Source organism: Ictalurus punctatus, chromosome 15, assembly GCF_001660625.3.
Source record: "Ictalurus punctatus breed USDA103 chromosome 15, Coco_2.0, whole genome shotgun sequence".
Taxonomy (NCBI): domain Eukaryota; kingdom Metazoa; phylum Chordata; class Actinopteri; order Siluriformes; family Ictaluridae; genus Ictalurus; species Ictalurus punctatus.
The window spans coordinates 21,402,454-21,474,542 of record NC_030430.2 but is presented as its reverse complement, the minus strand read 5'-3'; the positions used below and the strand labels follow the sequence as shown (position 1 = coordinate 21,474,542).

General features: G+C 37.9%; 5 protein-coding genes across 7 annotated transcripts in view; 1 reads left to right on the top strand and 4 right to left on the bottom strand.

Moving 5' to 3' along the window:
- dffa (DNA fragmentation factor, alpha polypeptide) overlaps positions 1 to 3,898 on the top strand; it is an 8,776-nt gene extending 4,878 nt beyond the window's left edge. The window contains exons 3-6 of the mRNA XM_053686290.1: positions 1 to 74; positions 636 to 822; positions 1,115 to 1,242; positions 3,253 to 3,898. The exon at positions 1 to 74 is cut by the window's left edge and continues 81 nt beyond it. Of these exons, the coding sequence (XP_053542265.1) occupies positions 1 to 74; positions 636 to 822; positions 1,115 to 1,242; positions 3,253 to 3,456 (593 nt within the window). The 3' untranslated portion in view covers positions 3,457 to 3,898. The remainder of the gene's footprint in view (positions 75 to 635; positions 823 to 1,114; positions 1,243 to 3,252) is intronic.
- A 3,503-nt stretch (positions 3,899 to 7,401) lies between these two features.
- masp2 (MBL associated serine protease 2) lies at positions 7,402 to 20,789 on the bottom strand. Its single transcript, XM_017487712.3, has 11 exons — positions 20,635 to 20,789; positions 20,307 to 20,523; positions 19,010 to 19,187; positions 17,131 to 17,262; positions 14,349 to 14,545; positions 11,133 to 11,280; positions 9,655 to 9,773; positions 9,485 to 9,563; positions 9,138 to 9,260; positions 8,284 to 8,358; positions 7,402 to 8,204 (listed from the first exon to the last, which is right to left on the bottom strand). Exons 1-11 carry the CDS (start codon positions 20,643 to 20,645, stop codon positions 7,426 to 7,428), a joined length of 2,058 nt encoding a protein of 685 aa, XP_017343201.1. The 5' UTR covers positions 20,646 to 20,789; the 3' UTR covers positions 7,402 to 7,425.
- Positions 20,790 to 35,019: 14,230 nt separating this feature from the next.
- LOC108276428 (dynein regulatory complex subunit 4) lies at positions 35,020 to 46,488 on the bottom strand. 2 transcript variants are annotated; one of them, XM_047160426.2, is made up of 12 exons: positions 46,375 to 46,463; positions 45,920 to 46,009; positions 45,112 to 45,299; positions 43,931 to 44,128; positions 43,627 to 43,833; positions 42,232 to 42,286; positions 41,925 to 42,130; positions 40,155 to 40,322; positions 39,491 to 39,577; positions 39,204 to 39,413; positions 38,393 to 38,458; positions 35,020 to 37,400 (listed from the first exon to the last, which is right to left on the bottom strand). In XM_047160426.2, exons 4-12 carry the CDS (start codon positions 43,967 to 43,969, stop codon positions 37,251 to 37,253), a joined length of 1,188 nt encoding a protein of 395 aa, XP_047016382.1. In that variant the 5' UTR covers positions 43,970 to 44,128; positions 45,112 to 45,299; positions 45,920 to 46,009; positions 46,375 to 46,463; the 3' UTR covers positions 35,020 to 37,250. The 2 variants fall into 2 exon arrangements, with proteins under 2 accessions (XP_047016382.1, XP_017343579.1); XM_017488090.3 differs by lacking the exon at positions 45,112 to 45,299 and having other exon boundaries at positions 46,375 to 46,488.
- An 8,361-nt stretch (positions 46,489 to 54,849) lies between these two features.
- Positions 54,850 to 57,378, bottom strand: sst7 (somatostatin family member 7). The gene is made up of 2 exons (XM_017488092.3): positions 57,074 to 57,378; positions 54,850 to 56,722 (listed from the first exon to the last, which is right to left on the bottom strand). Exons 1-2 carry the CDS (start codon positions 57,173 to 57,175, stop codon positions 56,495 to 56,497), a joined length of 330 nt encoding a protein of 109 aa, XP_017343581.1. The 5' UTR covers positions 57,176 to 57,378; the 3' UTR covers positions 54,850 to 56,494.
- A 5,636-nt stretch (positions 57,379 to 63,014) lies between these two features.
- srm (spermidine synthase) overlaps positions 63,015 to 72,089 on the bottom strand; it is a 9,764-nt gene continuing 689 nt past the window's right edge. Inside the window, exons 2-9 of one of the 2 annotated variants that reach the window (XM_053686426.1) lie at positions 70,281 to 70,442; positions 69,387 to 69,507; positions 68,221 to 68,313; positions 67,956 to 68,109; positions 67,753 to 67,836; positions 66,833 to 66,978; positions 66,618 to 66,740; positions 63,015 to 64,282 (exon numbers count right to left, since the gene is read on the bottom strand). In XM_053686426.1, coding sequence (XP_053542401.1) covers positions 64,265 to 64,282; positions 66,618 to 66,740; positions 66,833 to 66,978; positions 67,753 to 67,836; positions 67,956 to 68,109; positions 68,221 to 68,313; positions 69,387 to 69,507; positions 70,281 to 70,327 — 786 coding nt within the window. In that variant the 5' untranslated portion in view covers positions 70,328 to 70,442 and the 3' untranslated portion in view covers positions 63,015 to 64,264. The remainder of the gene's footprint in view (positions 64,283 to 66,617; positions 66,741 to 66,832; positions 66,979 to 67,752; positions 67,837 to 67,955; positions 68,110 to 68,220; positions 68,314 to 69,386; positions 69,508 to 70,280; positions 70,443 to 72,089) is intronic. The other variant, XM_017488136.2, reaches the window with a different exon arrangement.

Below are 72,089 nucleotides of genomic sequence, written 5' to 3'. Positions count from 1 at the left end.
CCTGGTGCGGTTTAGCTGAACAGCTGAGACACAACCTGGCCAGCATCATCCTCATGTCTGAGGCAGATCTACAGGTGTGTTCGAAACTTTCTCACTCCAGACTTGTTACATAATTGTCAAATAATTCCTTATAGGTGAATAACCATTGACCAGGTGGTGTGATGTGGTTTATTCTTTTTGTACCACAGCACATGTTTTTTTTTTGTTTGTTTGTTTGTTTTTTTTAAATTAATTAAAGAATAGCTTTTATTTGGGACTGTGAACATTTCTGACTGTTAGAAAGTGCTCACACTTGAGACTCCTTTTGAAAAAAAAAAAAGTTAAATAAACTTCTCCTAACAGGAAGCGTCACGATACGAACAATACGTTCTTTAACAAAGAAACCTGTGTGACTTTCGTTACATAACACCACCACGGATTATGTAGACGTATCCGCGTTTAAGTCCCTGTGAATGAGTCGTTACCATAGAAACAACAACCTGTCAAAACGAGAACGTTAATATAAACGCGGAACTACTATCAGAGCTGCGGTTATAGAAAATGAGTGAAAACACTTCCTGACCAATCAGAGTTGAGAGTTCCACAGTGCTGTGGTGTTAATGAGTTTTATGTATTAATGTGTGTGTTCGCTACAGAGTCTGGTGGCTGTACCTCGCGCAGTCCTGGCCTCAGCGCTCGCCTTCCCAGAGCAGAAAACTCAGGATTTACAAGACACCTTGCAGAGAGTGCTGGACCGCAGAGAAGAGGAGCGGCAGTCCAAAGAGCTGCTGCAGCTCTACCTCAACGTTGTGGAGAAAGAGCGCAGCCAGGATTTGCAACAAGGTAGGACGGTATTGTTAGTGACACTGTCTGGGGGGAGGGGAGGGGAGCGGATGGGGGGGGACATCTATTGATGTCTTCTAGAAACCCTGCAGCCAAAAGGTGGTGCCATTGTGCTGTGAAAGATAATACCGTTCAATAACAAATGAAGTGTGCTGCCATTCAGGGACGAAACAGCAGATGGTGGTGGCAGTATATGAACCGTTTATATGATCCATGCAGTTGACATTTTGGCAGGATTTTATTCAGTATAAATTATGCACATTTTTTTTTTAATTGATCTTGTGTGTTGCAGGTGAAGCAGTGCTGGACGAGGCAGATGGTGTCGAGGTGGACTCGGCTGTAGGGTTTAACGCTAGGATCCTGCTGGTTCTGAAGGGCAAAACGAGTCCTGAAACGAGACTCTCCAATGAGGAACTGCAGGTACGGGACCAGTGTCTCTTCATAGGCCTTTCTTACATTGCATACAGATGAATATCTGCATCTTGAATAGATTAGAAGAGGGGCGTCAGGCTGTTTAGGGTTCGTGTGCAGTAGTTTTTTTAATGCACTCAATTTGGAAATTCACTGAGACTTCAAATATTTAAGAAGACTGAAAATCTTAGTCTGTGTTTATTTTTTTTTATTTTTTTCTTCTTCTCCACACGTAAAGGACAACACCTAGGTATTAATTATGGGACGTTTTGAAGTCCTGCTCTTTGATCGCACTTGCACTCTACATCTTTTTTTTGTAATTTCTTTAAACAAAAATTTGTATTTGCATCTATCTAACAGACCTTCAGGTGTGCAGGGGAAATATGTTGTGTGGGGAGCTTCAGGCCAAGACAGAAATGCTGTAGTAGAAGATTAGTAACAAGCTGTCTTGCTGAGACATGTAAATTGCTGGCAGATTTTGAAAGAACTGCAAGAGCCGACGAAATCATCTGAACATGGCAGATGTCACGTCATGGCTGCTGGAGCAATATACAATAACGAATCCGAGGTCACCAGGTTTACCCTGCAGGAGTCATACCTGATTCCACATGTTTAATCAGTTCAGCTCGGTCTTCGGACAACTATCAGCACCACTGTGGTTGAAATATAAACCGGCAGCTACATGAGCCATTTGCGGTTATGATCGGTGACACCTGCACACTTCTCAGTGTTTTCAATCATCTTGATGCATTATATAATTAATAATTATAAATTTGAGCAAAGCAACAAAAATATTGAAGCAATTGTATGTGCTTTTTTGCTAATCCTAATAAGGAGTAATATTGTGCACCATCATTACTAGGCATTTCTCTGCCACATCCATATAATACATTTACAGCTTACTTTCAACAATGAACCAGTGTGCCATGTTCAGTAACTGTGAGGTCTCTTTAAATATTATAGCTATTGTAATTGGAATGAGCATCAAGGTTCGTGGAGCTGGTTCATGGGTGGACAAATCACTAGCCGGGTTTCCATGGTCAAGCAGATTTCATGTCCAGTTGTGTATTCATAGTTGCCTGGCAGAAAAGTAGGTTACAAGTAGTACATAACAACCAGAGAAAGAAACGACTTGTCTTTCACAGTGGTACGAGCCACCTCGATGATGTAAATATAGCCTGCACTACTCCTTCCAAATCCCATTGTCCGAGAACTGATGAAATAAATAAAGTGCAGCACAAAGTCGTCATTTAACTCTCCAGCTAGCACAACACGTGGACAGTTAAACATACTGAGAGATAATAAACACCATACTCGAATAATATTTAGAAACTTCTCATGGCAAAAACGTTTTTGGAAGCAACTTGGTGATGGTCAAGATCGCGGACACAACGTGCTTCATTAGAAACTTTATAAGGAGCGAATAAGGATTCCAGGAATTCATAAATGATTCATGTCTCTTAGTCTGTATTAACGCACTTAACTAGCTAACTAGCTCACTATCACTTTTTTTAATCCTAGTCAGTTGTTTCTGTGCAGCATTGGAGCTTTTACTTGCCTGTCGGCCTAGTTAATGAATTCCTGATTTATCTACCTCGGTGGTTGTTGTTGTTTTCTTGTCAAGATATTTGACTAACTTATTGTTTCCTCATATTGGAGTGTGTGAAGAACCCTCATTTATATTTGAAATAGATTTGGATGCCTACTATGTGGTCAGGAATCTCTATTAATGCACTTACATTTAAATTCCACATGGGGGCACTAGCCCTCTTCGTCATTCTATAACCTGAACGCAGACTATTCCCGCTTACGCTGTTCTTCAGTTATTACTTACTTTAATTCACACAATTGATCTGATTCAAAACTCTGCATTGAAGCACTGAAAGGAAGATCGATAGTTTAGTTTAGCGGCAGAAAATCATAGCTGCACGTGCCAGGCTTGCTGCGGTATGTGGACAGCGATTGAGTTTTGAATACACACAGTGCCTTGATTTTTGTGATAAACCATTGCGTGTGTAGATGGTGCTGAAGCAGGGAGTTGAGACGATGATGGACGAGCTGGGCTGGGACAGAGACAGGACTGCGGTGTTACTACAGGCCTGTGAGGAAGAGCTGAGTAAACGTCTGCAGCAGGTCCAAGCCATGCAGTCGCTCAGCGCTCACTCGCAGTGCAGCACAACGCCGCCACATCAAGAGGAGACCAAAGCTAAACGCAGAAAATAGCCCGAGCAGCGTTTAGGCTCGCTGGTGATACTCTGCTGTATTCAGGGTTATATTGTTTTTTATAAGTCTAGTTCCATTTATTTTTACTCCAAAAATGTTTTGCCTGATTGTATATCATTTCTGGCATCACACGCACCTCTTATTATCCGTGTTCGGCAAACCTCTCTTTAAAACACTACAAATGTTTAGTTTTAGCTGGTGTTTATTCCTTCTTGAATTCACCGCACACGTGAATAACATTTTAAAACTAAGATTTATAACCAAAGAGATGTTTTATATTACAACTGTGACATAATTTTATGTATGTGTTTTACTGTTACGTTGACAATTTTATGTAATGAGCCATAATAAAAACAGAATAATCTAGAAGTAGCTATAACAATTGATGGGATGACTTTTTTTTTTTTTTTTTTTTTTAAATGATTAAAACTTTTCTCTTTTTTACCGTGTTTGATGTGAATTCTTCAGTACGATTGTACAGAGTGCAGGATTAGTTAAAACAGCTGGAGACGTTCTCATAATTATAACTTTTAAGGCACAGGAACACCAAGACTGCGAGGAACAATAGACGTTTCGACGCACAAAAATAACAGGCGTTAAAGGTGACTTAATTAAGTATTGATTTAGCTGAACCTCATTAGTTACAACTAAAGGTTTTTGTTTTGTTTTTTTTTGCGTTAATGCGGTATACTGTGTCTCACGGCAACGTATTGTCAGTGCTTTCGGTCCGTGTTTAATCATAGCGACACTCAAGTCTTGAACTGTGAGACTGAAAAGCACAGGAAGCTGGACGTCACCGATTTCAAACAAATCAGATGTGAGTTATCGACTCTTCACCTCTGAGATCACGTAGCAGCAGCGTAATGTGAAGTGGCGAGGATTTCTACACAGTATTGGTTGTTAAAGGGGACCTGATTTAGTAAAAGTACAGCCAGTTAATTTTGGTAAGGTGCAATGAGTATAGCACTATAGCTTTACTGCTAATCATAAAGTTTAAAACATTTTGGAAAAAAGTTTTTTGTAAAGGTACACAACCTATAACAGTTGTTTCAACTGTAAAAAAATATTCATATATATATATTCATATATATATATATATATATATATATATTATATATTCATTCATATTCTGTATTATAAAAGAAAATGCTTGAGAAGTTTGTGATTGTAGTCAAATATGGGATTGCTTTAGTTCTTTTTTTCCTGAATGTAGCCTGGGAGAACCTTTTACATGGTGAAATTCAGTTCTTTTCTATTTAGATAGATCGGAAAACTACAGACTTTCATGAATAGAAATACGTTTTTTTTGTTTGTTTGTTTGTTTGTTTTTCAACCATAAGTAAAGCATTTTAAATTCACCCACAAGTTAAAAAGGAGAAAATTGCTTTTCGGATTTCGTTCCGACTGGAGGAGGAAAACTGCAGACGTTTGACAGCTGATTACAAACTGAATTGATTAGGCTTATGTACATTTCACTACAGCACTTCCACTAGCAAACAGCTTGATCAAAGCCTGACCTTCACTGTGTGAGGAAATTACACCTAGCTAGCAAGGTGTTCGACATCATTAGGCAGACTGACTGTTTTCACCACAGTGTTTGTCAGGCCAGTCAGGGTTTCACGGCATTTTGCACGATTTTCCCGTGGCACGATTTACTGCAGTTTGAGTTTTTTTGTGTTTTATTTTTTTTTTTGTGGAAAACTACTTCAATTGGCGAAATTGCATTTGTACAGTGTCTTTCACAGTGATGTTTGTTAGTAAATGAGACCATTTAGCTGTACTCGTGTTCGACACACATGAGTCAAAGATGGCTTTAGGTGAATGATGATGATGATGGTCTTTATTGGTCACACATACGTTACAGCACAGTGAAATTCTTTTTAATTCGCATATCTCAGTATGGCTCAGCCATGATACGGCACCCCTGGAGCCTTGCTCAAGGGCCCAACAGTGGCAGCTTGGCAGTTCTGGGGCTTAAACCCCCGACCTTCCAATCAGTAACCCAGAGCCTGGCAGTGCTGGGGCTTAAACCCCCGACTTTCAGATCAGTAACCCAGAGTCTTAACCGTCACACCGTGGTCTTTGCAGAATGATCGCCTAGGCAAGATTAAAAAGTAAGTAATTTTTTCCACATCATTGTGGTGATTATTTATTTCCAGTTTCTTAAAACTGAGCTGTCCAAAGTATGTCCAATATGTTGCCTGTTTTTATTTTTTCCAGCCAGCTAGAGCTGTGATTGGGTTTTCACAGACCACCACACACACATTCCAACCATTTCTCTTGAAGAAATGCATTAGAACTGGAAATGCATGATATCTGACATGACATCTCTCGTTCTACTCATGAGTTTAAACCGAGATTGACACAAAAATCCAAAAACATTTACTAAACTATCCCTGAAATAAGTCTTGTGCCTCTGCTTTTTGTTACCTTTCTGTTTTGATGTCATGTCTCGATCCTCTTCGTATTTCATTTCGTATCTCCGTCTAAGGTCGTCACTTTAATTTATACAGTCAGAAGATTTGACAAGAAGCCAGACTTAGCTTGTTAGAGCATCTGGACTCGGAATAGCTCACGTGTGGATTTATCACAACAGTCTGGATGCTATTAATGCCGAACACTTTGATTGTAATGAAGGAAATGATTTGTTGGATGGACGGCTACGCCGGTGAAGTGGAGTAGTCTTGTTAAAAAGGCACTGAGGTCACTCTTGAGGATGTGGCTCCGCCTTACAGTGTAATGAGCACAGAGTTGTGTTGGAGAAGAGCTTGACCAGTACGCCTGACGACACACATGAAAACAACCCACTGACCCTGAAACTGCCACGATTTCTTGACATGGTTAGCTTTTTAGTCTATGTGCTAAATGTAGCGTGCTACTCTATTGATTAAGGGTTCAACGTATGGGTATTCTGTATGCAGCGTCACAGCCGTTAATGGGGGCTGTGAATGGGGTGTAGTTCAGGTGGCATAAGTCTCCCTGTCTTGAAAGCTTTAATAGCTGGCTGCAACTCAGTTCTCCAGCATGTAGATCAAACCCCCTGCCACTGAATTATAGTCCAAATGCTGCCTTTATCTCTCTCACTGCAGACTCTGGTGGTATTCACTGTATTGGTTTTTTACTACTGATTAACTACTGATTATTATTATTAGTAGTATTAGTAGTAGTAGTAGTATTTCTTTTTGCGCTTGCATGACTTAATTTGAAATGATTATTCGTCTGTTATTATTGCTGTGTTAATACTCGGGTTCTTTTCCCAAGCATGTTCTCTCTCTCGCCAAAAAAAAGTCTGACACCGAAGCCGCATCGACCTGCACATCACCGATTTCTGATTTAGCCGAAGGCAAACAAATCAACTTCATGTTATCTACCACCAACAAAGCATAAACCCAGTATCAGACACCCGGAAGATTCACAACCTCTGTTTTTTTTACTCCCCCTCATCATTTCATAACTTTGTATTTTAACACTGTATCGTACATTGCTAAAATTCTGATGACAGACAATATAAGTGGAAGAAAAGCTGTGCGTCTACAAGGCTAGAAGCCATTGGAGAGGCAATTACACCCAAGTCAAGAGGTCTGAATGGGTCACACCGAGAAAGCGTGTGTTGTGAATTTGTCATCAGATGCATAATGCATGAGTTAAATGAGTGTAAATGATTATGTTGAAGCTAGAATCCTCAAGCAGCTCATTTGCCTTTTAAACAACATCTCTACATTACTTCCAGTCTTTCTGAGATCCGCTCAAATGCAACAGGTTGGTTTTTGCGAAGTCCCTCACGAGCAGTGATGGTTTCCAAACGATACATCTGGCATTAATCCACTTAAGTGTCTAATAATAACTCGAGGTGATCATGCCGTGAATCAACAAAGCTGTAATGCTGGGGAGGGGGGGGGGGGGGGGGGGGGACAGTAGACTAAAATAAACAAGAGGTGCGGTGCATGTTGTACTGTAATGACTGTTTATTTAACTGTTTTGAGACATGATGTCTTCTATCCAAGTACGATAATTAGTCACTTTTGTGTACACCCCATAATACCCTGCTTCAGCGCAAACATATCCCCAGGACACAATGCCACCAATGTACCATCTACGGCTTGGCTTGTCCAAGAATACATACGGCCCTCCACTGTCTCCTTGACATGAATCCACACCCCCTTCCTCCAAACCCGCACACACCATATTGTCTGTTACTACCAGCTTCCCATTTGGTGTTACTAGAGCATCGTACTTAGCCTTACATTCTCCAAAGTCAACCACAGGTACTTCTGCAAATTTTAGAGTATGAGAGCTTCGACGACTGGTATTTTGCCATACGCCCCACCCACTTATGGTCCCATAGTCATTAGTCTTCAGGATAAATCGTTCCTCTTTCCCTGGTAAACACACAGGCATAATGGCTGCTTTGATAGGAACCTTGTGCCCCAGTTTGATCAAAGCAATATCGTTGTTAAAGTTCAACCCATCGTGATGGTAGCTCGGGTGTATGAAGATGTCTTCTGGAATGGCCACCACTGCTTCCGGATCAGAGCGCTTGACCAAGCCTAGTTTCACTGCCAGTCTGGACACATCGCCATAACCGTGCAGGACATGAGCCGCGGTCAGGACCCAGTCATCTCTGAGAAGAGCTCCACCACCCTTTAAACGACCTCCATTCAGGATCATTACCTGCCAGGGTATCTCGTTCTTCTCTGCATTCTCTCCTCCAATCACCTTAGCCAGTCTCCCTGTAGGCTTCCCGCAGACTTTGACACGTGGTAGACCAGTTAATACAAGAAAACTGTTCATTTCAGTTCACTGATGGAACTTAATTAGCTTACTTACTTGGTATACAGTCAGGAAGACTTCTTCCACCCAGTGTGTCTCTCCAGTAGCCATCATGCTCACAGGTGTAGAATCCTAAATAGTGAGGGAAGAAGCTTAAATACCAATTCACAAATGTGAGGATTGTTTTGTTTTGGCCGATTCCCAGCTAACAATGATTGGTTCTTAGAACATGCTGGGAACATTTGTTTTGGTTCTTGAGAAGTTCTGGGAATGTTTGATTTTGGAAGCAATCTTTTTTTTCAGTTCCCATTTGGTTTTCCAGGAAGGTTTTCTATACAGAAATATTACAATCACATTTCATCACATATTATGGTTCAGAGAATGCTCTCACAACATGAAATGTTTCCCCAAAAATTTCAACCAAATGGGAACCAAATGCTAACATTAAGGGACGTTGCTGGGTGCTTGGATTTCTATGCCTATAACATACTTTGACACCTTGACTATTTTACCAATATGACATGGAAATTATTTTACTTATCGCTGAATTTTGCCTGAAAATGTCTAAAGCCTTGCTAGCTATGTGTGATTTCCTCACATTGGGAATGTTATGCTTTGATTAAGTCGATGTCATTTGCGATAAAGATACTGGCTGTCAAAATGTCCGTGATGCTCCTCTGCCACAGTTGGAATGGAACCTTTGAATGTAATTTTCTCCCTTTTCACTTTTGGGGTAACCAGACTTGTACATTCCGATTGAGATACAAGTAAAAGGCTGTAGATTTCAGAACTCTATAAAACAGAAAATGCCAACATTTCATTGTCTGAAGGTTTTCCCAGGTTTCCACACGTGTATTGTGCGTTCCTTGTTGTGTATATTGTGGTTACTGTGTTATATGATCAGCTCTCACCATTGGTGCTGTCCTTCATGGTGTAGAATTCTTCACAGCTGTACTTGATCTTAGATTGATATGTGGTTGTGGTGAACTCGACACTCCCATTGTTAATGTTGTCAGGAGGCCCACAGTTAACCACTGCCAGAGAAAGAAATATGGTTACTAATACATACATTTGCATTGGGGTAAATAGAATTTTATGCATATAAAAGGTTACATAATAGTATATTTATTGTATTTAATTGTCTGGCTTGAATCTGCTGGTTTACTCCACATCAGGCTTTAAGGTGTAAAGGCTTTTTCATTAAAGCCCCACTGACAATTTTGTACACTTCATGCTCTTTTGAATCGAGTCTGCTTACATGTACAGAGAGGCATTGGACCATCCCAAAATCCACCCTTCAGGCATGTGGCTTGATAAGAGGGTAAGTTGTCATCACCCTAAAGATATAAAAGTTACTTTAACCTCCAAAAGAGCAAAGAAGATGAGTTCATATAGTCCCTTTTCAAAGTGAACTTTCAGGTTTTATACCAGCGTTAAATCATAACCGAGGTCACATGTCACGTTGAACGTGTCGGTTAAGATGTACTGGTGCTGCTGCGGGTGAATGCGGCCATGGAGAGGAGACACTGGGTTTGGGCAAGGTTTGGCTGTGAGAGAGAGGAACGATAAACATTAAGTCATCAAACATAGCTGGAAATGGCAGTATACATTTAGATGGGTACTGAGGAAAGGAAAAAAAAAAGCTGCTAGCGTTCTTCATTCTAAACGCTGCTGTTTGCTTGAATGTCTCTATGCATAACCATTGAAGTGTACTTTGTTAAAATGGAAAATAGTTTGGTGCCGGAGCTTTCATCACTAAAATGTTTACTGCCACAAAATTTAGGAGCTATTCATCTGCTATGTAGTAGTAATAAAACGCAATGGGACGTGCTGTTAAAGGAAAATAATCCACAACCGAGTGGTGTGATGCAGCCTGACATGAAGCAGATCCCATCCATCCATCCATCTTCAACCACTTACTCCCCTTCAAGGTCGCAGGGGAACCTGGAGCCTATCTCAGGGAGCATCGGGCACAAGGCGGGGTACACCCTGGACAGGGTGCCAGTCCATCGCAGGGCACAATCACATACACACTCACACACCCATTCATACACTACGGACACTTTAGACACGCCAATCAGCCTACCACGCATGTCTTTGGACTGGGGGAGGAAACCGGAGCACCCGGAGGAAACCCCCACAGCACGGGGAGAACATGCAAACTCCGCACACACATGGCCCCGGCGGGAATCGAACCCCGGACCCTGGAGGTGTGAGGCGAACGTGCTGAGTTATTATCCCAAAGTTGATTATAATTTTTTAAATGCATAATTGCATTGTGTGTTCATTAACGATTGACATCATGTACTTTTTATTATTTTTTAAAATCAGTTTATAGTAGTAGTCGTGTATATGTTTATGTGATGATTTAGTTCCTGTTATTACTATAGCATTTATAAACAGCCCTCAACAGCCTTCTTTTTTTCCCCTCTGCCTCTCTTGAGGTCAATAAGACAAAAATGCAGCTTCCCACGTTACTGAGAAGCCAAAAAGTGCCTGAAAACCTTGCCCATGTCATAAAACTTCAAGTTACAGCTTTACCTCTGACTGTTACAAAGCGCTGACACTGGAGACTCCTTCCAAAAATGCTGAATAAACATCTCAATCCTGAAAACTTCCCCATATCAATGTTTATACACATTTTAATCTGTTTATGTGGCAGATCCATGATACAAGTTCCAGAGTTATTACAGAAATAATAATCTATTAGAATGATCATGTTAATATAAACCTGTGATCTGCCTTGCAGCAGTATTACTGTCAGAGCTGCTGTTATATAGCAAAATTAATCAACACCTTCTGCCCAATCAGATTTGAGACTTAAACAGCACTGTGGTATAAAGTTGTGTAAGTGAAGCTGAAGAACATTGAAAGCATTATTAATGTTCCAGTGGTTCGGACGCTACCTGTACTGGAGTACTTCATCTTCCAGCCTCTGTTTTTTCCTGAGCCGTCCGAGCGGAAGGTCACACGCACTTCGTGAGTGCCCGTTTCGATTCCAGCCGGCGGCGTGGTTCCACAGAATGGGCCGTGCTCCCTCGAACCTGCAGCGATCTTTCAAGCAGAGATAAAGCAGACTTTGTGATAGCCAGCAGAACATGGCCATTTTAGAGGATAAATACAGGGAAAAGTGCATCTACACATCTGTTGGGAGAAATAAAGACAGGCAGTTTAAAGGGGCATGAGAGCGCATATGTATATTGTTTATTCATGGGCCTTCGGGTCATTGATCAGTGGGGCTTGGGGAGCACTATAATGGCTGTCGTCATGCCTGATGAGCCCGCTTTTGTTTTAAAGAGGAGACAGAAGCCTGAGAGAGGCACAACTGATTGAACATAAAGACAGTTCATTTACATGCATATATAAATCCTACTTAGTTTGTTATAAAAGCGAAGTAAGCCACAACAAGCTAGAGATGGACAAACTGCTAATTACTTTAGCGGAACCTGTAATTAATATTTGTGAGAGTGCATAGTTAAATCACTCTCAGTAATAATACCTGGGTCCATCAAAGTGCTCGTTTTATGTGACTCATCAGATGTTTGACTTAATGATGTTTGGTTCATGCATTCCGAATAATACTCAGAATAAAGAGTCGTTCAATAGCCCTGTTACCAGCCTGGAACTTGTACACGATGTATTAAATGAAACAAATATGTGATATATTAATTGAAGTTTTCTCGATCTTTATTGAAAGATTTTGGAAGGTATGGCAAAACAAAACAAAAAAACCCACATATCAAATAATTTTTTTTTTTCCTAAACGATAATCAGGAAAAGGTACACACATGTACACAGGTCATCTTTTTCAGCGTAATTTATTATTCACTTATAAAGCCTGGTTACGTAATTTACTCTGACTGGTTTTGGAATTTCTGTTTCCAAAGCCCATAGTAAGAAAGCAGTGTGCTGGTATGTGAGGCTTGGAAGATTCTCGTTGGTAAAAATAAATAAATAAATAAAAACCTGCAGCATTGGAGCAGTTGAATCGCACATTTATATATTATTTTTCAAACTTAATTAGCCTTAATTAACTGAGTCTATATTTAGACACAGTACATGTATGCTTATTGCGGGCTAGTCATTTTGTGTTTAATCTATTTTATTAACATTTATTATGAAATTATCCACATTTTAAATATAATCTTGCCTGGCCTTCTTATTGTATTTTGTCGCAGCTCCCTGATGCAAGTAAGTTCTAACTCTCACTTGGCCTTCTCTGCCTAAATAGATTTTTAATTGAATTAAAATACAATTTTCCTACCACTCATTTCAAACCCATTCGTTTAACAGGGCTTGGCATCTCTCAGAACCTGCAGTTAGTATTAGTGATGCACCGAAAGGAAAATTCTGGGCCGAAACCCAAACCAAAAATTCAGGATGCACTTGGCCGAAAACCGAAACGGAAAATGAATTTTTCAAATTATGAAATATAATTTTTGTGTGTTAATATTAAGTGTATAAATATTAGACTTTGTAATTAATTTTACTAATTTAATTCATCTGAATTGAAAAACTACAAACCAATAAAATGATCACACTTTTATTGAAAAACAAAAGCAATATTAAATACATTCAGTTCTGTAACCATCAAATTTAACAGATTTTTTTTTTATCCAATTATCCAATTAATGTAGAGTTCTAGAAATCTATTATAATATGCAAAACACCAGTCAAGTCATGAACTAGGCCTCTGTTCTGTTTATGTCAGCGTATTTCCATATGAATTAAAGATTATTGTGCAAAACAACAGAAATGGAACTAAAACCAACCTCAAACTGTAAACAACAGATGTAGCCTCGAGTCAAGAAGAAAGTGTTGCAGGGCTACACGAATTTTAATGTAATTGCTATACACATAGCAAATTGGAATGCTTTCTATTTAAACAAGCGGCAGGTTTCTCTTCAAGAACAAAAGTTGCTCAGCTTACTGGCGGGAGAGACGGTTCCCCTTCTCATCAAGAACATGATGCACTGAATAGTCTCTCGCTCTGTGCTGGTGCTCGGGGAAGATAAAAACCTGCGTGCAATCCGTGCAAGCGGTGGAAAGCGTAGATCGGGGCGCTTTGCAGTCTCTCAATAACGTAACGTTGCCTTTTTTTTTTGTATTATTGAAAAGAGAGGCTGGTTGGAGAACAAGTGTTTATAACTGCTGTATAAGTGATAACAGGAACTAACTTGTTTTGTGGACATAAATGGATAAAACCACGTCGTTCATTAATACATTTTTAAAAAATCGTTCACAAATAGCTGTGGTATATGAGGAATAACACATGCTTTTATTGGAAAATGATCACCTCGTCAACTCCACCTGTCATTGTTTATTTTCCTATAACAGCACGCCCCAAAGTGTTTCATTCCTAGCATAACAGCTCTATTTCAATGCATGTCTCAGACCGAGTGTGATTTCACAGTGCAAATATCTGACGCAAAAAGCAAAAAAATGATATATAAATATAAAAATTTGTTCGATTTAATTCAGTGTGTTATAACTTTTGGACATTGACCTACATTTATTGGCCCATAATACATACTAATTAATTTATTCATATTTTAATCTTTTAATCAGTATGATACTGAACGTTGCCCAGGGTGCACACTCTACGGACACTTTGGACATGCCAGTCCGCCTACCGTGCATGTCTTTGGACTGGGGGAGGAAACTGGAGTGCACGGAGGAAACCCCCACAGCACGGGGAGAACATGCGAACTCCGCACACACAGGGCCACGGTGGAAATCGAACCCCCGACCCTGTGGGTGTGAGGCGAACGTGCCAACCATGCGCTTATTTTAATATTTGAATATAACACTATAATATATCAATACACCAAACTTTCACAGCACAAATAAGCATCAACACAGGGCAAACAAATGTAAATGGCTGCTTTTTAATTGCAGAGCTAAAATCATGGATGTAATTTGCTCTTCATTGACTGTTTTGATATTATGTTTAATTCATTAGCTATTTTTTTCTCCTAAAATTGTACTTTTTCTAAAATGTCATTTGTATGTAACAGACTGAGAGATAAATTGGCAGTGTTCTTTCAAAGCTGTGAAATTCCTTGATATTTCAAGCTTGGTTTTACATGAATAACTATCAGTGCCTCCTGGCTAGTACCAACCTTGAGGATGTCGTAAGGACATGGAACGTCCGGATGAGTCTCCACGTCAAAGATATCCACAAATTCAAGGCTCACTTGGAAGCCCTCCAGCAGGCGGATGGTGTAGTCACACTGACTCATTCTGGGGTATGGAAACGGATACTCTGGACTCGTCAGCTCACCTGACCTGTCCAACAGCACCTGGCCACTGCATTGCACTATAGAAAGGAAAAGGAGTCATTCATTTTGCTATTATTATCAACATTCTACTCTCTCCTTCTCACACATACACTGAGTATGTAAGATGTGATGTGGTCCAGAATGAAGCAGAGTCACTGTTACATCCCCGAAGCTGGTTATTTTACAATAACAGCACATCCTAAAGTGTTTTATTCCACTCACACCACAGCAATGTGGCAGTGCTAATAAATGTTTTAAAAATCTATTTATTGTTACATTTACTGTTGTGGAATGTCCATGAAACAAGGTTGGTTTGTTTTTTGTTGGGTTTTTTTTTTCTTTCAAAATTTATAGTGTAGCAGCTATAAACAGTCTCTTTTTTTTTAAACCGGCCTCTCATTTTTTTCACAGTGTTGAAGTTAATAAGACAAAAAAAAAAAAAACTTTTCATGCTACTGAGAAACCGGATATTTTACAAAGTCCTCTGTCCTGAACACTTTCTGTGGCTGAAAACTTACTGACTGTTGCAAAGTGCTGGAAACTCCTTCCTTAAATGTTAAAGAAATCATTTTTGCCTATTGCTTACAAAGAAATTACTCTTTGCGTATGTTGGCTTATTAACAATTAATGTATTTCTTTGTTAAATAACTGCATGGTTTTTAATCTGGCTGTTATTATTCACCTTAGGTTAAGCAAAGCATTTGCTTTACTATTAGAGTTGATCCATCCATCCATTTTCTATACCACTTATCACGGGGAACCTGGAGCCTATCCCAGGGAGCATGGGGCACAAGGCGGGGTACACCCTGGACAGGGTGCTAATCCATTGCAGGGTGCACTTTCATACACATTCACACACCTATTCATACACTACGGACACGCCAAGCCAATCAGCCTACCATGCATGTCTTTGGACTAGGGGAGGAAACTAGAGTACTTGGAGGAAACCCCCACAGCACAGGGAGAACATGCAAGCTCCGCACACACAGGGCAGGGGCGGGGCGGGAATCGAACCCTCAACCCTAGCGGTGTGAGGCGAACGTGCTAATCACCGAGCCACCGTGCGTCCTCCTATTAGTAAATATGATGTTATGATGACCAATCGGATTTGAGATTTTGCAGCACTTAATATTGTACATTTGCAAATGAATGATCCAACATTATTTTTTCTTCATTTCTTTTAGTTACACGGCTTTAGCATTGTCTGTTTTTGCCATCTGCTACATTCCATTTTCAAGCAAATCAGACGTAGGAGAATATGACAAAGGGAGAGGCTCTACCAAAGGTGAGGAAGGTTAGGTAATTTATATAATTAGGGAGACGCAGATGCAGGTCTTTGTCCCCATTCCTCATCATAATGTGATGTCACTTTCTTCGGCCGAGTACAATAATTAAGAGGCACGTCAAAGCTGATAATTGTGATTAATTACCCACCATCATCACTCTATTAAAGCAGCAAACAGGTATCAATTTTCTTCTGCTCGCCATCCTGCTGTTCCCTCCGGAACTTACGGTGATTAACTTAAGCCTCAGACTGACAAAGAGATGTAGTGTTTCATATGCAGACATGGTAATGATCACACTGCCCACCCAAGGCAACTTTCACTATTTATTTACAGACCTTAAGCTAGGGGTTCTCAAACTTTTTGCACCCCTTTAACTGTGAAATTAATATCACAGACCTGCTCCAAACATAATCCAACTATTTGAATATTACACTCATTATTTATACAAATAAAATAATATTTTAGTGCTTTTAAAAAAATATTTTTTTTATAAGTGACCAAATCAAACAGACTAATAACTATAAGAATGTAATAATACATATAATTTAACCCCCTGGCTATGCTTCACAGAATCCACTTTGAGAACTTTATGGGTTACTCATTTCTCTTAGACCAATTCTAATCTAGGCTACATTAAATGTTTTTGTATTACTGGCATGATAAAATGCATTAATGTGACACAGGGTTGCACAATCTCCCTCTTTGACCCACCCTGAGCACTCAGAGATATCTCTTTCAGTTATAAAGGAATCTTTGCAATGTTTTTTAGTTTTTTTCCCATCTATATTTTCTACTCTATTGTGGCCTGTGCTACAATAATCAACAGCTTCTGACAGGGTCAATTGTGTGTGCTGGCTTCAGGGCACCAGGGTGTTGATACACATAAATAGCATTGCTGATGATCATAAGAAAACAACTGTCTAGCACGTATTGCCAAAGGAGCAAAGTTCAACGTTAAAAATAATCAATGGTGCCCTGCATACTGTGCACCAATCTGAAAGGCAGACAGGAGCATTCTGAAATATCTAAGCATAAAGAGCCATGGACACGTTTGTTTGAGAAGTTTTATTGCTATAGTATCTAACTAAATATGAAGATTTATATAAAAAGCGATGCTGCGGTCTGTTAGCACAGATGACATTTAAAATGACAGTGAAAAATCATCGGCGCACTTCCAGCTTCGTTATACATCACAAATGCAAATTGTTACAAATGCAACAAAGCAAATTGCAAATCCACTGCCTCCAGTATTAATACGAATTCTCCTCGTATGCTTCAGTGATCAGCCACCAAATTAATTGAAGGTCACACTGTTCACGCTCATTCTGCATCCTTACCAGTGCAATCCCTTTTATTGGCATGGAGCTGGTATCCCAGTCTGCAAGTGCAGTAATAGCCCCCCACGTAATTGTGGCAGTAATGGTCGCACACAGGCTCTCCATCCACCGTAATCACGCACTCGTCAATGTCTGTGCACAGAGAGAAAGCGAGCAATTAGTACTTGCGTTCTTGCTGACAAAGCTTCATTCTGCACATTATATTCTCTGTAATGAGTCAGCATTCTCACAATGAAGACTGGGGTTATACACAACATTGTAAATATTCTTGGTTATGGCTTAATTGCAACAGCTAATTTTTGCCATATGTTTTGAATGTGAGTTTATGGGAAGTTATTTTTTCCAGCCTCCATTTAACGTAAGTAAGTAGGAAATTAGAAATTTAATGTAGATTAAACTTCACTTATTTCTCCCATAATAACAACTATAAATGCAGACAAAATATACTGCATATATTCACTGTAAACATCAGGACAGAGGGGGGGGGATGTGATTTCAGGGATGACATGGTTGTTGGTAACAGACAGGCTGGTTTGAGTATTTCAGAAACTTCTGATCTCCTAGAATTTTCACTCAGAACAGTCTCTAGAGTTTACACAGACTGGTGCAGCAGTTCTGTAGAAGGAAATGCTTTGTTGATGAGAGAGGCCAAAGGAGAATGGCCAGACTGGTTCAAGCTGACAGGAGCGCTACAGTAACTCAAAAAACCCCTCTTTACAACTGTGGTGAACAGAAAAGCATCTCAGTATGCACAACACATCAACTTCGAGGCAGAAGGGCTACAACAGCAGAAGACCACATCAGGTTCAATTCAATTCAATTCAGTTTGATTTGTATAGCGCTTTTAACAATGGACATTGTCTCAAAGCAGCTTTACAGAAACATGCAAACACAGGATACAGATTTTAAGTGTGCGAATTTATCCCAATTGAACGAGCGATGATGGCGAGGAAAAAACTCCCTAAGATGTTAAGAAGAAGAAACCTTGAGAGGAACCAGACTCAGAAGGGAACCCGTCCTCATCTGCGTAACGACTCCTGTCAGCCGAGAACAGGAATCTGAGGTAACAATGGGCACAAACTGGATGTTGAAGATTGGAAAAACGTCACCTAGTCTTTAAACATCAACTAGTGCGGCTTTCCAGCTGTATGCTTAATAGCTTAATATATTACTACTATTCTTCCATTGGTGGAGGCATTTACCCAACATCTGAGAAGAACCGTGTAACTTGTTGCTACTCTTTACAGCAAAGTTCCCAGGGAATCTCCAGCGTATGACCGTTTTAGTTGATTTTCCTCTCTTCAAGATGAGATATTTTCACTCCTGGTGATAAACTGCAGATTTCTTGCTGTGAAGATTCCCCAGGGACTTTGTTTGTTGTAAAGATCATCATCACATTGCTCTGTGGAAGATGTGGTTTATTTGCAGTACTGTGACGGCCATCAAAGAGATGAAAAACATAGTGTCAGGTTCAGCATTGCTCCATCTCTGCTTCATATCTGGAACGTATATCAAAGTAAAGTGGAAAGTGGAAATACATTCTGGATGGAGCGCTGATTCATCGCAGGGCACCATGCACACACACATTCCCACCTAGGGGCAATTTAGCACATAGTCAGTGTTTAGGAAGCTGAGTGAAAACCAAGACGCAGGGAGAACATGCATGACTCCACACAGACAGTAATCCACGCTCAGGATTGAACCGAGGAACGTGCTGTAAGCCTGAAACACTGCACCACTGTGCCGTCCCTAATGTAGTCTTAATTCCAAAAATGGCTACATCTTCCGAACTCCCACATTGTGCTGCTGAATATATAGATCTGTGACTGGGTTGCATAGTACAGTTACAAAACCCCAGATGTAGTAATATTTTATTCACCTTCTGCAGTGTAATAAGCTTGGAAGCCGGTAAATCGTTCCTCATTGGAGTAATCTGATCTGAAGATCACAGACATTGTGTTGGTGGAAGAGTACAGATTGGTGTTCTTTGGGGAATCGTCATAATTTTTCTCATTCTCACCACAGAATCGGACTGTATCATTGCCGTCTGAAATCACCTGTCACGCCAAAGGAGAAAGAGCGAGAGAGAAATGAGTTTATATAGCATTTACATTCATCCATGATTTTTAATTTAGCTACAGTGATGGAAATCACAAGCCACCATTAACAAACCTATTATATTTATTATTGAATTCTTATAGTTATTAGCCTGTTCACTTAACCTGAAAGGGTTTCATAAATGTCAATGTATCTTCAAATTTCAATAACAGGTTGGTGTATAAATCATTACATTTACGGCATTTTGGCAGACACCCTTATCCAGAGTGACTTACAATTATCTAATTTATACAACTGACCAATTGAGGGTTAAGGGCCTTGCCCAAGGGCCCAACAGTGGCAGCTTGGCAGTGCTGGGGCATGAAATTCTTCTGATCAGTAACCCAGAGCCTTTAACCACTGAGCCACCATTGCCATGTCTGTTTAGACCTAATGAATTTTGTTGGTGGAAGATTCAAGAAGAGAACAAACGCTCTACAGCTCTAATAAATATGCAAAATATTATTGTACACATTTTTATAATGTTAATGAAATGATTCTGTACGGAGGGGGTCTGGGGAATTGATTTTACAGTTACAAATTTGAGAACCCCTGCACTATATTTTGTTATCTGCAATGATAAAAACAAAAACAGCATGGGAATCATAACATGCTAACTGTCTTTTGGCTTTAAATGAAGCATTAGTTTTGTCCTAAGGGTGTGTAAACTTTTGCACTTTTCAGGATAGAGCTATATAGAACATAAACACATATTTTGAAGCAGTCGCTTTTCTAAAAACCTGCCTGATTACGCACGTGTTTTGGTTTGCAGGCATGGAAATAGGTTCTTCATTAAGGGTCTTTAATTAGGACTTTCATTTACTCCATCAAGATTATGCCTAATTGGCCTAACGCAGTGTTAGTAATTATAACACTGTATGTGCAGCATCTGCAGCGCTAATGCTTCATGTGTACACGTCAAGATTCTAAATGAACAGCATTCATACCAGGTAATAGGTTTGCATTGGAACCGGAGTCAGTGTTTACTGGTTGAAATAAATTCTACTTTCAGCGTACATTTATCACAGTTATAATAAACAGTATGTGTGCTGGATCACTGAGTTTATCTTGGAGATTACCTGTAAGTAGTCATATTCACAGTGAAGAGAGGGCTCCAGGCCAAAATGGGTGAAGTACAGACGAAGTCTGTGGCCCGCTGGGCCTGTGATGTTCCACACGATGAGTTGGTTATTAGGATACGCATTTGGAAAGTTGGGAGAAGTGAAGCTCCCGAACAAACCCGTTAACTCCAGGCTCAAAGACAGAGGCAGCAGGCCAACCACAGCTGCTAACACACTGTAGGCACACATTCAAAACACATACATTCAATAACAGCAAAAATTCATTCTTCATATTTAAAAAAAAAAATACAAAAAGCAAATCACGCTCTTCTTTGACTTTGCTTACCCGTTTATCATTTTCCACCTTGTGTCATTCACTGAGGATAACAAACTTCTGTTCTCATTTGTTCAAGCTACACTGATAACGCACTCCAGGTTACTGAACCAGCAATCCAGTAACAAGGTCTGTGCAAATACTGACCACTAACAGAGTAGACTTTCCCAAATGTTGACAGTGCTGTTCAGGTTTAGACATATCTCTGCATCTGTGTGATACTTTCAGTGAGCATTAGCATGCTTTACTTGGCAAGCTAAAAATATCACACTTATTTATATAGTGAAAGACAGGCTGTCAGCTTATAACGTTGTGCATCCTTCATGTCTTTCTTTAAACCTGCAACTGATTGATTTATTTATTTATTTTAAATGTTCTTTCCCTTTACCTGAATGATGAAATATTTCGCTGGTTTCGCCTCAGATACACTTGTATAGCAGATGAGGGACTTTTGTCCAAAACATCTCTAGAAACACTGTGTACTTTGCATATCTTTTACTAGATCCACATTAAAGTTCCCAAAAGTGTGCTAAAAGTGCCAAAGTATAATACAAAAAAGCATTTTATGCGGGAAAAAAAATGTGAAATTTTTGGTAAATGGTCCGCACTTATACAGCGCTTTTATCCAAAGCGCTTTACACTGTGTCTCATTCACTCATTCATACACACACTCACACACCAACGATAACAGAGCTGCAAGGCGTTAGCATGCAAGGCGCTAACTTGAGATCGGGAGCAACTTGGGGTTCAGTGTCTTGCCCAAGGACACTTCAGGATGTGGAGTCACGTGGGCCGGGAATCGAACCGCCAACCCTACGATTAGTGGACAACCCGCTCTACCACCTGAGTCACAGCCACCCATTATTAATTAATAATAAGAAGAAGAAGGAGAAGATTCAGCCACAGCGACATCTGATGGGTTTTCCCAGACCAAATATTAACTTGATTCAAACTTGTTTTCTTACACCTAATAAGTATTATATAAAACCTTTCCATTTGTTATTAAAACATCTACTGGTTTATTACCATTGAACTGTAGTAATCACAGTCATGGATATACTGTATTTAGCACAAAGTAGAACAAAATGAGCATATACACATTGTCTTCTGTGAGAAAAACCTTTATCGTATAGCCTCATAGCTTGAATTCAGACCATGAAGCATGCAAAAAGGTCTCTCAGGTCACTCCTGATTACTGTTTCATTTGATGATGATGATTACTTTAGCCAGAATACAATCCAAGTACTCATCTAAGCAGTTTGAAACTTAAGAAACCATAACATCCCAAGAGCCTCAACCACTGATAAAGCTTTGGTAATCTATAATAATTATAGAATATTGAAACTGAAGTGCAAAAGAATCCTAAATGCTCATGTAGAACTTTTTTTCCACCTAGTTATTAGATAAAAAGAGATCCAAGCGAAGTGGCGCTTCTGCCTGATAATCAAGCTCCGCGTCTGCATTGAATGGGACCAGATTGCATCACCATGTGCCAATTATCCTAAGAGCAAAATTGATTTGACGCTTTTGTAATGTCGCCATCTCATTCATATGTACATTTCGCCATAGAAGTAAGTGGTTGTTGTAGTACTTATTTAAAAAGGTGGAAGCTCTCAGAGAGCGAGCGCTAGAGTGAGTGAATGCAACAAATGTTCCGCAAGCAAGCTTTTAATGTGGCCCTTATTTCCGATACACTACACTGGTAATGGTTTGATGTACGTGGAGAATTATAATAATTATCCTCATAAGTGACAATGGTAATTTCCAGTTGCGAAAGCCCTTGCTGATTGTGAGCATCTACGACAGCGTGGTGACCTCACACTTCTTGTTGGCTTAAAGGATCACAGGTTGTTGGATTACAGTTGTGATTTAAAAAGTGGATGCAATGTTTGGTCCCAAATCACTATTGAGAGGAATAGCAGCTATCATAACTGAGGGGAAATGAGGGCATCCTACGTGTGACTTGAATGAAAGATCAGAGAATCGGAAATTAGATGGCTTTTAAAGTGGGACTGATGTGTATCTGATGGTCTAGTCCACAGGTTCCTGACCCTGATTATGGGGAACCCTGTTTCCTGCACATTGTAGCGTTTCCCCTGCTCCCAACACACCTGATTCAGCTAGGTAACAGCCCCTCCGTTAGAGCATGGGAAACAATCAAATCTACCTGTGATTTTAATAGTTTTAAAATAGTTTTAATAGGTCACTATCTGTGATCTAGTCCATTATTTATAGTAGCTACTATAGCAATAAGAAATTCCAGTATTTTACATGTTTCTTCTTATAGCAAAGAAGCTACTGTATGTATAAATACATTTTCGGATGTAGGCTTTCGTGGGTATCCAGAATGTCCATGTACGTCAAAGGTGACACGGGACTGGGAGCCTATGGAAGGCAGTGTAGAAGTCACAGAGGCAGCTGTTTTTTTTTTCTCATGCTGGCAGGGGCGGGGGAAGGTAGTCAGATATAATGCTCACAGGACAAAGAAAGGCCATGCTCATGCATACTGGATTAGAGGCACCACTATGGCAAAATTCCCAGCAATGCAGATTTTGGGGTTGTGGTACTGTTTCTATGAATGATTTTATATTGTAAAAATGAAAGTTTTGAATTGTAGAGCATGGGAAGTGTCACTGGTCACTGCATGTACTTTGGTTGTGTGTGTGTGTGTGAGTATATATATATGTATGTATGTATATATATATATATATATATATATATATATATATATATATATATATATATATATCGATATACAGTGTTGTGAAAAGGTATTTGATTTTTTCTGTTTTTGTGTATATCTCATACTAAATAGTTTTATCTTCAAACAAAATACAACATTAGTTATTTAACACCTATCACCCATGTGAAAAACGAATTGCCCCCTTAAACTTAAAATCTGGTTGTGCCACCTTTAGCAGCAATGACTGCAACCAAACTCTTCCGATAACTGGGGATCAGACTTTCACAGCATTGTGAAATGCTGTGAAGGATCATCAAGGTGTGTTTTGGCAAAATTCAGACGAGCCTTCTGGGTTAGCAGTGGTTTTCACCTCGCCACTCTTCCACGGATGCCATTGTTCCCCAGTGTCTTTCTGATAGTGGAGTCATGAACAGTGACCTTTATTGATGCGAGAGAGGCCTGTAGGTCCTTTGATGTTGTCCTTGGCTCTTTTGTGACTTCCTGGTTGAGTAGCTGCTGTGCTCTTGGAAGGTCATTTCTGGGAAGGTTCACTGCTGTGCCGAGTTTTTACATTTGGAGATAATGGCTCTCAGTGTGGTCCTTTGGAGTCCCAGAGCCTTTGAAATAGCTTTGTAACCCTTCCCAGACTGATGTACAGTACTGTAGTATATAGTCAATGGCAAAAGTTTTTATTCCCCCTTGGTTTGCAGGGGGATGGGACATACCTCTAATTTACAATTTATCTCAAAATAACGTTAGAAGATGTTAAGAATGAAATGTTAATATGAAATTCCTCATTTGTAAGTCACTTTGGATAAAAGCATCTGCTAAATGAATAAATGTAAATATTCCCTGCAAGATAAAGCATGGTATAGTATAGTATAAAAGATTCTGGCGTTGACGTTTTACCTTTAATATAGTATAAGAATGTTTCTGATATTGATGTTTTTACTTTTATTGTATTGGTATAGTCAATTCAGTATAACTTATGTTTGATGTAATATAGAATGAAAATATGAAAGGTTGTAATGTTGATGTTTTTACTTTTGGTATGTTATGATATAGTAGAATGTAGTAGTGTATTATGTATAATGTATAGTGTATTATAGTAGTGCACAGTATTGGTGTAATATAGTATTAAACTATGAAAAGTTGTAATGTTGACCGTTTTACCTTTATGGTATAGAAAAGTATAGTATAGTATAGTATAGTATAGTATAGTATAGTATAGTATAGTATAGCATGTGCCATTGCTTTCAATATAGGAATTAATAGAGAACATAAAGTATTTTTAATAAGTTAAAATTCAAGTGTGCATAAAACAGGCCTTTCAGTACAAATATAATACTTTACTGAGTAAAAACGTGAATAAAAATTGGAAAAAAAAAAAAAAAACTTTTTATAATGCATTTATGTATTTAATACACGTTATGAGAAGAATATAAATGATGTGATTATTTCTCCTGTTACCTATTTTTAATTAATCCTATGAAGTAAAATTGTGTTATCTGGCATATCATTTTGCTTCCTTCAATCATTTATTTCTTAAAGGACGATAAATTACTTACGAGTGTAGTTGGATAATTAAAAATGATAACATTAATTAAAAATGACAAATGTGTCGGGACATTAAATACGAGAAATATTTGACAGATTTTACTGTTCTCAAAATGTACTTGGTTAGATAATATTTTTGCATATTTTTGTATCTCAAGCACTTTGTACTGATTGTATAACCAAAGCAATTAAGCCGACTTTTGTGTGTCGTATTAGTCTGACTGTCGCAGTCGGCTATTTGTCAGTGCATTAGAAGCAGCTTAAGTGAAACTCAAGGATTGTCAAGAGTCCTTTAATTCCTCACGAAAGTGCAGGGGTCTTGGGATGCCAACAGAAAACAAAACCCACTGATTGTTGAGTAGTTTGCACTTCTGTTTGCCTTCAGTGTCTGAAGACACCTTTGACACAATAGGTCGGTTCTAATCAAAACATTCTGTTTACATGAAAAGTTAAACCTACTGCTCACGTATATGTGTATAGGCAGGTGTGGGAAAAGTCTTCACGTGTTGAAATACTATACTGTATTTCATTTGAAGACCTTTAGGCTTGAATAGAATTGAAATGTACTTTTCACTCTGTTTATTATCAGTCAATTATTAGCTTATTAATCTAGTATTAGCTTATGTAGATTGTTCATTAAACATATATCTGTGTAGGATGGCACTACAGAAATGATAACGTATTAGCATGAGTGCATTGCTATAAACATGTGATAAATTATAGCCATAACTATGTTCAGAGCCTCTGTTATGGAAAATTAATCGTCACCTTCTGATAATACGCAGATAAGATTAGAAAGTAACTACAAATATTTTCACATTTTGGTGAAATAGCCTATGTATGTATATAAAATTGGTTAAAAAAAATAATAACTCAATGTTTTTGGCTGCTTAGCAGAATTGAAAGACATCTGATGATCCAACATACATATTGGATTGCTCTTGTAAAAGGCTCAAGCTAAGAATCATTTAAATAGTCTTCAATTGAACTATACATCAGGTGTAGAAAAATAAATCAGTACTGCATTAAAATCAGAGTAGATTTTTAATCCCAAACTAAATGGACGTGACCTACAGTAAATCCACACTAAATCTAACCCTGTGTCCATTTCTTACTATTGAAAAGCTTCTCCTCTCTGTAAAGCTTTGTGCACCAAAGGTAATGAAGTACCTAAATAATGAAGGCAGCCATTCATTAAGGAGAGCACAAGCTGCTTTGATGTGGTACACAACCGTGGCAAAGGTGAAAAAACACAAGAGCGATCCAAAAAAAAACCCCACACAAAACCACAAGAGAGATCCGAACCTGTAACGAGCGCACAGGAGCGGAAAGCGAGAGGCCGTCCCTGCTAAAATCGCACACTGCTGTAGAATCTCGCAGTACTGCACTGTATTCGTCAGCAAATAAAATAAAAACAGGTGCGCAAGGTGGCTTAGTGATTAGCACTCACGCCTCCAGGGTCGGGGGTTCGATTCCCACCGTGGCCCTGTGTGCGCGGAGTTTGCATGTTCTCCCTGTGCTGCGGGGGTTTCCTCCGGGTGCTCCGGTTTCCTTCCCCAGTCCAAAGACATGCAAGGTAGGCTGATATCCAAAGTGTCCGTAGTGTATGAATGAGTGTGTATGTGATTGTGTCCTGCGATGGATTGGCACCCTGTCCAGGTTGTACCCCGCCTTGTGCCCCATGCTCCCTGGGATAGGATAAGCGGTATAGAAGATGGATGGATAAAATAAAAGCCTTCATTATTTCGAGGTGCTGTTTAATTGATATGATGGTGTTAACAGTGTCATTTCTTAACCACTCCTTCTAAACACAACTAAGTCATGCTTTCCAAATTCAGCCACCCACGTGGGATAAAAATAAAAGTGTTGTCAGCTGCAGAAAAGAGAACAGTGAGAGCAAAGAACAAGTCCAAAGGAATTCTTTGTCATTTGTTTTTAATGTTAAGTTGCCTGAAGTGGAAAGGTTTTATGTAGAGGAGAATACTTATGAGAGGTTAGAAGCAATCTGATATTATGGTGCTTATGAGTGAAACTTTTTATTATTATTTATTTATTTATTTTTTGCCTTTGGAGCTTTAAAGGAACGAAAATCCACCCTGAATGACTAGCATATTAATCTTTATAATCAATATGTGGTTGGCATTGACATCCAAGATTTATTTTATAATAAAATTGTGAGTTGACGTTTTAATTTACAAATAAAAATACTCGAAATGTTGAAGGTTGTTGTGTTTTCACTTTGGTAGGTGGTTTCTTTGACCATCTGCTGATAGGAGTGCCAGAGGGATTTAAGCCTGGCTTCATCTCCACTTAAAAGGAGTGACGCAGTGGCACTTTAGTGCTTTAGTCTGTCCAGCTCTCTCATATCCTCATCTGTGCACTCTGCTAAAACAGAACAGCTTCCAAAACTTCAGCCTTCAGGCTACAACCTCCAACCACACCAATGAGTCAGATGAGAGACAGCAGATTAATAAAGTTGAGGAATATGTAAAGGACATTAAGGGAAAATGGATGCTGAGCAACTTTTTTTTACTTAATTCTTAATACTTAAGTATTTCTACTAAGACCACAGGCAGCTAGAAGCAAGCTTTCTGATTGCATAGTAACTCTTGATGGTTTTTCAGTTGCATCATGTGCAGCATTAAAAGACCTGTGATTATTGTCTCCAGGATCCTCCAGGATTGCGTGATTTTGCGATGGGAGAAATTAATTCCGAGGAGCTTGCAATTTTATAAACTTACAGTGGATTTTCCAGATTTGGGCCAAGATGCATGATCTGACGTCACCACAACGCGCATTCAATTAAAGCCGTCTTCGATTCACATGCGTCGAACACGAGTACAGCTAAAAGGTCTCATTTACCAACAAATATCACTGTGAAAGACTTTTTTTGTGTATCAATCTCGGTTTAAATTCACTAGTAGAACGAGAGATGTCATGTCAGATGTCATGCATTTCCAGTTCTAATGCATTTCTTCTAGAGAAATGGTTGGAATGTGTGTGTGGTGGTCTGGGAAAACCCAATCACAGCTCTAGCTATCTGGGGGAAAAAAAGAAAAGAAAAAAAAAAAGCCAACAATTTTGAAAAATTGGGTTTTTATACTTCTCAGCTTTAAGAAATAAATATCACCACAATGATGTGTGAAAAACATTATTTACTTTTTAATCTTGCCTAGGCTCGCATTCTGCAAAGACCACATTGTGTAAAGAGTCAGTTTAACAAAGCAGGAGAAATTAACACATAATCAAGCAAACTTCGCAGTATTCCGAGGAGCTTGCAATTTTTCAATATTACTGTGGATGTTCCACATTTTGGGCATCATGTGACGTCATCACAACACGCATTCAGTTAAAGTCCTCATCGATTCACGTGTGTCGGACATGAGTACAGCTAAAAGGTCTCATTTACCAACAAGCATCACTGCGAACTACAAAACTGCAAAACAATTTCATGCGATTGCAATTTCGCCAATTCAAGTAGTTTTCCGGGAAAAATAAATAAATAAATAAATCAAGATTATGCCGAATCAAGCTTTTTTGGCCGCAACAATCACAAAACAAATCAGTGAAATCCTGTACGGACTGAATCATACTAGAATAGCCTTCTTTCATCTCAGAAATGTGAACCGTTTACACTCAAGTCAACCATCATAGAACAGTTGATAACTTCAGTTTGATAGCACTTAGCGCTTAGCACTGTTTGACTTCACTGTACACAGCTCTAAAAGTGGAATCGTTTATATTCACGCTAGCCGTTGTCACCGAGATGAGGATGGGTTCCCTTTCGAATCTGGTTCCTCTCAAGGTTTCTTCCTCGTCGCCACAGGGAGATTTATTTTTTAGTAAATACGATCGTAACCGCGCTAGCAATGTGACATCAGCGCAGCAGACAACCTTTACTTTCCTACAAGGATAATGAAAATACAGGACCATCCAACGTTAGCGCCGGAATATTTAAGCAGATCCTAAATAATTCCATAGAAACATGTTTCATGTAATTTCATGGAGTAGTATTCTTTCACGAATTTCTGTTTCTCTCATTAAACACATCAGTGTGTCCAGTGAAAAAGCAGAAACCAGCAGTGATGAGTAGGATCAATACTTATGTGTCCTTAAGTGTCAGAATGATTGTCAGTGTTCACGACACAGCAATTAAGAATGAGGGAAACAAGGCGCACTGAGGTTTGACATGTTTCACCTGCTAAAAAAGAAGAAGGTCTCGTCTGTATTATATTGTGTGTGTGTGTGTGTTAATCTTAATCTGGACTAATCAAACAATCTGACAGCCAATATTAGTCAAATTTTATCGTGCCGGGCATCAACGCTTCTCCAGGAATGAACAGTGGATTAAGATGTATGCTGGTGAAAATTTCATGTAACATGATGTCTGGGAGTGCTGCCTTGTAAGTCTAACCTAAGTTGGCATTATTCGATAATTCTTTTCTTCCATCTCCGGCCCAAATAACAATCAGCATTCAGTGTAGCACCTGTGCACCATTTCCCCTCATCACATTATCACTCCTGTTACCATCTTTTATGCAGCGCTATCTCCACTAGAACCTATGTGTCAGACCGACTCAACTGGCAAAAAGCCGCCGGATCACAAGGTTATGAAAAAAACTAAGGCCATATGGGAACTTTAATTTGTGAAACGATGAATAAAGGATCAAATTGAAAGAGTAATGGCAATGTGGCACCAGGGCTGAAACTAGCAGCAGGAGGATTCAGCCTTAATTCATCAAGAATAATTCCTAGTATTAGCTTCTAAAGGGCGACACAGCAGCCACCTGCCTCGTCTCCCCAGCATTTCTCTTTTTCTCTCCTGCTATGTTTGCTGTCAAGCTGCAACAACACTCTCACAATTAACACACGCTGAGGTGCAAGTGGCAACTTTAGCTATCTTTTGTCTCCTATGGCACGACACAAAGATACCACAAGACACTGTATCCGGAGTTCAGGCACGCCAGAACATTAATGTATTTTGTTAATGAGTGTGGCTTTTCACTCCAGGTGCACACACGTGGTGAATGTTTTTCCACTCGCGTTCCAGTTAGAAATGCTACAGAACACAAAACCCTGTGCCATTCAGGAACAAATCAACTCTTTCCACTCTGTACGATGACCTGTTTTGAATATCTGAAAGGTTTGTTAGTGTGAATTCTGAGCTGTGTTTTTGACTCTCAGCGTGACAGGGAGGAGACACTGCGTTTTTGCTTGTTGTAGATGTGTTGTATATTTAGCGAGGTGTATTAGGGAAGGCAATCAGGGTAAATGGAAATGAAACTCTTTAGACACCGCAGGCACAACAACATTAATGCTTAGATGTGCATTTAGATGGAGTTGGTAAAAAACGTGAAGTAATGTTATCCATTAGAGATTCTGTTTCGGCCACAGTCAGGCACAGAAGAGCAATTACTGGTCATAATATATCACCAAGGTTTTCCAACTGAAGCATTGCATTAAGCAAGGAATAAAACACTTGGGGACATGCTATTAAAGGAAAATAATCAACAACAGGATGGTGTGACGTGGCTCGACATGAAGTCAAGTGTGTGTTTTACTCCTCTTTACCAAAGAGTAAAATTATCGTATTCATTTTAATAGTTAATGATAATGAGTCTTTATTGGTCACATATACATATGCACAGTGAAATTCTTTTCTTCACATACCGCAGCATGTCAGGAAGTTGGGGTCAGAGTGCAGGGTCAGCCATGATACAGCGCCCCTGGAGCAGAGAGGGTTAAGGGCCTTGCTCAAGGACCCAACATTGGCAGCTTGGCCAAACCACCACTGCCCGTGTTACATTATACATTATTCATTGCACTGAAACTTTCCTAATTTGCACTACATATTGTCTAGTGATTCACTGTTCTCGCTTCCTGTAAGGCCTTGGAGAACAATATTTCATTCTACTGCAAACTTGCGTATGGCTAGAAGGACAGTAAAGCTCTCTACTCTACATATGCACATAAAGGTTGTACAACATCCACAAAAAAAGCTAACACTTTCATTACATTATAGTAGCTGCAAACATTCGTTCTCTTACCAGCCTCTTTTTTTCTCTTTCTTGAAGTTAACATGGCAATAATAATAATAATAATAATAATAATAATAATAATAATAATAATTAAGCTTTTCTTGTTGCTGAGAGACCTTAAAACTCCTATGTCCTGAAGATGTTCCTGCAGGAGAAAACTTACTGACTGTTCCAAAATGCACTTCACAATAACAGTACATGAATAATCATGCACGAATACCTGAATTAATACTTACTTAAATATGAACTAGTGATGAGTGAAGGCATGTACTCATCACAAAATAATGAGGAGCTAACCTTAACCACGAGACGAGACGTGTGAATTCATGCGTGAATTATGATGTTTGTTAGTAAATGTATATAATTAACATGTAGAGGAAAACTAAATCAAACGTGCCCTGTGAGAAAGAATATGAATGAAACGTGCATCATTTCAAATTGTTTATATAATTTGCTGTATGTAGCTGCGGACACAAACATCACCGGATTACTTTTAGAATTTACATCGAATACACACTGCTCCTCTGTGAGGTGTCCAGCATACAGTACAAGTACCTGTGTAAGTTGTTACTATAGACATTATAATGTATTAGAATGAGTGCATTTATATAATTAATGTAATATAGTGATTTGAATTAGAAACCGACACTACTGTCAGAGCTGCTGTTATAGAAAATTATTTGACACCTTCTGACCAATCAGATTTGAGAATTCACAATATGATCTTTCACAAAGGAAATGCATTTCTATAATAATCTGACAGTCATTATATATGTCATTATGTTTACTAAACCAATGCAAGAAAGCATACAAACGAATGCTCCACTCTCTGTGCAAGCTGTGCTTGGTGTAAATTAAAAAGCACAATGGAGAGATCGCGTGTGGTGTAAAATGGCTACACTTTGGTCAAAACCCCTGTCTAATTGTCTGGCTGAAGCAGACGGCTCATGCTGTAATGCACACCAGGTTTGTTTCCAGGTCAATATCAGACTTTCACTTAACTGGTTGTGAGGATTTATAGGAATTAGTACCTCTTGTTCTCAAGAGTAAAACAGCTTTGCAAAATGAATAAGAAGCTTTACTTTATTTGATCAGCTTAGTCATAGCAATAATTATTTTAGATTGGATTCTAAACAACTAAAAATCAATCCTTTATTTTATTTGAGTCTAATTTCATTGCCCCTGAATTGGGTTATGCAAACATGTCAATATTTAATAAAAAGACAGAAATAGGATCGACGTAAGCTTAGCATTAACGTGAGTGCACGATGCCATGAGCCAGCCTACACTCAGAACTTGTGTGACATAAAGGCTTTAAGAGATCATTAAAATGTAGCACGTATTCACATTAGTTGTAGATCATACAACCCCGTGGGGCACTTAACCTTTTCACTTGAGCTAATGACTTACATATTGTGTTTGTGTCACCCAGGGTACTGATATTAATTAAAATAAAAAGACAACAGTGCGCTGACCTTCAAACATAATATAACGGCAAAAAACGATAATAATAATCCGACCATCTTTACAAGGATGTTATGCGAAAGACCCGTGTACAAGTCTTCAGGTTTTGGATGAGAAATTGTGTTAATTTTAAGGAATAAACCTTGACATGGCGCACTGTTATAGCCACAACAAGGTGGATCATCATACTCGATGAAACGTAAAGTTAGTTCCTATTATCACTTACATTATTAAAGTTAGTTCCTATTATCACTTACATTATTAAAGTTAGTTCCTATCATCACTTACATTATTAACAGGTTAGTTCCTATCATCACTTACATTATTAAAGTTAGTTCCTATCATCACTTACATTATTAAAGTTAGTTCCTATCATCACTTACATTATTAACAGGTTAGTTCCTATCATCACTTACATTATTAAAGTTAGTTCCTATCATCACTTACATTATTAACAGGTTAGTTCCTATCATCACTTACATTATTAAAGTTAGTTCCTATCATCACTTACATTATTAACAGGTTAGTTCCTATCATCACTTACATTATTAAAGTTAGTTCCTATCATCACTTACATTATTAAAGTTAGTTCCTATCATCACTTACATTATTAAAGTTAGTTCCTATCATCACTTACATTATTAACAGGTTAGTTCCTATCATCACTTACATTATTAAAGTTAGTTCCTATCATCACTTACATTATTAAAGTTAGTTCCTATCATCACTTACATTATTAACAGGTTAGTTCCTATCATCACTTACATTATTAACAGGTTAGTTCCTATCATCACTTACATTATTAAAGTTAGTTCCTATCATCACTTACATTATTAACAGGTTAGTTCCTATCATCACTTACATTATTAAAGTTAGTTCCTATCATCACTTAAATTATTAACAGGTTAGTTCCTATTATCACTTACATTATTAACAAGTTAGTTCCTATTATCACTTACATTATTAACAAGTTAGTTCCTATTATCACTTACATTATTAACAAGTTAGTTCCTATTATCACTTACATTATTAAAGTTAGTTCCTATTATCACTTACATTATTAAAGTTAGTTCCTATTATCACTTACATTATTAACAAGTTAGTTCCTATTATCACTTATATTATTAAAGTTAGTTCCTATCATCACTTACATTATTAACAAGTTAGTTCCTATTATCACTTACATTATTAACAAGTTAGTTCCTATTATCACTTATATTATTAAAGTTAGTTCCTATCATCACTTACATTATTAACAAGTTAGTTCCTATTATCACTTACATTATTAACAAGTTAGTTCCTATTATCACTTATATTATTAAAGTTAGTTCCTATTATCACTTACATTATTAACAAGTTAGTTCCTATTATCACTTACATTATTAAAGTTAGTTCCTATCATCACTTACATTATTAAAGTTAGTTCCTATTATCACTTACATTATTAACAAGTTAGTTCCTATTATCACTTACATTATTAAAGTTAGTTCCTATCATCACTTACATTATTAAAGTTAGTTCCTATTATCACTTACATTAAAGTTAGTTCCTATTATCACTTACATTATTAACAAGTTAGTTCCTATTATCACTTACATTATTAAAGTTAGTTCCTATCATCACTTACATTTTTAAAGTTAGTTCCTATTATCACTTACATTATTAAAGTTAGTTCCTATTATCACTTACATTATTAACAAGTTAGTTCCTATTATCACTTACATTATTAAAGTTAGTTCCTATCATCACTTACATTTTTAAAGTTAGTTCCTATTATCACTTACATTATTAAAGTTAGTTCCTATTATCACCTACATTATTAAAGTTAGTTCCTATTATCACTTACATTATTAACAAGTTAGTTCCTATTATCACTTACATTATTAGTTAGTTCCTATTATCACTTACATTATTAAAGTTAGTTCCTATCATCACTTACATTATTAAAGTTAGTTCCTATTATCACTTACATTATTAAAGTTAGTTCCTATCATCACTTACATTATTAACAAGTTAGTTCCTATTATCACTTACATTATTAACAAGTTACTTTCTATCATCAACTACATTATTAGGGCAGCAGCAGGATTAGATCCCCCAGTGTTGCAGGGGCGAGGCAAACGTCCTAACCATTAAGCCATTAAGTGCCCCCCACTATATGAACAATTATATGTTTTTGTTTAACAGTTAGTTCAGGCCCACTGATTTGATTGATCAAGCGACGTTCCAAGAACGCTTTTATTTACTATAACCACAATGGGACGTTTCACTGTGTGTATCAGTCCACATGCCTGTGTTCGCTACCTAAAATTCCACTTCCTAGTTCGACATGGTTACTACAGTAGAGTTAGAGACATCATCAATGGACGTGGCAAACAATACTTTTCAGGAATATAACTTGTGACTTAAATATGAATGCTTATCAGATGAAGATGAAGGGAAGCCAATTTCACCGGAAGCAGCTCTAACGAGAATGTACAAAACAGAGCAAAATTAAAACAAAACTTTTGGCCGCAATGTGTACGCTATCTCAATTACTCGATATTAATTTCTAGTTTAAAGAACCATTGTATAAAAGCATTATCGCACTCGCAATGGTGCAGTTATACCGAATATCCTAAACTGATGATGGAATTCTTGCTCATGAGAAATTGCTTAATTTTTGCTTAAACAGCACATCTGTTTATTAGATTATAGTGGAGCATAGAAAATACAAGCCCCTATGAATCAGCTGTTACTATAGAAACAATAACATATCAGAACAAGCACATTAAAATGCTCTACGTATTCAACAGCACTGTAGTGTAAGTAATATTGTACAGGATTGAAAGGATCGAATGTTACACCAAAAGGGGATAAAGAGCCTTCCCTTCTGTCTAAAAGACAGGTTCGGATCTTGATCTCAAATGAATCATCAGTATTAAGAATCAAATATATTAATCTAAAAACACACATAACTCCATATAGTTACATTAACATTGCATACATGGTAATAAATATGTCTCTCGCAGATTCACATGGCTAAGGCATTGTTTGAACAAAGCACTATCATGTCATGTCATATCTAAAAGCCTGGATTGCTCTCTCTAGGTCTTGAGCGTGATGACTTCATACCACTAAATGTTTCGAAATTCTCATTCTACTGCAATCAAAACAAATCTATTACAGGTTCAAAGGCTTTGTAAACCTGGACTAATTTCATGCTTTTGCTTCACAAGTGGTCCGGCTGTGATCGAGACACTTAGACTCCGTTTCTGACATGTCACCTCAATGTTTACACAAGATGCTCAATAGCAGGGTTCCTCATCCCAAGTCCATTTTCAGTAATTGCGCCAGAGAGACAAAAGAGAAAGAGAGAGAGAGAGAGAGAGAGAGAGAGAGAGAGAGAGAGAGAGAGAGAGAGAGAGAGAGAGAGAGAGTAAGTATGAAAGAGTCACTGCACTGTTTAATGAGCTGCTGCTCCAACATCCTCTCTGCTTGTTAGCTTACAAGTCTCTGCCTCAGGGTTATAAAGAAAAGTTCCATTTCTTATGGAGTATACGTTTATTTTTTTTAAATGTGTATTTCCAATGGCAAAGGTTTTGCAAATCTGACAAATGCACTATATGCAGCATACAGAGTAGTGGAATCAGTATTTGTTGATCTTTAGAACTGACAGTAATATAAAGAGGAGAACGTTGCTGAAATACTTTTACTAGATGAGTCCACAGGTGTCGAATTTACTACACAAGTGCACATGCTGAAGTAGTTTAATCCTTTCTAGCAGTAGACTGGCGTCGCATTCCACCGGCAGAATGGAAATCGACTTATCGTACATTTCCTATCGGTATAAACGAATGAATCATTTTATCGCTGAAAGTCTGTTATAAGATTAGACTGGACACTGCTGGGTTTCTGTGTGTAGAGTATCGTGACATTGTGTTTCAGGGATGCAAAATCATCAGGGGTGAAATAAGTGACAAAGACGCGACGGGACCCCACCCCCATCTCCTCCACCTCGTCCTCCTCCACCTCCGAAACCCACCAGGGAAGAAAGTATTTTAAATATCAGCTTTAAAATGTGGATTTACAGTCGATTTTAGAATGAGGATATAGGGAAAAACTCATTGGTCCTGAAGTGCTAATTTATTCAAGTTTTACTCCAATTGAATTTTAGAGGCAAGGATTAGCATGCTAATCATTCAAACCACAGCTTTTCTGACTTAAAACTGCGTAAGGAGAAGCTGCTATCTGTTGTCCTTCAGATCTCAAGACTGAATTCCCAAAGCTTGCAATCATCTTGAGTCATGTGTAGGAGTCATGGTGTAATGGCACAGGAAGAGTCGATCCCATGTCCTCTTTATAGCCTGATCGTAAGGCCGCTTTCCCTCCTCCTGGTGCGGCTCCCGCCACACAGGGCCAGGTCTCTATGGTTACACGCGTCCCGCACCCCTTCTTCATGTCCATGACATCTAATTTTCTCCAGGATTGGCTCAGTGAAAAGAGCAGCGCAGGATAATGATATGCTTTTAGCCTGTGCTGACTAGCAAAACAATCATGGCCCAACAGAGCAGGCATCATTAGGGGCCACATGAGTATCTATTACACCAGAACCGGTCACCTGTTCCACTCAGCATAATCTTTTTAAGCACAGTTTTACTGCATAGATACAGACAGATTTTTTGCTTTGATGATGTATCTCTGATAAATGACAAAGGGGAATGTAATGTATTTCAGGTTTGTGAAGAGAAACGATTAAGAAGGGACTTCTCGAAGGGACAATCCTGCACAGATAAAAAAAAATAAAAATTCCAAGTTCTAAATGCACGTATAGACTCATAATTCGGTCAAGTTCAAAAGTTTACACCTCCATGATTTTTGTGTAGATAAGTAATAAGGCCGTGAGGTTAGAGAGGGGCAGACACCAGGCCGGCTGGTCCCTGACCTAGGGTCTGTTTTAGTAAACTGGTCTCCAGAGGTTTAAAGCCCAGTTCGTCTACGGGGATGCCGAAAGCCTTCAGTTTCGCCTCATAAGTCCTCAGCAGGTCGTTATGCGCCTAGGGGATAAAACAAGCTTTTAGAGCAAAAATCTTTACGAGCGTTCTTAAAATCCATCCACCAGGGTTAGGTTTCACATTTGTAAGCAGATTCTACTGTATTTAACCTGTGTTCACACGAGCACATCACTGAGGACATTTCATTTCCTGTTTGTCTCGTGTGGGCGTGTTTTAACCACCTGTGGGTGTGGCTGGTTCATCTGTTTTTCAGTTACAATAAAAGAATTTAAGTAGCTAAAATACATACAAGCTATTGGAGTTGTTTTTTTTTTTGGTATCTATGTTTTGTTACTTGTTGAATGGGAATTAAATGCACGCTTTTATCAGAAATAAAAGGTACCAAGCTGTACTCTTCTTTTGTTGCTGGGGTGATACTGTCAAGTGTACATGTGGTGTATCTGTAAGGGACATACTGTAAGTGGTCCTTAAGGTTCAATGATGTACTTTAAACTATATTAAATCTAGATTATATTTACGTTTAACAGGTAAACAACGCATAATAAAGAGACCCTTGGTGGTTCCACCCCAGTTCCATTTCTCAGACGGGTTTCGAGAAAGGTGCCGCTGGTTCAAATACGCCTAAAGGTCCTGGGATCCAAAAAAAAAGTTCCTGGGTTCCTAATATAGTTTCCTAACTCCTTTATGTTAAATAAACAGTGAAATAACAAAATATAAAATGCTGTTTGTTGCCAGATGTCAAAGCTCTATGTTGCAAACACACACAGCAAATAAACAGACGTGTGTCACTTTGTCCCATGCGAGTGTGGACAGAGGTTTGCTCTGTTAATTACGTTCTTATTAATAAATGACTGGGGAGTTGGATAGGAGTCCTTAACCACCGGAAAGATAGATCTTAAATGGATAAAAGAGATTAAATAGGAGATGTTGTATTTCTATAAACTCTGCCATGGATAAGGAATTTTTATTTATTTTTTTTAATAATTATATATAAAAAAAGTTCTCTCAAGGCATAGGGTTGCTGATGGACCTACCTTACACATACGAGCCAGTTCATACTGCAGATCTTTAATAGCAACGTTTTTCGAGTCCAGCACTTCCTATAAATAAAAGCAAAAATGAATCAGAACCCTAATAACTAAGAAAATGTAGAACTATGTCACACAAACATTTTGTCAGAATCACAATGAGCAGAGATTCAGATTAGAAATGAGGCTAAAATCTAATATCTTGACAAAAGAAACTATTAGTGTTGAACAATGGATTATTATCACATGGTAAGAATGATATGAGGTAAACTATTTTACACACACACACACACACACAAACACACTATTTTAAAGGCAGATAGGTAGCTTTATGCGTCTGCAGTGCTTGATAAACAGAAATGCCTGCAATGCTTTCATTCAAAACAAAAAACACTAAACTTATATTTATGGTGATGATGTCATTTGGTGTAATTGCTACTTTAATTGGACAATGTTTGCTTAGTCTGTCTACTTTCAGTTTCTCCTCCAAAGGCATTTCTCTGTCTGGGCTGGAAAGAAATCAGCCCCGGCCTCGCTTCTTCATAATCTGATCTGGATGCCAAATATGAAACCTTATACTGAAGTGTCTGTATATTTGAAAGCTAACCACTTTTTATACCAGCCACCCCAGCATATATTTAACATTAAATAAAGTTCCTTTTAAAAACCTGAATTCACTACTAAATTTGATTATCATTATTATTATTTAATTTTTTTTTTTTTTTTTTTTTTTACAAATTTCAACAGGACAACCCAATACCCATGACTCAAGTTTCCATTTCCTTCATCAGAGAGCAGGTTTAGTCATCAGCAGTACCTCCAGTTTGCGAGTGACCACGTTCAGAGCACTGGGCTCTAAATTAGAGGCAGCAAGGACCTCATTAAGCTGTGCCTCTTTCTTCTCCAGGGTGTCTGCAAGAGCTTCCAGTTTCCTCTCTAGAAGCAGGTTCTTAAAGCCACTCTTCTGCTGCACCTCCAGGATGGCCTTGGTGAACTTCTGGTACAGTTCATCGCGCTCCTGCTGCACCTGACGACCATGAAAAGAGAGATTTTGAGCAAACTTAAGCCTTAAATAACTTTGGGCTCTCTCTTTCTCTCTCTCACCTTACTGAATCTCTGTTCCAGCACTTCATGCACCCATTTCAGGTCCTTCAGCTCTTTATCTGCCACTTTGAGACGTGCTTTTGTTCCCTGACAGAGGAATGAAACAAAATCCCTTAGAAATTGTGGTCTGTTTAGTACTCACGCACACAGTAACCATCTCAAACACACAACATATCATGATATTTCAGTAACTTTTAGACCACAACACTGTTTAATTCTCAATTCTGATTGGTCAGAAGGTGTTGATTAATTTTCTGTAACAAATAGCAGATTTATATGAATGCACTGGTGTTAATATGTTTTGACATGTTTTGCAGATGTTCCATAATATTACATGTAACTATTAACAAGCGTTTATAGAGTACAGTTGCATCTCAAATAATTAGAATATCGTGGAAAAGTTAATTTTTTCCCCATAATTTAATTCAAAAAGTGGAGCTTTCATATATTCTAGATTCATTACATATAAAGTGAAATATTTCAAGCCTTTTTTGTTTTAATCTTGATGATTACGGTTTACAGCTCATGGACATCAAAAATCCAGTCTCTCAAAATATTAGAAGTTTACTAAATGCGAATGTAGTATGCAATAATGGAGCGTAAATTTAACAGTGAGAGTGATGATGCAACTGCAGTGCAGGCTGAGATTAAAAGAGACGCATACAGCCAGTAAGGCTTTGTCCTTCTTATAGTTGGCGAGCTGTTTCTGCAGCTCTGACACTTCCTGCGTGGCTTTATGCAGTGGCTCCGTCAGACGCTTGTTCTGCTGCAGCACCTCGGCCATCTCCTTCTCCAACCTCTCCTCCTTCTTCTTCATGTCAGCCACTTGCTCCTGTACTTAGACAGCCAGAGGGAGAATGAAGAGCTATAATGACTCGCAGGGATCAGAATAAAGCTGAGATCAAGCAGAGATCCAAAAAGGTGAGGAGATATGACTGACCTAAAGGAAAACGAGAATCATACAGCACTATGTTCGAGAATTAAAAATTAAACTTGCTGTTTGAAGCCATAAAAGAAAAATTCGAGTTCAAAGTGTGCTTTACTGGTATGATTGCTTAGTAACGTTACCAAAGCAAAAGAGATGGATGGATGGATAAAGTATTTCCTTAGTTTTGTCACAATTATTGTCTGGTACGAGGGAAAAAATGGTGTGTGTGTGTGATGTCTTTCTTTTATTTATAATCTATTTCAAGATAATTTTTTAATCAATTTGTTACTTTATTTAATAACTTAATAAACAGAACTTTGGTCAACACTTTGATATTTCTAAATGTGCTTTACAAAGAAAACCAACCTGACATAGTTTTATCTTATTTTCATGTTGAAATGATTCGAATTACTTAATGTTTTTATTTGAATTATCATTTGTACTTTATTTTTATTCTGTTTTACTGTGTGTGTGTGTGTGTGTGTGTGTGTATATATATATATATATATATATATATATATATATATATATATATATATATATATATATATATATACACACACACACACACACACATATATACATTATTTATATATATATATATATATATATATATATATATATATATATATATATATATATATATATATATATATATATATATATATACACATATATATATATACACATATATATACACATATATATATATATACACATATATATACACATATATATACACACATATATATATACACACATATATACACACATATACACACATATATATACACACATATACACACATATATATACACACATATACACACATTATATATATATATACACACATATACACACATTATATATATATATATATATATATATATATATATATATATATATATATATATATATATATACACACATACACACACACACACTTTCATTTCATGCTATATTTGTGTACTTGTATACGCTCTTTTTTTGTACTTATATTTTCACTTTGTGTTTTATTTTACGCTATTAGATTAGTTTTTATCATTTCACTTTACTAATTGCTTTGTACGGCACTTAGAGCCGCCACTTGCATGGAAAGTCCTCTATAATAAGAATGAACAAAAAGACAAAACAATTTTTGTCTAGTACTTTGTTCTCTATTCATGAACAGAATGAAGCAGACCGTACAAATGAAATGAATGGAATACATGTACAAGGACGAGTCACGTGAAATACTTGAAAGTGCGACATGAATTTACAACCGTAAGATTTTTTTCTAAAAGGAACGGACACTTGTTAAGCGCTGGAACGCTTGCTTCAAACAAAATGGAGATTATGCAGATAAGTGATGCGCTTCTGTGACACCCATTTGCAGCAAATTAATAATTAAGGATGGTTTTAAGGATGGGTGTTCTGATGACTTAAGTAATTCTGATAATTCTAGATTATAAGAATAAATCTGAAGTAACGCTAACCAGCAGGAGATGATAACCCTTCTCAGCGTACCTTAAGCGAGCTGATTTGGTTGAAGCTCCCGAGAGTGATGTCACTATAATAGTTCTTAATATCGCTGAACGCTTTCTCGTGGTTCTTTATCAGCGTGTTAATGTGGATGCTCTTCCTTTGCTCGATCTCATGGATTTCAGTCTTGCGCCTCAGGTCTTGCTCCTGTCGCTGTTTTTGCATCTTCTTCTCATATGTAGCCTCTATTTCTGTAGATAAACATCAGCAGGTTCAGATGTGGTACAATGCTCCATGTACAGCTACATTTCACTTCATGGAGAGTCAAAGACAGACGCTGTTAATACAGTACCTCGTACTTTTTCCTCAAATTCACTTCTCAGCTTGGTGATCTCCTTATCGTGGCTCTGTGGAAACAAATGAACGCCTATTAACATGAAGGATATGATGAATAATCCGAAGGTCCTGTACAGACATCTGCATTATATTTACTAACTCACTGAAAGAAAGAACAGAATCGAAGCTCTACACTTCTCTACCGTATCAGCTGATCTAAAAGTTTTTCTATATTTTTGGTTTCATGCTTTTAGAGTGAATTATTATGTAGACAAGAGAGAGAGATTATTTTTAAAAATCACACTTATTTACGAAGGTCCGTGCAATGATTTGAGGTCGTGATAATTCAAATTTAAGACAGTTTAATCCTTATCATGGTTTTTAATTTCTAAAATGTTACTTAAAAAAAAGTTATGGTTTTTCAAGGACCCATGGATGAACTGCTTAGTGCATGGTGACATAACATTACATGACTGAAGTCTGACATAAACCACATAATATAATTCAAGTTGTCTCCACTCCCTGGACTTTTGGTTCAACTCTACCTAGGTAGGAGGTGCTGGAACAAGGCAGACTCCACCCCCTGGACTTTTGGTTCAACTCTGCCTAGGTAGGAGGTGCTGGAACAAGGCAGACTCCACCCCCTGGACTTTTGGTTCAACTCTGCCTAGGTAGGAGGTGCTGGAACGAGGCAGTCTCCACCCCCTGGACTTTTGGTTCTGCAGCAAGGTGTACAGCATGCTACAAGGAGCTGGATTAGGTACAACTCTACCTCTTGAACGTTTGATTCAACTCCACCCAGGTAGGAAGAGCTGGATCCGGTCTGCCTTAAATCTAAGGCTATTCTATGTTATTATCTACTCTATTGATTAACTTTATACACTGTTAGGCCTAGGTGTTAATATTTATTAAGGAAAGCATTTAAGAACTCGCATAGGATTACCTCTGCTAAGAACAAACATGTCCTAAGTTTCCCATCTCTTCTGTCTTTGCCCTCCATCTACCTTTCTTTTTTTCAACATTATTTGTAGGTCTTTACACTAGGGAATTACACCATTTTGGGATTAGTAGCCAATCACTGAATCACACTAAAGGCCAGCACTAACTGGATCCGTTTTTGGGCACGTTATCACATCACATGCAACAGATAAGCACTGATTTTAACCAGAGTTTCAGCACTGTGTGACCGGAAAACGCTTGAGTTTGCGACCTGTGTTCTAAGGTTAATAACAAACAGACTAACAAAGAAAACGTATAATGTTACGAGATGTTTATTTGGCATTTATTGAAGGAGTCTCCGGTGTCCGTTCTTTGTAACAGTCAGACAGTAGCGGTAGTCATGTCTATAATGGTACGTATCACACGTGTTTCACAGTCATGTGTCAGAGAGCAAACCTCAGCTTGCACACACCAGTTTCAGGTTCTTGATGTAGTTCTCGTAGGAGAGCTCCTGTTCTTTTACATCCACTTTCAGGCTGCGCATGCCTCTCCACAGCTCATTCTCCAGGTCTGCCTGCTCTTTCTCCAAGAGTTTGGTGGCAACCACTCCCTCTGTCTTAAGCTCTGAAATGCTATTTTGCTGTTCATACAGCAAGTGTTTAACCTTCTGCTTATACACCTGAGGACAAAAAAAATAAAAATAAAACAGAACATAAGATGCATCCTTTTAGACATTTTCTGAGTCACTGAAGAACGCTGATCATTATTACTGATACCCTGATCTCAGTTTGATGGTTTTCTTCAGCTTCTTCCATTTCTCTGTCTCTGTTCCTTAGATCAGCTTTCTTCTCCTCTAGTTGTCTTTTGGTGATCTCCCAAAAGGTATGTATCTTATCTCTTTCCAGCTGGAAGTAATTGCGCTCTTCTCGCTCCCGGTCCAGCTCCTCACGCAGCCGGATAATGTGTTCTTCCAGCTGACGGAGAATCAACATTAGTGGTGAATTACAGCACACAATAGAGTGTTATAAAGCAAATCACCTACAAAACATTCTTAGTTAATGTTAAGTTATGCTAAGTGCAAAAATAAATGAGGGTTTATAGCTGCTGTATCCTAAGTGTTTCATAACAGAAACTAACTTGTTCGACTGACGTTCCACAACATTAAATATAACTAGATATGTATTAATAATAATAATAATAATAATAATAATAATAATAATAATAATAACAATAATAATAATGTGTCTTACATGAATTCTACAGTAAACTGTTGAAGAATAAGAGAAATAAAATGCGTATAAAATGCTGTTGTAGGAAACTAATCAACATCAGGGTGGTAACAGTAACGCTGCTTCATCACACCACACCATTGTTGATCATTTCCTATAACAGCACCTCCCCAAGTAGTTTATTCCTTAAATAGTGTACACTATTTCACCTAACATACTAAAAGTCTTGTTGATGTAAGTTAAAAGGTGCATTAGGTAAGATTTTTTTTAACCATTAAGTAAGTGGGTTCAATATTTGAATGATATATATTTTTTTTTTTTTACTCCTTGAGCCCATCCTATTCCCACCCATATTCACAAAGCCCTTATCATTCAAGGGTCTATAAAATGTAATATTACCTCAACACTCTCCTTAAGGCTTACGTTCCCTCACGCAATCTACGATCAATCAATGACCGACGCTTAGTAGTGCCTACTCAGCATGGCTCAAGGTCCCTACCCAGAACCTTCACACTATCTGTCCCTCAGTGGTGGAATGAACTTCCAACCTCACTCCGGACCGCAGAATCAGTCACTATTTTCAAAAAACAGCTAAAGACCCACCTCTTCCGTGAACACCTAACTAACCCCTAAAACGCCAACCCCACATTATTCAAAAATAAAAAAATAAAAAATAAAAAAAGAATGAAAGAAAGAAAGAAAGAAAACATTTACTCTGGCTCTCACACCTCTACACTCGGGACAGTGGAGGCTTGGCGGTTAAGGCTCTGGGTTACTGATCAGAAGGTTGGGGGTTCAAGTCCCTGCGCTGCCAGGCTGCCACTCTTGGGCCCTCGAGCAAGGCCCTTAACCCTCTCTGCTCCAGGGGCGCTGTATCATAGCTGACCCTGCGCTCTGACTCGAACTTCCTAACATGCTGGGGTATGCGAAGAAAACAATTTCACTGTGCTGAAATGTATATATGATTAATAAAGACTCATCATCATTACTCCTCACACTTTGCTTCTCTAGGACTCAAATTTAAAATCTTGTATTGTAGCACGACTTGTACTGTTCTGTGCTTGATACATCGCTTTGCCTGTATTTCCTCCTTTGGAAGTCGCTTTGGATAAAAGCGTCTGCTAAATGAATAAATGTAAATGTAATGTAAATATAACTGACCAACCAGAGGCCAAACACAAACAAGCATTCCGGACCGGAAGTCAGTTTTCCAAACGGGTTTTCTCAGCCAATTAATATACTACTTGTTCTGACGTCATGACTTAAACCATTATTTATTTTTTGTATCATACTTTACAGGTTATTTACACAAGCAAGCAAGCAAGCAATAAATAAATAAATAAATAAATAAATAAATACAAATAGACATTCGCACCTTTAAATTACGTTATAGCCTATGTATTTAAGGGCATGCAAAGTTAAAGTCATCACGTCTCAGTCTGTGCTCATTGATTATGGTTTACTATGTTCATACATTTATATTTAGGTGAGGATTTAGTTAGGATAAGACAATTTGCACATTTCTTAAAACTTTACCTGCTCCTTCGACATGTCCTCTGTAGAAAGTCCATCGACTACAGTGCTGCTCTTTCCCTTCGAAGACTTTGTGCCTTTCTTTTTCGGAGGCTGAAACATTAATACGTTATAAGTTTAACCATAACTCCGTATTTACACTTTAAACACACATTTAACAAGAGATGAGTCGACTGGGCTCGAATGTTGTTTAGCTAACTAGCGGATTGTAACATAGGCTAGCTGTACTGGTTGTCCAAAGCTAGCTTGTTAGCTATGAATGTACATTTATACTCTTTAGAATCAAAATATTTTGAGGATGAGGTTATTGCCAAATACTGTGAGTTTACATGCACAAGGAATCTGTCTTGGTGTACTGGTGCAGTAAATATACAAGAAATAAAACCATATTAATAAGATAAACAAGAGGTGAAGTTATGAAAATGAGAAGTGTTTGTTTAAAGTAGGTTTATATTTACCATGATGTCGTTTTAATCAGGTAAATATCAGCACTGCATATAAAGCCGCTGTGTATCCGAGCAGCTCGGGGTTCCCATACAACACGGCATCATGGCAACAGAAGCTCCAAATCTCGCGAGAAGAGAACTCAAGCGGGTGAAGTTGCAGTAGATGGCGCTGTTGCTATCCGCCATTTTGGATGGTGGCATATTCAATTGCAAAAAAAAAAAAATTAATGCAAATGTTGTTCGGTTTAATTAGACTGTAACTCGCTTTTTTTCATCACAAAAAATTTGCTTTGTTACAGACCTTGTAAACTCATTCTTATGTGCCGTAAATGTAAATATACATATACACTCAATATTTTTTTATATAAATAGTAGGGAATGTGGGGGAGCTAAACTGTACAGTACATAAAGGTGTCCATTGTTAAAAGTGGAAATGTCCATTGTTAAAAGTACTATACAAATAAAACTTAATTGAATTTTTAAAAAAAAAGTTAAATAAGTGATGTTCCGCAAAACATGTATTTGTTTATTTATTTGTTTCAATGATTCTGACTTTTCCTCATGTTGAGTCATTCATTCATTCATGTTGAAACTGGCCAATTGATTGGAAATACATTGTTTGTTGCTCTCACTCAGATTCTGATCTTGTTCTGTGGGCTAACCGCAGAAAACCCTCATGAGACCCAAAAAGGCTAAACTGCTGTGGGCCCTGTGTGGGCTAAATCACATGGGGTCCATGTGGGATTAGTGTGGGTTTGCCATGCTCACACTGCTCGACAGTAAACCCACATTTGCTGTACCTAGAGGTGGGCCCTCTTGCTAATGTATGCTGGGGTTCTGTTCATGTGGTCATATGTAAACAATATCTATCTAAGTTTGACATACCATGTGTTCCGAGATGCTTTTCTGCTCATCCTGGTTGCAATGAGTGGTTATTTGAGTTATTGTAGCCTAACCAGTCTGGCCATTCTCTTCTGACCTCTCTCAACAACAAGGTGTTTCCCTAACTGGATGTTTTGTTTAATTGTTTTGACCACCATTCAATTGTGAAAACAATTCCCGGACACCAGCAATTTGCTCCTCGATGAGGTGTGCTGTTATAGGAACGTAATCAACTATGGGGAGGTGTGAAGCAGCTGACATGAACTCCATCCCATGTTACAGCTTTGTGTCTCATTGTTGCAAAGCACTGACACTGGAGAGTCCTTCCAAAAATGCTAAATAAACATCTCCTCATAGAAAAGTTCCACAAATCCACTGGTCATACACGTTCATGTAATGTTTTAGAAGAAAAACGTTACAATAATAATAGACATTCTGACCAATCAGAATTAACCTCATCAAGAATTCAACAGAATTCAACAGCACATAGTTTAAAGAATATATATATATATATATATATATATATATATATATATATATATATATATATATATATATATATATATATATATATATATATATATATTTGTACAATGTTTCTACAAAACACATCCCATGAAGTTAAAAATGAGATGTGGTGGTATCCAGCAACCATATAGCAATAGTTGAATTAAATAGCAATAGTTGAAAAAAATAGTTTGAAAAGAACCAAGAGAAAAAAATATTACATTTTGTCATTACCCTGTCTGCCTTCAGACTTGATTTGAAGAAAGCAATGTGTGAGTTAGAAATATTGACCAAGCATTCTTGCAGAGTTAATACATCTGATGACAGTGAAGTTCAGAGCATATGAATTACAATTTAAATGATTTAATTTTCATACTCATTAAACCATTCAGTGAGCTCTCGTGCTCTGTGGATGGGGCGGAGTCATCCTGGAAGAGACCACCACAGCTGGTTAATTAGAAGAACTTTGTATTAATTTGTAGTACTGCTTCCTTCTAAGGGGACATGTGCCACCAAACCACTTGTGTACAGATGCTTTAGGGAGTTAAATATATATTTATTTTAATATACAATCTTGGGAAAAAGAAAGTACACCTTACTTCTTTCATGAACATATAACATTTAATGTGCTTACAGAGGCCTATAGGTCACATTATGCAGTTTTTCTTTATATCTCTGAACAGTCTGACCATGGATTGCATTTCTGGGATGTCCACTGGAGCACTCAGATGTTCTGCTTTTATAGCGGTAGTAACACTTCTTGATGATTAAGTAGTCAACTAATTAACTTGTGCTTTTCATGAGTAACACCTGGTTGCTAAGTTCTCTCTTAATGATTTTGGAAGTAGGAGGGGTGTACTTATTTTTTTCCACCTGTTTTTTTCAAAGTTGGTTTACTTTTTTTTTTTTTTTTTTGGGGGGGGGGGGACTACATATTGAAATCTTTTGTGTTATTTGTTGAGGTTATTTGTTTGTTTACAGAAGTTGGTGAGGACCGCACAATTGTTATTTAGGGGTTGATAAATTGAAACAGAATTGAAGGAGGTTGTACTTGGTATAAATCTTCTTCAGTTTGTCCTAAAGGTATGCCAATTTTTGCACTCGACTGTATACTGCAGTTGAAATTGAATTTGTCCTTGTGGCAATGTCTATGAGACTATTACTATAATAATGCACTGGTATAATATCATTTTTATTGTTTGATAAAAATTTTATGCCGTACCTTCATAATTTTTTTTTTTTTTTTGAAAAAACAGTCATAACATAAAAATACTTGAAGATGGAAGATGAGGTAATGTTTTAGTGACTTTTGTTAGTCATACTGATTGTGTTCCATGTATTACAGGATCTCCTAATACTTCATGAAATATTTTCATGTTCATGTTTTATTCATAGTAATAATTATATAATATGTATGGCATGCTTGAGTTGCCACGGCTCTGAATTGTATCTCTCTCTTAGATGAAAAGCAGTCTGTATTAATGTTAGTGTGGCTTACACTCTTATATATGAGCCAAAGCATCCAGAAAGGCTGTTAGCACATGCTGCTCTGTGATGGGCAATGAAGACCTTTGCACAATGACTCAGATATATCAACTATATGGATTCTCTCGAAAATTCATTTTCCGTCTCACTTTGTATGCCATCTAATCATCCTTTGTATGTTTGTCCAATACATCCAACTATCCTCAAGTGTCACGACTGAACCAAGTTAGCTATGATTATGACAAATAGAGTGACTGTTGGCAAATGTTGCACTCATATATAGGTCACTCCATGAAAACTGCAGCCAAACTGTGACATGAGGGTAAAATTCCAGAAAAAGGGATTTTGAAGAACACGCCCACCCTAACACTGATGTTACCATCAGACATAATGGCATATGGGTCAAAATATAACATCTCCACTCAAACATGAGTTTTAAGTGGCACTTTTTACATTATGAGACATCACATTTACTGTGTTGTGCATGTAACAAGGATATGTAACTAACAATGAACTTATCAATAAAAATTGTATTTAAAAAAAAAGGGAAACATTTGACAAATCAATAAATAACACTGACAGAAGTTTGAAACTAATCAATAATTTGGTCCAGTTTGAAGATCTATTAACTTGAATATTTCAAGCTAATTCTTTAGAAGCACATGAAATCTTGTGAGTGTAACATGGTGTACACGAACATCACAGATTGACAAAGGGCTTGCAATCTGCCATGTTGAATGATTATCGTAGGAGATCCATAAGAACACATCATGCCTGAATGTGGGGTCCGGTGGGAATTTCGAAGCTTGCAAATAAGTCTCTTTTGAGTGTAACATACCCAAAACAGGACGTGATAAAACTATAAACTTAAAATCTTAAATTCTGGTAATCTTCCTCTGCTTTTTAAATGCCATAAATTGTGCTTGACTGACTGACAGAAAATATCCATCCATCCATCCATCCATCTTCTACCGTTTACTCCTTTTCAGGGTCACGGGGACACCTGGAGCCTATCCCTGGCAGCATCGGGCACAAGGCGGGGTACACCCTGGACAGGGTGCCAGTCCATCGCAGGGCACAATCACATACACACTCACACACCCATTCATACACTACGGACACAGAGAAATATTGTTGTTCCTAATGGAAACCTTGTTTTTATTAAAACAAGATTAAATGTAACCCATGGACAGTAACATTCGCAATGACATAGATAACTATTGAGTTGGCTCTGTACTAAAATAGGAAAGGGTAGGAATTTAGGCAAAAAATAATTACATTATTAGCTAAGGTAAGGAATGTCACGATTTCCAACACTAATTATTGGGGAGAATTTAGTAAGGCGTTATGATTAGGAACATGATGACTTTGAAATTATCTTATGTATATATCAAGGTGTAACAATTTTATTGCCATTTATGTATATTCATTTGTATGGCTGCAGTTTTTTGTGGCGTGACCTATATAATTGTATGAGAACATCTTTCAGTGCATAGCAGGGTTTTTCGTGTATCTGTGGATCTCTATGCAACATTCCATAGTAAAATAAGTTGCATAGTCAAATAATAGTCAGCTCTTGCCTGAGGATGACTAAAAAGGACATCAGGACAGAGGGAGAGTTCAAACAGATACAGTGTGTTCAGTAAAAGGAGAAAATATTGACCACCTATTCTGGCAGAGTTAGTACACAAAGACATGTGACAAATTAAAAGAAAAACCAACATGTAGTGTATTAATAAGATGTTTGGCCACAACAACCCACCATCAGCTTCAATACTATTTGGTATCAAGTCTCTGGCTCTTTAATGAAAGAGATATTCCATCAGTTGGTGTTTTGGTGATGGTGGTGGAGAGCTCTGTCAAAGACATCAATTCAGAATCTCTCACTGGTGGGTTGAGATCTGGTTAATATTTCCCCTGTTTTGTAAAATGGTTTGGTCTACTGTGTTTCCTTGAGTGGCCATCTAAATGGTTTGTCCCAGGCCCGGGGCAATATGCACAGAAGGCCATAACATATGATTTACATAATTTTAATTTTTTTATTAAGCAATTAAGTGAGCTCTTAGGCCCTGTGAATGGGGCGGAGTCATCCTGGAAGAGGCCACTCCCATCAGGATAAAAATGTTTCATCATAGGATAAAGGTGACAGAACATCCTTCAATGCACGGTATGGTTCTACATGGCTCCGTGGATCTATATTTGCAATTTATTTTGTAATTAAAATTTGTCAGCTCTTGCCTGAGGAGAATTTAAAACAAAAAATGTCTATCAAAAGCAAGGAGGCCAGATCATGCAATTTACATTTTAGGCCCATTGTCTGAGAGCGCATTACATTACATTAGACAGTAAATCAGAACAATACAAACTCCCAGTCTTTAAAAAGAAAAAAAATGTATCCATGTGTCATTTTCCATCATCTTCCATTTGCCAGCTATGAGGTAATTTCCTCTCACTTCCCCAGTCCGTATTGCAGTTGCACAGAACACAAGCATCATAATAAATGAGTCGCCCCTGGTGGTGCCCTGCCTTTTCACACGTTTTCTTCAAGGAAACGGTCTCAAAAATGAGGTGTGAAATTTGCTGCCTCAAATTACCCCAGGCCAAAATATGAGAGCATTTGGCATTTAGTCATCTAGAATTGCGTACTGTGTGTGATCTAAAAACGAGAAGACACAGGCTGACAGGTGAGCAGCTGCTCAAACACAGTTCTCATTATTTCTGACAGTATTTTAAGGAGGATTAAAACCTCAATTACTCTCACTTCAGACAAGATTATCCTGAACAACATGCTGAAAATAACTGAGCTGTAGTGTAGCCCTTAAAAATTCAACTACATTATTACTGAAGTACATTACCTGTGCAAAGTTTAGACATACCAGCTCATAGAAGGGTTTTATATATTTTTACTTACATTTATTTACATTTATTCATTTAGCAGACGCTTTTACAAATGAGGAAATATATTTACACATATGTAATTATGCAAGGACCAAGAAAAGTGTTTAAAAAAAGATCTAAACTATTATATATTTAAAATTCGTAACAGTCTTCCTGATTAAGCTATATATACTCAATAGTACGTATATATACTATATATACTATTGGCATCTTCTCAACCAGTTTCCTGCGTGGGCTTCACCTAGGAGGCATTTGTTAAAGTTCATAAATGGGTGGGAGGATGGATGGATGGATGGATGGTGGGATGGATGGATGGATGGATGGTGGGATGGATGGATGGATGGATGGAGGGTGGAATGGTGGGATGGATGGATGGAGGGTGGAATGGTGGGATGGATGGATGGAGGGTGGAATGGTGGGATGGATGGATGGAGGGTGGAATGGTGGGATGGATGGATGGAGGGTGGAATGGTGGGATGGATGGATGGAGGGTGGAATGGTGGGATGGATGGATGGATGGATGGATGGATGGATGGATGGTGGGAGAGAGGCAGCTCCTCACTGCTCCTCCAAAGCTCTCACTTGTTTGGGGAAACAATTTAATTTTAAGTAAATGCTAATTGTTAAAATACATACTGAGTCAAAAATACATGGGCATTCATTTCTCTATATATGTCTTATTCAGACTGAATTAATTTACATAAGGAGATGGGCAATGTACTGGTATTTTAGTCCCATCTGAATCAGTTATGTCGGTATTATTTTACTCACCAAAAGATTTCCTTGTGGTTTAAGTGTAGGCCTAGCATTAATTAGCTGCATTAATGAATATGTCAAGGTCCATACAAGGATAGGAAGACAAATGTGTGTGATGGCTATATCAAGTCAACATGATAAATGTCTCAAAGTAACAAGTAAAAATCTTCATTAGTGTAAAAGATCCAACTTTTAACTGTACCTCTGATTTGAGGTTTTTATGCAATTAATAGGTCACCAGCATTTATCACACCTTCTCCATGTGAACAAAACGAAATACGCCAGCAGCTACATGGGAATTTTACATTTGCATTAGATATCAGCATGTTTCCACATCAAAGCTCGACGCTTCGGTTTCACGCAGAACCTTTGAAGTACTTTTCAGCAATCGCTCATTGCAGCTCAGGGCATTTGTAGAGTGGACAACATTTTCTCCACTTTGCACAGCACTTTGAGATAAAAATGTCCCGAAGATGTTCATTTTAGACAATTCATCTGTCAAATTGCTAAAAAAGAGACGAGACACTATCCATGAAAACAAAAACCGAACGCTCCTGAGATCTTTCCTCTCTTGATGAGTATTATTCCATCACTTTTTCACTGTTAAGCTGTGACAGACTGAAAACAATTTAACAACAGAACCTTCAACTATCAAACGCAGCAGTGGATTATCAACGTCTGTGCTCCCACGCACTGCAGTTTTTGAAGCTTCGTGTCTTATTTATGGATGAGATATGATTGCATAGAATTTTCAGGGATGCTAGAGTTTGAAAAATATCTACTATGGGTTTCTTTAATAACTTTGATCTCATCGTGCATTCGTAATAATCCTACTCTTAAAATATGTGTTGATGAATACAGTATGTGCAAGTGTTTATTAAACATGGCTTGTTTTTGGATCGCTGCTTAAGTCCTGGTATTACATTAATTAATAGCAGAATTGAAAAAAATCAATTCATAATGTGTGCAGTGCATAGTCTTAGAAAAGAATGGTTAAATCATAAATAGAGTGCTTCTCATTAAACAACAGAACCGAAGAGTCATACACACGTCACGTGTGAATAATCACATGATTCAGATGTGAAATTTGCATTTGTTTAAAGACACTTTACGTATACGTATGTAATTCCAGGGAATAATATGTTGAAATGCACCACCATGTGCTTCTCACATATTACTCACATAGTAACATATGATCATATGATCATCTGGGAAATGTATGTCATTTTTTTGTTGTTGCTTTTACACATTGCAGTACAGAAGAAATATATTTGAGGCAATAACAATAGGTTATGACTAAACAGTAATAATATATCAAGGGGGAAAAAAACTGTGTCTGTGTCTGGACAGACTTTCATAAAACAAAGTAAGCAAGCTGTGAGAGTCAGAAAATTAAACAGCAGGTTGCGGGGTCGCAGACAGACCGGCTTATTATGTTCATGTGAGCAAGTGTTTCAGGGTCATTAATTCACTGAGCTTTTTCTCAACTGCTTATGCCACGCTCAAGTCTTACTCTAGAGATGGACACAGTTTAAATCGTAATTGAGCGTCAGGCATACGGAGGTGATGTCATTAGAGATTAATTTAGGTCACTGCTCACTGAGAAACCCAAGAACTTTAATATTTCTCTCTTGTGGGAATAGTACAAAATAATGCAAATAAATTGTTGCTCTTACATCTCATGATGTTGATATTAAATAAAATGTGTTCTCATATTTTAATGCATGTTTAGTGCAACTCCATTTGTAAACCATTTAATTAACAGAAATGCTATCACTTTTATACACAAACGTATATTAGTATACACACATGCATATATATATATATATATATATATATATATATATATATATATATATATATATATATATATATATATATAGAGAGAGAGAGAGAGAGAGAGAGAGAGAGAGAGAGAGAGAGAGAATATACTAGTAATACACAGATGCGTATTAGTATATAGTATATTAGTATATAGTAGAAATATACAAATGATAGTAGCATATAGTAGCAATAGACATATGCATATTAAAATAGTAGTAATAGATGCATAGGAGTATATAGCAGTCATGGATATGCATTAATATATAAAAGTAATATACAGATGTACATTAAGGTATAGTAGTAATATGTGGATATTTATCATTATGTAGAAATAATCCACAGATGTATATTAGTGTATAGTAGTAATAGACCAACATAATTGTATATTAATAATATAGTATAGTATAATATATATTTAGTATAATAGACTAACGTATGTTAATATATAATAGTGTAAATAGTATAATAAACAGATGTATATAGTAGTAATAGAAAGATGTATATTTGTATATATAGTAGTAATATATGTACGTTATTCGTTCACAAGGAGAAACCTAATGGTGTCACCCTTCTGCTGCATCGTGTGCCATAAACTACATCACGAGCAATACAGAATGTTGAAAGATTTCTTCTGAATAAATGTTTTCGCAAAGTTTACCATCCAGAATCAAACTTCTCTAACATGCTGAGAATTCATGCTGATGAGTCATTTGCTTGCAGTGATTCAGGCAGTAATGTTATCGCCTCAGCTCAGCCTCTGGGTAAACACTTTGCATTTCATGCCGTTGCATAAGGAGAGATGTAATGACATGAGACAGATTAGGGGGTGCCGACTTAATAAAGCCTGACATACCTCGCTACTTTTACTTATATAATTACCTGCATTTAATTAGAACTTATTTCATATCTACTAAAACATACAGCATGCTGGTTCTTTTAGAATGCTCTTAATTTTATATTACGATGTATGATACTATGAATTATAGGAAATGATTCATTCTAAAAGATTTATAATAGTTGAGAGGCAGTTATGCAAAATTATGTACTCAGGGCTTGTGATGGTCTAAAAGCTATAGACTGAAAGGACAGACGTGAAAATAGGAGAACACGTTTTATTTAATATCACTGCCGTGAGTAAGAGATGCCGCACTCACGTGAGTATCTGTGAGAAGAAATGTAGAAGGAAAAATAAATAAATATTGCCACAGAAACTCAATTGTTTCCCTATCCACTGATTACACACTTGCGATTTGTAATGCTCTGGAGCACTGATGTATTTCTCCGAGTAATAAAAATGTAATGAAGTAAGGAAGAGGAAATGAAAAGAAAAAACATACACAATAAAAATAAATAAACTCGGTAATCGTTATAGCCAGTGATAGAGAAATTATCATGTCTTAAAATATTTATTACACCTTGACAAGCAAACCACAAAAATACACCAATGATGTTTATTTATCCATTGGGATAAAATGATTGAATGCTTTTTTTTTTTCTTTTCTTAGGAGCTGGACACTTTGAGACATTGAGGCATCCCTTATCCAAAAGCCAATGTCATAACCATGCTTTATTGGTTTGAGATGTTCAAAAACATACATAAATAAATAGTAAATCAATAAATAGATAAATATAATCATCGATAGCTTTAACAATCTTTCTGCATCTGTAAAGTCCATGAACACCCCTCATTGGATGGCGCCGATGATATTTACAGTAATGGTGTGCACAGTTCATGTAAGGTTTTAAGGAGGAGCAGAGATCATTTGGATGGAGCATAGGGTTAGCACGATGTGAACGTCTTCCAGAAGAAATTCTTACATGGGGCTTTGCGGTCTCTCTGGGGCAGCTGCGCTAGCCGGTTGTACACGGCTCTCTCTTCCAGACGAGAATCGATGGGTTCTTCCTCCTCCAGAGGAAGGAGATCTCCGGCCAGCATGTTGTTGTCCACGCCGTCCAGCAGACTGGAGACCATCTTGAGGATCATCTCCTTTCGTTCCTTACTCGGTTCCTGAGATGAGTAAAGTGGGTTAGTAATGGGGAAGTGAATTAATGACCAATAAATAGTTCAGCGACTGAATTAGGAGTCTAGTTTCCAAATCATAAACCTTGCTTGTCATTTTGTAATCACATTTAGATTTGGTATTTTTGTATTATTTCATTTGATATTCTTGCTTCATTTTTGAAAAATCCTACAGTGCTTTGGGTCTAGAAAATGATAATATATATATATAATATAAAATTGATTTAGTTTTGCTATTACAATACTTTTTATTATTATTATTATTATTATTATTTTAAAAAATCCCATCCACAATGCAGCTATAGAGTTCTGAAAAGCCAGCAGGTGTTCTGGACTCACCCTGGTGTGTGCGGGACTCCTTTCCTCCGCTGGAAGCACGACCGCTGCTCTCACACTGTACAGCACCAGCAGCAGAGACACCAAGCTGGCTAAAAGCTGCATGCTGACACGACGACTGAGGGAGCGGAGAGAAACAAAAAAATGAGAGAGATGCTGAAACCGAGTTCACAAATGCCAAACTAGTGTTCAGACTGCGTCAAAGTCAGTGAGAGTCAAAAGATGCTTCTTTCCTCTGCTGAAGTGTCTTAAGCTTGGTATTCAGGTGGCTGTGTCTTATATACCCCAGGCTCCTGTTGACGCAGGGCTTGGTGGATGATGGGAGGGGGGCTGGGGGAGTAGGAGGGTTAGTGTCTAACAAAAGCACAGAGTAGTTAACCTCTTAACAAACCTGTCATCTAAGTGGTGTGAAACGCCCATGCCACCACGCTCACGTCAGAGCCGTAAATGGGCCTGACAGTGGGGGGAAAAAGAAAGTCAGTGATGACAAATCCAACCTAGACAAATTCATTACGCAAAGCCCCCCTTTTTGCATCATTTAACTCTAAGTGTATCAAATTCATCACCAGGATGCCAGACATCATAGATTAGAAAGTGGATTTATACAGTACATTGAACAAATCAATACTAAATTATACCATCTAATCTGTTTATAGCCAATATCGTGTTGTGAATACATACTATTAAGATAAACACAGTGCTGCAGGTGATTGATTAATGTTGTATAATGTTTTTTTTTTTTTTTCATGATAAATATCTCTCATGTCAACATTATTCCCTTCGTTTAGGATTCTCATTCCTCCCGTGTGTTCATGGATTGTTATTGAACTGTCTGACACCTAAGGTAGCTTGGTTATCTGTATTATTGTGAGGAAGAGAAAAAAAAAAAAAGATAATAACAGGGTCCTCAGCCTGAAAAAAAAAAAAAACTCATACGAAGGAGAACAATCTATGTGCAAGCAGATGATCATTTACAATGAACAAATCATATAATTGTGTATTGAATTCAGAAATGTTGCCATAGGTATGTACGCCGATCAATTCAGTTCAGTTTTATTTGTATAGCACTTTGAACAATAGGCATTGTTACAGAGCAGCTTTACAGAGATCTGGATGTAGATTTAGATCCCTAATGAGCAAGCCAGAAGCGACAGTGGGGAGGAGAAACTCCCCGAGATGAAGAAACCTTGAAAGGAACCAGACACAGAATTGACCCTGTCCTTTTCTGGGTGTCACTGGAGAGTGGGATTTTAAATCGCTCTTCTATAATTACATACTATAAAGACAAACAGTACTAAGTGTGTTGAAAGGATGTTTAGTAAGAGCATATTGAGTCCTGAAGGGGGGGGGCATAGTGGCTTAGTGGTTAGCATGTTTGCCTCATGCCTTCGGGGTTGGGGGCTTGATTCGCATGTTCTCCTTGTGCTTCAGGGGTTTCCTCTAGGTACGCCGGTTTCTTCCCCCAGTCCAAAGACATGAGTCGTAGGCTGATTGGCATCTCTAAATTGTCTGTAGTGTGTGAGAGTGTGTGTGTGATTGTGCCCTTCGATGGGTTGGCATCCCATCCAGGGTGTCCCCCGCCTTTGTGCCCAGAGGTCCCTGGGATTGTCAGGCTCTCTGTGAATCTATGTAGCGGTACAGACAATGGATGGATGGATGGATGGATATTGAGTGCTCGGATAAGTACACGACAGTCTTTATGATTACAGCAGCAGTTCTTAGGTACAAATCTACAGCATCCACGTGACATTAGACACTGAAGTGTGGGTGAGACTTGGGCATAAACTGTTTTTGGGAAGTGCAAAGCATCTGTGTGCTGTTACATTTTAAGCCTTTTAATAATATTTTTTGTGTACTAATATCTGATCTGTGCATTTAGATCTCACAAAAACCAGGCATCTCACAGAAACGATAGATAGAAATAATAAGATGTATAACAGGATTGTTGATGTGCTTTTGCATAATAGGATATTAGCATAATTTCTAAAATAAAACAACAACAACATAAGAGACAAAAAGTCCAAAAGCCAAAAAGTCAACCATCTTCAATATTCCTTTTTATACGTGGTAGGTACCAGGTGGTCAATCCAGCAAACTGACACAGAACTGCAAAATTAATGGCACCCCTCAGGAGAATAGAGCATATGTTTTTATTCTCATATAGACTTTTTGTTCAAATACTAGTAGGCTACTTTCTATCAAAAACATTGGCAACCGAAATAATATTTTAAAAGTAATGCAAATCAATGCAAAAACTAATAATTGTTCTTAATTTCCAGTTCTCGGCCAAATATGAGGTTGCACACATGCAAAATCCCTTCATCAACAACACAATGAGGAAAAAACAAATAAACAAACAGTTTTCAGTAGATACCCAGTAGATAGACCTGAACTTTTGTATGCACAAGCCATATAACTGATTTTTTTATTATTTTTTTTAAATACAAAAGCAGTTAAGATTACAATCAAACACAGTGAAGATGGTGAAGGTGGGGGAAAGAGCCTATAAATCACAGTTGCAAAGTTTATCAATTCATGTGTTTGTTCAGTTATAAAATCATAAAATGCCACTTTTATAACCACAGGCTATTTTGCACAAAATAGTCACAAAAAAGACCAACAGGACACATTCATCCATCTTCTACTGCTTACTCCTTTTCAGGGTCACGGGGAACCTGGAGCCTATCCCAGGGAGCATCAGGCACAAGGCGGGGTACACCCTGGACAGGGTGCCAATCCATCACAGGGCACATTCACACACACACACACACACACACACACACACACACACACACACACACACACACCCATTCATACACTACGGACACTTTAGACATGCCAATCAGCCTACCATACATGTCTTTGGACTGGGGGAGGAAACCGGAGTACCCGGAGGAAACCCCCGCAGCACGGGGAGAACATACAAACTCCACACACACATGGCCCTGGCGGGACTCAAACCCCAAACCCTGGAGGTGTGAGGCGAATGTGCTAACCACACATAACACACACAGTTTTTACCAAAACTAAAATGTTCTGGCAATAGATGGATCTTTCGATAAAATATTAATGTAAAACATAAACCCAAATCAATACTGGTGTTGGACATTACAAGGAAAAGACTCTGTGCTGTTATTGTTCCCAAGAGAAGGCTCTGCGAATATTAATTGTACGGGTTCCAGTAAATGAAATACATCTATACAGTTTTCTACATGTTTAAACTTTAAATATCACAGAATATGCGTTTGTAATTGTGTTTTTGTTCATTTTCATAACGGGTGCCAATAATTTTGGAATTGACTGCATCTAACTTGTTTCTCATTCACTGATCACAAGCCTGATGGACTTGACGTAATGCACAAAGCTGATTTGGTGTTATTAAATGTGTCATTGAATGCGCAGGTCGAGCCCAAGCTGAGCTCGTGGAGCTGAGAGCTAATATTCGAGGCTTTTCCATTTTTCACAGCAGCTTGACTTCAGGCCCTAGAGCTCTGCTGAGATTAATATAGTGCCGACATGCTCTTGCTTCTGATGGAGTGTGTTTGAAGAATTCATGCCAATTGACCGCTGCTGAACAAATAAAATGCGCAGCACCATCACGTGAAAGGAAAAAAAAAAAAAAAAAACACACCACATACTTCTGTTGAGAAAAGTCTAGCAAGTTAAGAGTTGACTTTAGATGTGAGTTATGACAGGAACATTTCTTAGCAGTCACGTGTGTTTCAGCAAGATGTACTGATTGGAGTCTTTTAATGACTAGATGTGCCAGAAATAAATTCCAGTAAGCAGTGAGAGGTGAATATCTAAGACTTCCAAAATAACGCAACTTTTACAGGGAGGTCATTTAGAAAAACGGGTTTTACAGGAAGAAGTGATAGCAATAAAGCTTGAGTTCTTTTTTAACCCATGATACACTGCAGATTAACCTCTTAAGATAAATAAACAAAGGGTTTAGAGTTCACACATCTAGAAAATTCATGATCTGGTGTATCCAATGACTTCCAATATATGACTTATCATTTATACAATCTTATAGGTGAATGTCCATCCATCCATCCATCCATCTTCTATACCGCTTATCCTTTTCAGGGTCACGGGGAATCTGGAGACTATCCCAGGGAGCATCGGGCACAAGGCGGGGTACACCCTGGACAGGGTGCCAGTCCATCACAGGGCACAATCACATACACACTCACACACCCATTCATACACTACGGACACTTTGGACACGCCAATCAGCCTATCATGCATGTCTTTGGACTGGGGGAGGAAACCGGAGTACCCGGAGGAAACCCCCGCAGCACGGGGAGAACATGCAAACTCCGATAGATGAATGTATGTATTTTTATTATTTTTTTTAATAAAAAATGTTTGTGATTAACTGGCCATAGGACAGTTTTACTAGTGTACTTCACATCAATTTAACACCAGGAGATTTTATATATTTATTTTATATCTGTTTATACTCTCCACAACTACTACTTCCTTGATGGAGTTCCCTTAAAGCTTGGAAAAGGTTTCAGACGGTTTACCGATGCCATCTGGTGGTTAGATGAGAAACCGGAAGTGAAAATTGTCAGTTGAAAAAAATTGTTCAAATCTAAATGACTGAAGCCTATGACTAAATGCAAATTCGGTATAAAAGGTTTATATTAAGTTGCATTGAATTGCATTCATTGAAGCATAGCAAATCCTCATTATCATACACATTACCTCATTATCATACACATTATTAATATTAGGAGTGTAAACCTCAGGCTTCGAATGCGATTTCAATTCTTTAGGAAATGATTTGATATTGGACGATACCACTGATTCTGCTATGATATTATATGATGATGCTATTTAATTTTGTAGCCTCAGACCTGTGCGTCCAACTTTGTTCGGACTCTGTGGTAGGCCTACCGAATTCTGAATTTTGAATGCTGATGTGGAGGAGGACTATTTTAACTATCAGAGTCATGGGCAAATCAAATTGCTCACCAATTTATACATCACTTTAAAATATATATTTTTTTCATTTACACACACCTCTCAGGAGAATAGATCACATGATTTTTATTCTCATTTCTCATTCAAATACTAGTAGGATACTTTCTATCAAAAACACGGACAACTGAAATAATATTTTAAAAGTAATGCAAATCAATGTATAAACTAATAATTGTTCTTAATTTCCAGTTGTAGACCAAATATGAGGTTGCACACATGCAAAACCCCTTCATCATCCAACACACGGGGGGCATCTTTCAGTAGATACCCAGTAGATAGACCAGAACTTTTGTATGCACAAGTCATGTAACTGACTTTTAAAAAATAATAATAATAATAATAATAATTCCAAAAGTAGTTAAGATTACAAGCAAACACAGTGAAGATGGTGAAGCTGGAGGAAAGAGCCTATAAATCACAGTTGCAAAGTTTACCAAACAATATTTTGTAGAGAAGGACTATTTTAAGTGTCAGAGTCATGGGCGAATAAAATTGCTAATCTATTAACACATCACTTTAAAAATATTTGTAAAAATTCACACACCGGTTTTATGTCCTTTTTAAAAAAAAAAAAAAAATTAAGTAAAAAAAAATACATTCATGATTAAATATGTATTAACTGTAATTATATGACAGCGCTACTGAATTCTCAATTCCGATTGGTCAGAAAGTGTCGATTTCCTATTTCTAAATATAGAAACGTTATATAAATGCACTCGTTATACACGATACCTTATTGTTTCTATAGTAACAACTTGTGGTATAAGAAGAACAAAGCGGTATGTGTTAATGGAAAATAAATCAACTTCAGATTTGTATCAGTAACGCTGCTACACATCACTCTGTTGATTATTATCGCAGCACAAATCCAAGCGTTTTATTCCTTACATGCATTTACACCAAGATTATAGTTTATACAAGTGTTGCCCCAAAAAAAGTCAAGACAATTCAGTCATTTGTTATGCATTTTATTATTTCAAATCATGTTACAGATTTCACAAAATGAACTTGAATTTATTGATACCAGTTAATGGGGGGGAGAAAAAAAAAAAAAGGAAACATCTCTGCTTATAGCAACACAACAGGTACATGAGGATGGCCTAAATCCATGGGTCCTAAAAGTTACACTTCTAAAAACTGATCACAATGATTTAACTCGTTGGGGTGACCGGACCTCTCATTGGATATTGTTGGGAACCTAAAACCACATTTCACATCAGCACAAAAGAGCATGAGTTGTGAGTCTACAGAGTTCACATTCTTTCTGAAATCATGACCTAAAGCCAAGTTAGACACTAAATACATTTTGAGCACACCATTGATATCGATACGGCACACAGTTCAGAAAGTTCTATACAAAATATGTTCATTCTATCCAAGGCGCTTGCAACGTTACAATTTGTGAAGTAAGAGAAGCAAGAGAAGTAAAACACGGCACCTTACTCAGCCCAAACCGTTTCAGGAGAAGGATTAAGGATAAGGCTTAAATTTCTCACAAAAAAAAAAAAAAAAAAAAAACCTTATGTATCAATTCATAGTTAATCATAATGATGCAGATTTACTTGTAACTTTTGAACCTCACGTTAATTTGTATTAGCTTATTTTACTATGAGCATTTCAATGTTTGTTAACTCTCTACTGTACTATAGCCATCAATCTGCCATCTCTCAGTTTAATCAAAATCCTTAACAAAGCACGTTCACGGTCCAACAGCCACAGGACTCAAACGCTGCGTCTTCAGTTTGATCGCTATTCCAGAAAACGGAAAAATGAAAAGCTCAGGACCGAGCCGAAGTGGAATGTAACACAAAATAAGTGTAATGTTTGTATTGATCTCACTATGACTGTCGTATCCCAGGTCACGTAACGCGTACGATGAGACATTTCTGGCACTTGGTTGTAAACTGTAAGAAACTGACAGTGTGGATGATGTATAGATAGAAACAAAAAGCAAATAAATAAAAAAAAATAATAATAATTAAAAAAAAAAAAAAAAAAAAAAAAATCACTAAGTGTTTAGGAGATTGGAGTGAAAACTGTGCAAAATGCACATAAATTCCCTTTTCTTGACCGAGAGAGAGAGAGAGAGAGAGAGGCGGTACACACAACCACACACTCATACCCACACACAGCAGCTGCGCTAACGGCATCGCCCTGATTTCACAAAGCAGCGGTAAGACAAGATGGTACGTGAGAATCCAGTTACACTTCACTTAGGACCTAGGAAGAAGAAGAAGAAGGAAAAAAAAACCCCAGATAAATTACAGCTTAATAACCGGATAACCACAACAGCACTGTGTGCAGAAAAACAATGCTCATGTCAACAGCTACTCTAACCCCTTCATGCACAAATGGTTAGAGATTATTATTACACGCATATCTAGATTCTTTTCACTTCAAACTGCATCATATACCAATACTGATTCTGTCTAAATATCTTACATTAGAAAGTCAATGGACTGTCAGAAAGTAAAAAAAAAGGTTAGAACCTGAAAAAAAAAAAAAAAAATAATAATAATCTTCCAATGTTCAACATTTTTATCATTCAGGTCTAAAATGTCATGTTGAAGACCGCAATTATAGAAAATATCATTTCTGAACATGCAAAAGACAGTACACAGTTTAGACTTGTAACCCATATGTTTAAAACAAAAAGACTAGTTTTTAAAACTATAAAGGCATTCAGTGGATTTTGGCACAATTTATCATCATCATCATCATCATCATCACTATTTTGTTATTTATATATTTATTTATTTTATGTAGAAAACTAGTAAATATTGACACTGGTTAGAGTCTAGAGAGTTACAGAAGTTTACATTAATTTAAAGCAATGCTCTCAAGTGACTTGGAGGTGATTTACATCTTATATTTCCCTTAAATAAATAAATAAATAAATAAATAAATAAATGAGAAATGTGGACACTCCATGAAAGGGTTAAGAAATACGGTGTACTGAGATGTAATAAATTATTAGCTTAATTTTGAGCACTAAAGCTGATTTTTTTCCCCCATTAATCTGTCCGTACAGGATTTCACAGAGTTTTGTTGTGATTGCTGCGGCCAAAAATGCTGGATTTTTGCAGCCGTCCTGTATATTTGCGCCTGTCCTGTATCCTGCTGTTGCTTTACATGAGGGGAGCTTCAGTTTAAAATCCTTAGCATTATATTCAAAGTTCATATACTTTTATCGTGTTTATCCATGTATCTTATACCATTTCTTTTTATTCTTTCCAGTTTAGAATTCGCATTTTATTCATAAGAGTGTAAATAAATGCCTTCATAATGCCTATGAAGTATATACTGGGATGAACACGTATGAAATGATGGTATTCAGTGCATCATGGTATAACGGTACGAAATATTCCACTGCCATGAAAGTCGGCTTTTTATCAAAATTTGAGATGCAACTTGCGGCGTTTTTTTATTTTGCGGAGAACTATTCGAATTGGCGAAATCGCATGAAACTTTTGCAAAGTCTTTCACGGTGGTGATGTTTGTTGGGAAATGAGACGATTTCGCTGTACCCGTGCTCGACGCACACGAATCGAAGACGGCTCTAACTGAACCTTGCCTCTTGGCCCAAATCTACGGAAATTCTGACGTTTCCAAAAACTGCAGAGCTCCTCCAAATATTGTTTCCTTGATTTTGCGTTGATTTGCCCTGGAGGGGCTAATTAATATAGCAAACTACAGTACAGTGCAAAAGTGTGTATACCCTTAATATAATAAGACAGGACATTTAGTGTGCTAGTTTTCAAAAGAGTACTAGCGACAAAAACAGCCAAAGTGTGCAGGTTAATAATATTAAACATTAACAGTTAGGGGAAAAAAAAATCTAATAAAATATTGCACATCACTTTCTGAATGGGGTGTAATTATTTTTTTTTTTAAATTACTTGTATACCTACCCTTTGCCTATATAAAATGTCTCCAACTGTTCTTCTAAAAGCTGAATTGGTTTTTAGTAAAACTCCCTTTTCGTCATCTGTTGATTTTCTTATGCTTTGGATTGTTGTTTTGTTTGAAATGTGCATACTCATTATATTTTAGAAATAAAATGTAAGTTGTATGTACGTTGTGTACGTTCCTTCCCGTCTCCATCCAAAAGCTTTACAGACAGCTATATATTGCTTTGTTTTTTTTTTTTAAACTCTGGTACAGACATAATAATCCCATACAGTTCAGTAAACCCAGTCCCTCCAGGATTTATATCGCAGATATGAATGCAAAATCATGCAAACTGCAATCAATATCTGAAGCAGCTTGCAATTTTTCAAAATTACTGCAGATTTTCCACAGATTTTACACCCAAAACGTCATCACAACGCACGTTCAGCCAAAGCGTTCTTCGATTCACGTGCGTCGAACAGGAGTACAGCTAAAAGGTCTCATTTACCAACAAACATCACTGTTTAAGACCATTTCGTGCGATTGCGATTCCTCAAATTCAAGTAGTTTTCCACAAAACTTTATTTAAAAATAAATACACAAACAATTAAAAAGCACAACGATCCTGTACGGACTGATAAATAAGGTAATTGGTCATGTTTACCTTTCTGGCAAATTCAGGTAGAATAAAAGCAGCTCGGTGGATTTCAGGGTTGTAATATTTGAGGTCCATGCTCTCGATCTCGTCCCTCGTCAACTCCCGTACTGGCTCACGGAAATTCGTGTCCTGCAGAAATGCAAAGCACGTGCGCATGAGAAAGCTCTACAGGTTTTCAGACACACGCACGCACAAAATCTGGAGAGAAAGGGGGTGTTCACCGAGTTTTTACTGCAGAGCATGAAGCCGATCTGGCCGCTCGGGTACGTAGGGATGGTGCAGTAAGCGTAGTCCACTACAGGGAACAGAGACTTGCAGAAGATGCGCATTTCTTTGATCAGCTCCAAGTGAAGCCACTGACACTCTCCTGCAAAAACCAAAACAAGCAGAACTTCCGATCAATCGTTCTTCTAACAAACTTCAACCTTTATAACGGGGTATCCGACTAAAATTTACAACGGGACGGTTAAATGAAATTCCTTGCTTAGAAAAGTCTGGAAAGGAACCCATCATGACTGATACCTTTTAATGTTTTAATTAATGATCCGATTATGGCTGTAAATAAGACAATCCAAAGTGGTTATGTTTTATTTTATAGTGGTACTTTACCACATTTGACTAAAGCCTTGTACTCTGAACAGATGAGATGCCATATTTTGAATTTGATGTTGTAGTGATAGTGTTTGAACTACAGCTGGGGTTTTTTTTCCTCCAGCTGTTACAGTGGTTTTGTGGTGAGCACGTTTGCCTCACACCTCCGGGGTTGGGGGTTCGAATCCCAAGGACACAGATATTTCATGTTCTCCGCATGCTTCAGCGTTTCCTCCCCAAGTCCAAGGACATGTGTTGTAGGCTGATTCACATCTCCAAACTGTCCATAGTGTGTGAATGTGTGCGTGATTGTGCCCTACAATGGGTTGGCACCTGGTCCAGGGTGTCCCCCGCCTTGTGCCCTGGGATAGGCGCGAGGCTCCTGTGTAGGATAAGCACTACAGAAAATGGATGGATGGATGGATCTGCTACAGTATTTCTTTTCGAGTACTCGGTTTGGTCCACCGATACACTTTACTGGGGCCGCTTCCGGATGGCGGTTTGCCAGCTCACAACCCCTCTTCAAAAGTGTCCGAGAATGTGTATGAACCTTGACAGCAAAGAATTCCACCCTCACGCAGCGCCGTTTTCATGAGCTGGTAGTAGGATTCTTTGAACAGGCTTTCTGCTGGGCCTGGAAACAAAAACACACTGCAGTCAAGACTAAACCCTTAAACAGAGCGTTTACACTTTGCAATGGACCGAATGCTAATTATAAAAGCAGGGCAAGAAATTGTGTTTTTCTGTGCTTACCAACAGGGTCTGAGGAGTCCGTGATGATGACGTCGAAAGCATCCTGATTCTTCTTCATGAACTCGAAACCGTCTCCTACATTCAGAGTCAGCTTGGGGCTAAAAAATCCCTTCGCCATTCCAGGGAGGTACTTCTTCGAAACGTTAATGACATCCTGTTTTAAAATACACCGCAAAAACTAAACAAGAGAACTGAAAGTGGAAATAGAACAGCCTACGGATCTATTCTGGCAGACAGCTCAAGCAGCAGGAAACCTGATACATACCTCATCAATCTCACACTGAACTACAGACTCGACCATCGGATGCTTCACCACTTCCCTCAGCACCCCGCCGTCTCCTCCGCCGATGATCAGAACCTGCACACAGAGACAAAAGATTATACATTATACTAAGCACAAACGTTCACGTCCCCTAAGGCATTTCACAAGATGTTCTGGAGAAGCACAACATGTTCCCTGTTTGCTATTACACTTCAGAGTGGTATGCGAGGGTTACAAACCTCCAATCCACTGCACAACTCCTTCCACACACAGTCACAAATTCATTCACACCTAAAGGATAATATGAGGCTGCCAAACTACTTATCACCATGCTTTTATAGGACTGAATCCTGGAGCTGTGAGATGCCACAATTGAATGAAAATAAATAAATAAATAAATAAATAAATAAATAAATAAATAAATAAGGTTTGACTTTCAAATAGGTGTGGTGCTCTTCACCCTCACAGGGATAACTACTGACAAAGCGAGATTGTTCTAACGGTGGCGAGCAAGACAAATGAAGCCAGAGGTGCCAATAATTATAAACACTCTTAACAGGTGAACAAATACAGTGAAAAGAAAGCCATTTGTGATTCAGCCTAATTTTAAAATGGTGGATTTGGCATGGATTGTGAGGAGGAATTGTAACATTGATCCAAGTATCAGTGACGAGGTAATATTACTAAGGATAAATAAATAAAATGAGTATAAAATATTAAAGTATGTGAAGAAACAAAATTTGTCCTACTTCTGACAACCACCACACTACTTCTCAAGACTGTGCTGTGCTGTGCTGTGCTATATATCCGGTACATGGGGGGGAACATTCTAGCTAGAAACATCAGAATGGCTATCCTTTAACCAACAATTTGATTCTTTAACAATTGCACTCTTTCTAACCCCGCCCATTAGTGCGGTCATGGATCATTATGGAGCGTTACATTTTTCCATAAAAATGATGTATTTATCTTCAGTATCCATTGTATCCAGGTCATGGTGGATCAGGAGCCTATCCCAGCAGATTTTTGAGAGATGGGAGGAAACCCCCACGGACACTGTGAGAACACACGAAACAGTAGTGCAGACAGTAACTCGATCTCAGGTTCAAGCCGGGGGCCCTGACCATAATGATTACGTTATAACCAGGATGAAATTACACAGTCATTACCTTCTTAGGGCAAGGGTGGCAGCACAGCGGGAGGTTGGCGATCATTTCTTGGTAAGAAAATTCATCTCGTTCCGTGCACTGGATCACGCCATCCAACACCAGGACGTTGCCATAGGTCTTACTGCAGACAACCGGAGAAATACAGTAAAGTAGAGTAGAGTAAGCGAGCATGGTTGATGGTGCCTGTAATACACACACTGGAGACATTTGTACTTACAAGATTACACTTGGTTTTTAATATCTGCAGAAATACACAGAGACATGGTTCTTGTTTATAGAAATTCGGAGTAATAACGTGGGTTATGGGGAAGTGGTAACTCTGAGGTTAGGACGCTGGACTTCTGATCGGAAGGTCGTGAGTTCAAATCCCAGCACAGCCAAGCTGCCACTGCTGGGCCCTTGAGCACGGCCCTTAACCCTCAACTGCTCGATTGTATGAAAAAAATTGTGTGTTAAATGTAAGTCGCTCTGGATAAGGGCGCCTACAAAGGTGTTTTGTTTTAGAAACTGTTAAGTCCTGTTGGTTCGGGTTATACAGCAGACTAGAACAAAGAATAAAAAATACAACTCATTCCGTTTGAAACAGGCATTTTCGACAGACTTCAAACTTTTATTTATCAGGCTGGTTGAAATAACCCAAAAAAAAAATGCTAGAAGAAGGATTATGGATTTTTCTAGTGATAAAAAACCATTTACAAATGACAAATAAATCTTTCAATCAATCACTATTACACGTTAATAGTAAAACCTGTACACCTGCACCTCATTCGTGCAATTATCCATTCATGTGACAGCAGCACAACACATTAAACAGTCCCTCCAAGATTTCGCTATCGCAGAAATGAATGTAAAAGCAAGCAAACTCTGCAATATGTAATAACTATAATAAATTACCGCAGATTTTCCACCGATTTGAGACGACACACGTCATGTGACGTCATCACAAGCGTCAAACATTTGCACAGCTAAAAGGTCTCATTTACTAACAAACATCACTGTGAAGTGCCGCGCCAAACAATTTCGTGCAATTGCAGTTTCGCCAATTCAAGTAGTTTTCTGCAAAAAAAGAAAAGAACAAATATCTCAAGCATTTTTGGCTGCAACAATCACAAAAAAAGACTCTGTGAAATCCAGTACAGACTGATTAAAGTAATGCACAATGGTCTTTAGCGTTCACACAGAATGGAGCAAAAAACATCCAGCGAGTGATAATTCTGTGGGCGGCAACACTTTGTTGATGAGAGAGGTCAGAGGAGAATAGCTGACCTAATCACTCTTTACAGCCGTGGTGAGCAGAACAGCATCTCACAGTCAGTACATTCACATGGACTACAATAATCCGATATTAACCCGATTAAGATGATACTCTGATTAAGACACTAGCATGTAAACAGTGATTACTGATGATCTTAATCTGATTAAAGTCATACACGAAGTAAACACAAATGGAATTAAGTCGTGTGGAGTACTCCTGTTTTAGTCTCATTATCGACGTGTATTACAGACATGTACACACCTTCATCAAGTTATTAACGTCGTGTGAGAGTATTCACCGCAATTTGCGACAGGACACGTACACACACGGCAGTGCTCAACCGTTCGATGGCAAACAAGAGAGCACGGCTGCGTCCCAAACCGCGTACTTGCCTACTATATAGTAGGAGAAATACATGTACGTATGTACGTAAGTATGCGGTTTGGGACGCAGCCCACGGCTTCAAGCAGTCATCTATTTGCATGTATATCATGACAAATAATTAACTGCACTTGAAGTTTCGTAAAATTAAAAACAAAAACACCCAAAACTGTATACGATACCATAACGAAGACGGACTGTATGTCGATACGTGAAATTCTGGAGGGAACGTCGGACGGCGTGGCGTGGGAACGTAATGACGTGTGCCGTTAATCCATCTATGATCTATAACATGTAAAACGGCAACATGAAAGGAGTATTCTAAACGCGACTCTTGTAAACACCTTAATCAGAATATTGTTCTTATTCAGAATAAGGTTGATAATTACATTACTGCTCTCCATGTAAATATAGCCACTGTTTCAAACCTTGCTGCGAAATGTCTAGAACACCACAAGACCACTTCGGCTTCCACTCCCGATGGCCAAGAACATGAATGTGAGGCTACAACGGGCACAGGATCTCCAAAACAGGACAGTTTCCAAAAATTGGAAAAATCACCTAGTCTTTTTCCAATCTTCAAGCCTTTTCCATGAATGAGTAGGTGTAAAGGTGTTCCTAATAACGTGGTTGTTCAGTGTATAATCCAATACATACAAACCTTCAGTTCTCGGCTAACAGGAGTGGAATCTGACGTGGTCTTCCAGCCTTTCTGCTTCAGGTTGTGACGTGCCTTCTGAGATGCTTTTCTGCTCACCACGGTTGCAACGAGTGGTTATTTGAGTTACTATAGCCTTCCTGGGTGAGATTTTTTTTTCGTTGTTGTTTTGTTACAGTGCTGGATATCCACCGTCATGAAAGTTAGTACGCCTATAAATAACAACATCAACTGGAATCTAACCTGCCAGTATTCATATAAATGGGATCCATGGGAGGAAAGGTGAGAAAAATGAAAACATTCTGGCTTAAATAAATAGCCAAATAGTATAGCATTGTACATTTATTGTAAAAGGTTGTTGTTGTTTTTTTAAGAACCCTTGAGATGCAGACTTTGTATGTAACTCACA

Bases quoted from the DNA above. Each gene is read 5' to 3' on its own strand.
- masp2 (XM_017487712.3), bottom strand. The intron at 17,263-19,009 runs GTGAATAAAATA...CTCTGTGCACAG, and splicing joins AGCTTATTACACTGCAGAAG to ACATTGACGAGTGCGTGATT. The intron at 8,359-9,137 runs GTGAGAGCTGAT...CTCACTATTTAG, and splicing joins CATGAAGGACAGCACCAATG to GATTCTACACCTGTGAGCAT.
- LOC108276428 (XM_017488090.3), bottom strand. The intron at 38,459-39,203 runs GTACTGCTGATG...TTTTATTTATAG, and splicing joins TGGTCACTCGCAAACTGGAG to GAAGTGCTGGACTCGAAAAA. The intron at 37,401-38,392 runs GTAGGTCCATCA...TTTATCCCCTAG, and splicing joins AACTGGCTCGTATGTGTAAG to GCGCATAACGACCTGCTGAG.
- sst7 (XM_017488092.3), bottom strand. From the start codon at position 57,175: ATGCAGCTTTTAGCCAGCTTGGTGTCTCTGCTGCTGGTGCTGTACAGT. The intron at 56,723-57,073 runs GTGAGTCCAGAA...TACTCATCTCAG, and splicing joins GGAGTCCCGCACACACCAGG to GAACCGAGTAAGGAACGAAA.